We start from the raw sequence: 72,089 nt of genomic DNA, 5'->3' as shown, positions 1-72,089 counted from the left end.
AACGGTGTTTTATGCTTGATCGACAATGCAAAGCAAATCCGATGGGCACAATACTTTTCACACACCTTCAACTAGGTAGAATCAACTTACATGCAAAGTGGCACGCCCATCCCATAAGTGCTTGATCAGATAACATACCTAGCAGCGTGTTTTTTGACGGATGTGCATGACACTAGAGCAAAAATAGTATTTAATGCTCGATCGACCATGCAAAGGATATCCGATGGGCACAAAACTTTTCGTACGCCTCAACCTAGGTGGTATTGAAATTTTCTCAATGAGGCACACCCATCCGATAAGTACTTGGTCAGATAACACACCTAATGGCGTGTTTTTTTGCAGATGTGCATATCATTAGGGAAAAAATGGTGTATAATGCGTGATCGACCATGCAAATCATATCCAATGGTGACAATACTTTGCATGCACCTCAATGTAGTCAAAACAAACTTGCATGCAAAGTGGAGCCCCCATCTGATAAGTACTTATTTGAATAACACACCTATGGCTGTGTTTTTATAAGGTTGTGCATGACACTAAGGTAGAAATGGTGTGTTATGCTTGATTGACAATGCAAAGCATATCCGATGAACACAATACTTTGCACACACCTTCAACTAGGTGAAATTGACTTACATGAAAAGTGGCACTCCCATCGCATAAGTGCTTGATCAAATAACACACCCAGCAGCGTGTTTTTTTACGGATGTGCATGGCACTAAGGCAAAAATGGTATTTAATGCTCAATCGACCATGCAAAGCATATCCGATGGGCGCGATACTTTTCACACACCTTCAACTAGGTGGAATTGACTTACATGCAAAGTGGCATTCCCATAGCATAAGTGTTTGATCGGATAACACACCTAGCAGCTTGTTTTTTTACGGATGTGCATGGCACTAAGGCAAAAATGGTATTTAATGCTCGATCGACCATGCAAAGCATATCCGATGGGCATAATACTTTTCCTATACCTCAACCTAGGTGGTATTAAAATGATGTCAAAGAGGCACACCCATCCGATAAGTACTTGGTCAAATAACATACCTAAGGGCCTGTTTTTTTGCAGATGTGCATACCACTAGGGAAAAAACGGTGTATAATGCGTGATCGACCATGCAAATCATATCCGATGGTGACAATACTTTGCACACACCTCAACCTAGTTGAAACGGACTTGTGTGCAATCTGGAGTCCCCATCCGATAAGTACTAGTTTGAATAAAACAACTAGGACCGTGTTTTTTCATGGTTGTGCATGACACCAAGGCAAAAACAGTGTTTTATGCTTGATCGACAATGCAAAGCATATCCAATGGGCACAATACTTTGCACACACCTTCAACTAGTTGGAATCGACTTACATGCAAAGTGGCACGCCCATCCCATAAGTGCTTGATCGGATAACATACCTAGCAGCGTGTTTTTTGACGGATGTGCATGACACTAGAGCAAAAATAGTATTTAATGCTCGATCGACCATGGAAAGGATATTCGATGGACACAAAAATTTTTGTACACCTCAACCTAGGTGGTATTGAAATGTTCTCAATGAGGCACACCCATCCGATAAGTACTTGGTCAGATAACACACCTGATGGCGTGTTTTTTTGCGGATGTGCATATCATTAGGGAAAAAATGATGTATAATGCGTGATCGACCATGCAAATCATATCCGATGGTGACAATACTTTGCACACACTTCAATATAGTTCAAACGGACTTGTGTGCAAACTGGAGCCCCCATCCAATAAGTACTAGTTTGAATAACACACCTCGAACCGTGTTTTTTCATAGTTGTGCATGACACTAAGGCAAAAACGGTGTTTTATGCTTGATCGACAATGCAAAGCATATCCAATGGGCACAATACTTTGCACACACCTTCAACCAGGTGTAATTGACTTACATGCAAAGTGGCATTCCCATCGCATAAGTACTTGATCGGATAACACACCTAGCAGCATGTTTTTTTTACGGATGTGCATGACACGAGCAAAAATAGTATTTAATGCTCGATCGACCATGCAAAGCATATCTGATGTGCACAACACTTTTTGTACACCTCAACCTAGGTGGTATTGAAATGTTCTCAAAGAGGCACACCCATCCAATAAGTACTTGGTCAGATAACACACTAAGGGCGTGTTTTTTTACGGATGTGCATATCACTAGGGAAAAAATGGTGTATAATGCGTGATCGACCATGCAAAGAATATTTGATGGTGAAAATACTTTGCATGCATCTCAACCTAGTTGAAACAAACTTGCGTGAAAAGTGGAGCCCCCATCCAATAAGTACTTGTTTGATTAACACACTTAGGACCGTGTTGTTTCATGGTTGTGCATGACACGAAGGCAAAAACGGTGTTTTATGCTTGATCGACAATTTATCCGATGGGCACAATACTTTGCACACCCCCTCAACTAGGTGGAATTGACTTACATGCAAAGTGGCACATGCATCCCATTAGTGCTTGATTGGATAACATACCTAGTAGGCTCATGTTTTTTTACGGATGTGCATGACACTAGAGCAAAAATAGTATTTAATGCTCGATCGACCATGCAAAGGATAACTTGGCATGTCCATCTGATGAGTACTTGATCGGATAACTTCTCCCACCAATAAATTAAGTACTAATTAAAAATTATAATAAATGATTAGATTATTAATTGTTGCTACTGCAGCTTGCTTGCGAAGGACTCTCACAAAGGAGATGGCTATAGATTTTGTTCTAGGGATGGATGTGATTTTATGTAGCAAAAGAGAAGTAGTTGCATTTGCTACAATCCATGATAGTGATCCCAATTCAGTTTGCCACTTTCAAAGACTTGGCGAAGATAAGGTGGCAGTTACTGTATCAAAGATTCTTAGTGCACATGTTGAGCTAAAGTATAAATGTGGAGATATGGAAACACTTGGAGATGTTATGCCCTACAATACATCCAACAAATCATTTATAGCATGGGACAAAGATGAGACTTATGCAACATACATTATCAAGAATACAATGTGCACCACCTTGGATTTTACTATAGGGGACATTTTACAAATGAGATCATTTGCAAATAAGACTGTAGCAGAAGGTGAAGTATTGGGATTTGAACAAGTGGAGCAATGGTCATTTGCACAGATGAGGATTCTAAAAGTCACTGATGATGGTATGGTTGATAACATAACATCCTTATGTGATCCCTACTATGAGGTAGGCAAGAATATGAGATGGAGCATGCAATTTTTAAACATGAGAAAGAGGCACATGGTTTTCAATGATAAAGACAACGTATACTACAATATCAAAGGACCTAAAAAGCGTGCCCGTGTGCTAGGCTCTATCACTTCAAATGTGGATGATTTCAATATACTCAATTATAGAAGTGACATCTTATTTGGAGTGGATGAGTTCATTGGTTCCGAGAAACAAAATGATTTTAGAAGCGAAGCCTTATCTGGGGTGGATGAATTCTTGCACAGTGACAAGGGCAAAGGTTTCAATAGCGATGTCTTGTCAAGTGTGGATGAGTTCATGCATATTAGCAAACCTGGTGTCAATCAAGGTTGTGGATTTGTGAAAGCCATGCAAGATGTCCCAATGAGTGATGTTCTCTCAGGAGTGGAAGAGTTTCAAGGTTCTCAATACTCTCGTAGAATATTGAATTCATTGAATGGTCCTAAGAGTATGTTAAAAACGAGGATGAGATCAACAGAGGATTATTCAATATTTAACTTTGATTGTGATATGGACAAGGATGCAACAACCAATCATGGATGCTTGGTTACAAACAAATGTGAGGAGAAGAAGTGCATAAATATAGATAACAATGTGCAGGAGGAATAAAAAAGGTCATACATATGCATGAAGAGAAAGAGAATCCAGGCAGATCCACAAAAGCAACCAAAGAGGAAGAGAGTAATGAAGGAGGAGAACATGTTAAATGCATTGGGATATCTATGTTGCAAGCGAAGATGTATGCGCTTCATTGATCTTGTAGACATCAGGGAATGTAGAGGACACGTGTGGCAAAGAAGAGGAAGTGAAAGAAATGAATACCTTCTCACAAGTCTCTCTTGCTTTCTTCAGAATGGCAATAAAAGGCTAAGTTCAAGACAAAAGGTAAAACCTCTCGTAAATGGAAAAAGGATTTGCAATAAGGCATATCGCAATATTACTGGATTATCCCATGGTACATATTGGGATTTAGTCACCAAGGCAAAGGGCGGCAACAAATTTAGCATTCACGGTAATAGAGGAAGGTCCAAATCAAGAATCTCAACTGTCAGGGTAGCAACAATTTTGCAAGACTTCATACATGAAAATGCTTTACCTCAACCCCATATATCTACCAAACTCCCTAACAGTGATGCGATCACTAAAATGCACCTTCCATGGGCTTGACAAAGCTCGAAGTATTTGACTCTATTGCAAAAAAACAAAGGCAAAGAGGGGATGCCGTAGCTTCTTCTCATACTTTGTATACTCTTTGGAAGAAGAACTTTGGATATGTTAAAATCCCAAGGAGGCAAAAAATGTCAAAGTGCAATGTCTGTGATGATTTAAAGCGAGCGATTGAGAGTGCAACATGTCCAAATCAAAGCGAATTATACAAAAAAAACTGAAAATCTCATCATGACCTTATTCGACATTCCAAACAAAAATATGCATTTTGGAAGGAGCAAGCTATTGCGCATCCTGATGACTACATGTGCCTTATTGTAGATGGCATGGATCAGAATACAACAACATTGCCTCGTTTTGTTGCCACTCCACCTAAATTACAAGGAAAGCACTTTCTAAAGACACATCTATGTGGAGTGTTAGTGCATGGAATTAAGTTCTTTGCAGATATATGGATTGATTCCTTGCATCTACATGATAGCAATCAAGTTGTAACATCTATTATGAAGGCAATTCGCAATGTACATGCAGAAAAAGGTCGCTTGAGAATACAAGCTGATAATTGCTGGCGAGAAAATAAGAATGTACTCATGTTTGCATTCTGCTCCATGCTAGTTGCTCATCGAATCTTCAATGAGGTCGAATGTGGATTTTTGTATGTTGGGCATACACATGAGGATATCGATCAGGTTTTTAGCATAGTCTCAAGGGAGCTTAAATGCAAGGATGTGGAGACAATAGATGACTTGGTAAGAAGATGTGGCAGGCAAGTTGGTGGTCGTAAGGAAAGTACAGTATGTGAGAGGCTCGAAAGAATGTATTATTGGAAGAGCTTCATTCTACCTTTCATACAAACGGGTGGTGATGCATTGACAGGTCATACCAATCCACACTACTTTCGTTTTTTTTTTAAAGATGAAAAACCCGTAATGCAATGGCAACAGTATTCTCATGATACAAAATGGGAACCTAAAGAACCTTATAGTCTCTTAACTTCAATTCCCAGCAAGGAAAGGTATCCAACATGGGCTCCTATACAAGAATTTAATGAGAGGTCTAATTGTGAAATAGATGGATTAAAAGCATTTATTACATACAAAGAGGAAATGCTCCGGAGATATCCTGATTCGAAGCCTACTTGGAGAGAACACACTACCACTGTAATTAACAAGACACGAAATTTAATAAAGGACCTTGAGAGAATGCGAGGCTCAAAGGATGTCAAGGAAGAATGCAATATGTTTTGGCCAAATGTTCATAACGATTTGCGCCCAGCTCCACTCTTTGAAAATGAATTTGTATCATTACTCCCACATCCATATTGTGGATCGAAGAAGAGAGAGTTTATGCCACAAGTAGATATAGAGGTCGATTGCTTTGTTGTGGTTCGGCCATCGGATGATGAATATGAGAATGTGAAGTTTTAACACCATATTAGAGAATTTGGGAAAATCCTGATAATTTGGGAACTTTTGAGGGGTTGTAATTATGTAACATTCAATGTTTTTCATTGATTTTTCCCATAGATTTGGGAGTCCATCCAAATCTTGCAGATGTGCATGGTTTGCATCAACATAAATAAAATGTCAAATGTTGAGGTTTCGACCAATGCATGGTATTTTTTGAGGGGTTACAATTACAATGCATTGAGTGCACTCCATTGACTTTCTCCCTGGATTTGGTCGTGTATATGAAATTCACAATTTGGAGTGTGCCTGTTCTGCATTAGCCGAGAAAAAAACATCATATGTTTGAGTTTAATGAAGCATTTTTTGCCTCTTCTCAAAAAAAGGTGGTGTTCAAAAACACCATTTTAGTTTAGTTGGAGAAAAAGTAAGAATGCAACACTAGTCCTTGATATTTTGTCGAGTGTGCAAAACTTGCAACCACAAAGCAATGGTCTGCAAAAAAAAAGATAAAGAAAAAAGATCAATGTCATATCTTCCAAATATTTGTTAGTATTCAAATAAATTATTGTTGTGCAAGGAAAAAGAAGTCATGCTTTTCAAGTACCTTCACTCCATTGTGGAGTCAGCATCAGAGTCAGAATCTGTTCTATGAGCCAAATTGGATAAAGCTCGCTTGCGTGCAATGGTTGGTATCTTCACCTTGATGGGGAGGTTGCTGCTCTTCGAGGAAACCTTCTTTGAGAGGTTACATTTTGGAACCCATGACCATACAATAGCATCAACAGATTCCCAACGTGGAGGATCACCTTTATTGCACATCCAAATCTTGTTCCAACAATCTGCATACACCTCCTCAATTTCTGCATTGTGTCTTTTGCATATAGGTGCCCAATATTGTATGAAAACCTTCTTGAAATTTTTAGATTTATTATCCTTCTGTACATCAGTTTGAGCAATGCCTAGCCAAATTGGGTAACTTTTTTCTGCTGGTCAGACCAAAAGAAAGTGTCCTTTTTGTACATCAACCATTGGATCAAATGATTGTTTTGGCTTTTTCCTTTGAGGTCCACAATAATGATCATTCAACTCTTCAATTCCTTGAAACTCATCGTTTTCATTATCAAATACTTGCACACAATCAATATGTTGCGTCTTTGGCCAAAATCTCTCGTACATGCCCTCTACACTATTGTTTGGTTTATCAAGCTCATCAATCATGTTCTTCCAGTACTTCACTACTGGCTTGTAAAACTTTGTGAAAGATGCATCTGGACCTTGCAGGTGTGCCCATTTTTCCCAAAAGCGTACATACTCCTTGATACCAACTATCACATCTAAGTGATCCTTCACATACTTGAACATGGTTACATAAGGCGGCTCTCCACTTGGTAGCATTGGATGACCATCCGGATGTCTCTTCCACAACTCAATGCCACCTTCACTTGGTTGCCAATCTAATGATCGTGGATGCACTTTATATTGCATGATAGTAACTTCATTTTGCATAAAGAACCGAAATTGGAGAGGCTTTGAGTGTCCCACTAAAGAATCTTTCCCATCGCATAGGCATCCATCAACATAGCTCTTGAAATCAGAGACTTCCGTTACCAAAAATGGCGTTGGAGAAGACTCCTCACATTGTCTAAAAGTATCCATGAGATGTGCAAATGTCAATGTTTGGCTAGTTCTTAACCTCTCTGAAAACCTGCTAAACATTGCATCAATATCCTCATGTGTATGCCCAACCATCAAGAATCCCAATTGAATTGACTTGAAAATCCCTCGAGCAACAAGTAATGATAGGTATGCAAACAAGTACCTATTCTTGTTTTCAGAACCACAATTATCCAACTGCAACAATAGGTGTTCGGGTAGTTTCTTATAAGGATTTTCTTGATGGGAACTTCCAAGTCCAAGGTCTTTGAATGTTCCACCCACTGCTCCAAGATGAAGTTGTTGCTTGCCATTAGAAACATAGTGAGAATCCAATGCTTCTCTTGAGGTTAGTGCATTTAGCAGAGCGTTGTCAGACCTTGGCATCCCATCATGTACTAAATCTCCAAGTGCATGGTTATCAAATCTTTCAAGATTTCTCAAACACAAAGCCAATGAACCAATCGTGAAGTTAGGATCCGACGGCCACAAGGATAAAGAAAAGTGACCATAACGTCCTTGACCATGTCCATGTGTTATCATGCCAGTCAAAGCCACTGGGAGCTGAAAGGACTTGTCTATGTCCTTTGAACGATTGCGTAATCTAGGGATGGCTGTCTTCTTTTGGTCCATCTTATCATGGATAATGCACAAGTATGTCTGAGGATACATTTCAGAAAATCTGCGCCCAGTGTAGTACACATTTCTACAACTTTTTTGTTGTAACATGTGTTTTCTTCTATCTTCCATCAACTTATTACGTTCATTTTGGCATTTTGTCGCTGCAAGCTGAGCCTTGATTGCACTACATAAACCACACTTAGAGAATTCACTTGTTTTTGACAAAGTTACATGCTTGAATTCAGAGTTCCATATGCGGTTGAATGTGGAAGTTGACATCTCTTTACAACCCAAACTATGCTTTAATTGCATGTTAACTTCATAGAGAATATCAACCTGCTTGTATACATCCGGTATCACCAACTGTGTTTCCCTTGATCCATCCTGAAGTGTTCTACTTTTGTGTGGCATACGCTCAGAATTATTATCCACAAAATCTTGGATTATGGCTCTACCCAGTTCTGTGTGGTCCCAACCTCTCCGCACGATTCCTTTATTACCATGTATGCACCTTCGTATACCAATTTCAAATTGCTCCCTGTATCGATAAAATGTTGTTTTTGGAATACCATGCATTTCATACCATGCTCTACAACAAACTTGAATACCATTCAATGAAAAGACATATTTGAACTGCCCATTGTCATCTTTTCGACAAGCAACCCCAAGAGTGTCATATACATAATTGGTGCGAGCCTCCAAACTTTGGCCCCAATACTCTATGCGTAATTTGGATATCATTTGACGATCGGCAAATTGACAACAATTTTGTTTACAACAATCAATCATCGATACTTTTATGACTGCATCCCTTGTGAGTCTAGATGATGCTAATGGCATGCCATGTTTTTTAGCTTTTCTCTTTATCATGCAATAACGCCTCTTTTTTGTGGATTTTTCCATTGGGTCCTCATCTTCCATGTGCTTTTTCCCAAAACCACTTGAAGAATTCATGGTGTCATCGGTTCTTAATGAAGTTCCATCTAAAAAGGTTATTTGTGCAATGGGCCATTTTATTAAGTGGATGGTATCGATGCTTGATACATCACTATGATACTTTTCAATTCCCACACCTAGATTACCTTCACCAAGCATCTCAAAATTTATAGGTTCAAATGGGTAGACATACAAAACAACACCCTCTGCAATGCTCTTGGTTTTCTGCTCATCCCATATTAAGACTTTCTTGTCCTTCCATGATTCTCGAATGGAAAACTCATCATATTCACATAGAGGTTCAACGTCAATGGTATCTGATGTTATATCATTCATTGGTACAATAGCTCCATTGACATTGTCCACACAACTCATTGATCGTGCTTTCCAACGAACAACACTACCCAAAGCCTCATAGACTAAGAATGCATCCATTGTAGGAAATGGAAGAAGTGCACTTTCATCCATACAAATATCGATCGCCACTGATACATTGTTTTCCCCCAAGGGCACACCTTGGCACATGTCATCATGTGATGTAGAGAATATTGTCCCAATGGCAACAATCTTTCCACTGACAAGCAAGTTGACTTTAACCCCCACTTTCAATGTGGCACCTGCATAGTACATAGCATTTGTTATAGTTCAATATTGATATCTGATGGTGTGACTTAGGATGAAAATGCTTTACAAGATTTCATTGCAAGACCAAATCTTCCTAAACCTTGGTGCTTTGAATTTTAGGCAGCAAAATTTGGCTACATGGCCAAATCTTCACAAACCATGGTGCTTTGAAATGGAGATAGCAAGATTTGTCCCCACAAACAAATCTCCCGAGACGCTGGTGCTTTCAAGAAGCCATCAAGATTTATCCACACATCCAAATCTACTTAGACCTTGGTGCTTTGAAACAAGCCCACAAGATTTGGCCACATGGTCAAATCTCCCCAGACCCTGGTGCTTTGAAAGGAGCCAAAAAGATTTGGCCACATGGCCAAATCTCCTAAGACAGTAGTGCTTTGAAAGAAGCAATAAGATTTGGCCACGCGGCCATATCTGCTCAGACCTTGGTGCTTTCAAAGAAGCTAGCAAGATTTGGATGCACGGCCAAATCCTTCAAGACCTTGGTGACTTCTTTCAAAGCACTGAGAAGATTTGTTTGTGGCATTCTTTCAAACTTGGGGAGATTTGGTCATGTGGCCAAATCTTGTAGGCTTCTTTCAAAGCACTAGGGTATGGAGAGTTTTGGCCATGCAACCTCCTCTTGCATGCTTCTTTCAAATCACCAGGTTCTGGGGGATTTGGCCATGTGGCCAAATCTTTCAAAGCATTAGGGTTTGGGAAGATTTTGCCGTGCTGCCAAATGTTGCTAGCTTCTTTGAAATCACTAGGAAGATTTGGCCACATGGCCAAATCTTCTTTCAAATCACTAGGAAGATTTGGCCACATGGACAAATCTTCAAACGTTAAATTTAAAAATTGAAAATCCACATTTTAAAATTTAAAATTTAAAGTTCAAAATTCAAAATTCAAAATTCAAAATTTAAAATAAAAAATTCAAATTTCAAGTTTCAAGTTTCAAATTTTGAAATTCAAATCTAGAGATCCTACTTTCAAAAAAATCGTACATGCTTTTCATGATTCATACTATTACACTTTAAAATCATACTATTACTTTAAAAGCAAACTAGAAAATCTAAAACTATTAAAAAACCAAAACTTTAAAAGGCAAAGCTAAACAAACCTTTTAAACCAAGCATAAAAAGTAAACCTATGAGAAGGAATTGAATTCGTCTTCATGGGGGATCAAGTGCTAGGCTCACCTTGTTCTCTCCCTTCCCAAATCTCCAATGTGTACGTAGGGTGGTTTGAGAGCTTTAGGACAACGTCTTAGATGGGGTAGTTCTTGAAAAACACTCCTCCACCCTTGCTTAGCTAATTGCAAGTAAAAAAGTTCAAAACTATGTCAAAATGAGAGGTCCCAGGAGGCTCCCCATCCCAGTTTTGTCCTAACAATGTGTACTTAACCATGTAAGTTTTAAACTTCCATTACCAATTCAACTCTCCATAGATTCCACACACAATAGTTGGATTAGAAAGAGGTCTTTTTTTTTTTTTTTTCTTTTTTTTGCTCTACATGCTTTTGGGTGGATTGCTCCTTCCCCCCAAAACATGCTTTTTTGGGGGGATTGCTCCTTCTCTTTCCCCACCCCCCACCTATTTTGGGGTTCCTCTTTTCCCCCTCCTTTTTCAAGCCGCTCCACGCTGCTGCTCCTCCTTCGGTTCGTCGCTGCTCCGGCCTCTTTTCCCCCTCCTTTTTCAAGCCGCTCCACGCTGCTGCTCCTCCTTCGGTTCGTCGCTGCTCCTCCTTCGGTTCACGCTGCGGCTCCTCCTTCAGTTCCTCGCTGCTCCTCCTTCGGTTCGTCGCTGCTCTTCTCGCCCTGCTCAGCCGCTCCACGCTGCTGCTCCTCCTTCGGTTCGTCGCTGCTCTTCTCGTGTCGTCTTCTCTTCTCCTCCTCCTCGCGGTTCCTCGCTCCTCCTCGCGGTTCGTCGCTGCTCTTCTCACCCTACTGAAGCCGCTCCTCTTCCCTCCGTCATCTTCTCTTCTGCTCCTCCCTCCTCTTCTCCCCTGCTCACGCCGCTCCTCCTCCTCCTCCTCCTCCTCCTCCTCCCTGCTCATGCTCCACTCTCCTCGTCCCTCCGCCATCTTCTTCCCGCTGCTGCTCCTCCTTCTCACGGTTCCTCTTCCACTCATGCTTTGCTCTCCTCGTCCCTCCGACGGAAGCTCACTCACGCTCCGCGTTACTCCTCTCCGTCCCTCTAGATCTTCCCAAATGAGGAGACACTGAGCAGCCGCTTCAGAAGGATCACCACCGAAGAGCTTGTAGAAGGAATACACCGATATGAATACTTGCTGCCGGAAACACTAGATTACACAGGGAAGTAAAGAGTATGGTCGTCTGCCCAAGAATTTGTTGCAAGACAAGAGATAGGATAGGAGCCAAAACGTGGAGTCTCAATCCGACACTGAGAATAACGAGAACACTGTCCACAATTGATTGAAATCCAAATAGCACAAGCTCACGAACAACAATGGCTACTCAATCATCCAAGTAAGAAAATGAAAGAAATCGAAAGTGTACCTAATTCTTGCATCTTCTCCATTTTTTCCATTTCGAAACACCACGATTTGAAAGAAAGAGTCTTGTAAAAGTAGGAATCTTGAAGTGTGATTTAAAAGTAGGGTCTTTATTATATGATTTGACTTTCAGATCTTGAAATTTGAAATTTGAATTTTGTATCTAAGATTCAAAATTTCAATTTTGAATTTTGAATTTTAAATTTTGAATCTTAGATTTTGAATTTTGAAATTTGAAATTTTTAGATTTGAAATTTGAATCTTAAGATTTGAATTTTGAATTTTAAATGGGGAGATTTGGCCATGCAGCCAAATCTTCTTGGCTTCTTTCAAAACATACAAGATTTGGCCGTACGGCCAAATCTTCCTAGACCCTGGTGATTTGAAGAAGCTATAAAGATTTGGCATCACAACTAAATCTTCCTAAACCTTGCTGCTTTGAAAAGATTTGTCCACATAGCCAAATCTTCCTAGACACTCATGATTAGAAAGAAGATAGCAAGATTTGGCCGCATGGCCAAATCTCTCTAGACCCTCGTGATTAGAAAGAAGCTAGCAAGATTTGGCCGCATGGCCAAATCTCTTTAGACCTAGGTGATTTAAAAGAAGCTAGAAAGATTTGGCATCACAACCAAATCTCCCCAAATCCTGCTACTTTGAAAAGATTTGGCCGCATGGCCAAATCTCCCTAGACCCTTGTGATGAGAAAGAAGCTAGCTGCACAGTCAAATCTCCCTAAACCCTCGTGACTTATAAAAAGCTAGAAAGATTTCACATCGTAGCCAAACCTGTGCTTTGAAAAGAATTCGCCGCACGGCCAAATCTCCATATACCCTTATGATTAGAAAGAAGCTAGCAAGATTTGACCACACACAAATCTCACCAAACCCTGGTGCTTTGAAAAGATTTGGCTGCACGGCCAAATCTCCATAGACCCTCGTGATTAGAAAAAAGCTAGCAAGATTTGGCCGCATGGCCAAATCTCCCTAAACCTGGTGCTTTGAAAAGATTTGGCTGCACGGCCAAATCTCCCTAAACCTGGTGCTTTGAAAAGAATTGGCCGCACGGCCAAATCTCCCTAAACCTGGTGCTTTGAAAAGAATTGGCCGCACGGCCAAATCTCCCTAAACCTGGTGCTTTGAAAAGAATTGGCTGTACGGCCAAATCTCCATAGAACCTTGTGATTGGAAAGAAGCTAGCAAGATTTGACCGCACGCAAATCTCCCCAAACCCTGGTGCTTTGAAAAGATTTGGCTGCACGGCCAAATCTCCCTAAACCTGGTGCTCTGGAAAGAATTGGTCGCACCGCCAAATCTCCCTAAACCTGGTGCTTTGAAAAGAATTGGCTGCACGGCCAAATCTCCATAGAACCTTGTGATTGGAAAGAAGCTAGCAAGATTTGACCGCACACAAATCTCCCCAAACCCTCGTGCTTTGAAAAGATTTGGCTGCACGGCCAAATCTCCCTAAACCTGGTGCTTTGAAAAGAATTGGCCGCACGGCCAAATCTCCCTAAACCTGGTGCTTTGAAAAGAATTGGCTGCACGGCCAAATCTCCATAGACCCTTGTGATTGGAAAGAAGCTAGCAAGATTTGACTGCACACAAATCTCCCCAAACCCTGGTGCTTTGAAAAGATTTGGCCGCACGACCAAATCTCCATAGACCCTCGTGATTAGAAAGAAGCTAGCAAGATTTGGCCGCACGGCCAAATCTCCCTAAACCTAAGTGATTTAAAAGAAGCTAGAAAGATTTGACTGATTTGAAAGAAGCTAGCAAGATTTGGTTGCACAGCCAAATCTCTCCAGACCCTAGTGCTTTGAAAGAAGCCCACAAGATCTGGACACAAGGCCAAATCTCCCCAAACTTTGGTGCTTTGAAAGAAGCCCATATGATTTGGCCACACATCCAAACCTCCCCTTCCAGTGCTTTAAAAGAAGCCCATAAGATTTGGCCGCACGGCCAAATCTCCCTAGAATCTGGTGCTTTCCAAATCTACTACTATGTCTAGTGTCAATTCTAGATTCTATTTCAGATATGTTTATCGATAATGTGTTTTGTCTAACATTAAAGATTATAAAGATGATAGTTTGTATATTGCTTGGATTTTTTTTACAGGAAAGACACAAATGTGAAGAAGGTTGAGAAAGTTATAAGTGGATTTGCAGAAAAAAGCATACCTTGGTACTTTGACATATATAGTATTGAGGGAGCACAGTTGACACGAGTTCACTTATTTGTTTTGTTACCTAATAAAAGTGCATACACTTGTGTTGGATCGGTACATCAAATCACTGAAGATGTGGTTGGAAAAGAGGGAGATATTGGATTGTTGATCATGATAAATCAAAATAAGACGTTTCTCTTGGATCCCAGCGATTATGAAGCATCTCGTATGAAGTCTGATGTAGATGACAACATGCACTCAAGAGGCTGGATAAGTGTTGAATCAATTGATGGAAATGAAATTGACACAGTGACAACAATCATTGAATCATATCGCAAAGTTTCAGCAACATTAAAGAAGCGTAAGAGTGGGGAAGATAGTGGGGAAGGAACAAAGAAAGGAAAATCGACTGTGGTTCAAGCACCAGGTGGTAGCGGAGAAGGGGCAAAGAAAGGAAAGCTAACTATAGTTGATGTACCACAAGAAGGAACACCTCCAGAGGGTATGCTAGCAGTTGTGGAAAGAAGCAGTGGTAGTGAATTGGAGCCAAGTGGAAAGGTCATAGGAAAAAAAGGGCAAAAGAAACCATCAGGCTTGGTGGAATATGAAAAATACTACCCATTCGGGTTGCATGCAACATTTTCAATTCCAGTTACAAGATGTCAAAAAGCTCCTCCAAGCTATGTATATAGAGGGTTGAACAAAGAGCATGTGGAGAAGCTTGCTTCAGACTTCGGTTATAACTCTAGGCCTCCTGCTGCTGTAGCGGATTTAATGCCTTTCAATCCTGAAACAAAGCAGCCCCTGGAAAGGGTAGATAAAAAGGATTTAACCAAGTGCCACTACTGGATACTATCTGGACAACATTCAATATATGCTGCTAAAATATTCACATCTAATGATGATAACAGCACGGCCCAAAGAAAGAACTACTACCGCACCCGCCAGGCGAGGATTGTAGTGAATTGTCCCGCACGCTTTTGTGTGGAGATATCAAAGATGGCAAACCTGGAGTCTCAAAATATCTTGAGACAATCTCCATACATTGATATACTTAAGCAGGTGAGGGGACAATGGATTCTCTTTAACAGACCCAAGAAAGCACAACAAGGGCTTGCAAAAGGACATCCAGATCGTGAGAATTGGGATGTAAGTACAGATTTTAATTATGAATCATTTTTTACAAGTCGGTTTCATAATTATTACATTCTAATGGATTCATATATTTTGCAGGCTTTCATTGACACTGGCAAGGTAACATTGGGCAATAGCTTTGCCACGAAGGATGTACATATGATAATCACAAGCGATGCCATTTATGATGGTTGGATCTCCATCCTTGAGGATTACATTGCAGGCAAATATTCACAAGATGGAAAATGCCGTAGGCAACCCACAGTCTCAATGTTTAGATGCTTGCGTGGATTGAGTGATGATCAAATTGGTCAAATTCAAAATGACATTAAGGAAGGTAGAGTAGTCATAGCTAAAACAAAGACGGATGCCATGATTCTTGATATTGAAGGACGAGCTATGCAGATCAAGAGAGATGCTGCACTACAAGAAGAACTTTATATGTTTATATCCGCAGAACGGCCTTCTTTAATGTTAAAAAATTGGGATGAGTGCAGATTACATTTTAAAATTACTCCAGAATTGTATCATCGGATTCGTGGTTGCTCTGACTCATGGTTAAAAGTGAAGCTTCAACAGGGCAAGGAAACTCCACCATTGCCTGATGCTGCAAAGGGGTATCTGAGGTGGATTATGGGACAAAGTGAAGGTGCAAGTCATGGACCGAATTCCACCCGTCCTTGGAGGTTCTACACAGTCGGTTCAAACATGGAGGGAATGGAATTTATACATAATGTGTACCAAGAGCCAATGGCAATAGGGGTTGCCTTTTTGGATGTAATGTATGGACCAAGCAGAAGTAGAAATTGGAATGAGGATTGCTTTGAGTGTTTGTTGAAAAGCTTGATGACAATCGCTTCTCCCCCAGTGCAATTCCTTCTTGTGGTGTTCTTGACCATGGACCATGTATCATGTTTGAAGAATGCATTAAATAAGACATGCGGACAATATAAAATACACTTCGGTTGCCTTAATTTTGAAACTGCAGATATCTTTGTCACTGGATCTATGGATGGCTTAATTGCTTGTGTATTGGTAAGCAAGGAAAAGCATTTCAATGATATTGAGCGCTATACCAATGCACAATGTAAGCCATCAATATATGTTGCAGATGAAAAATATGAAAAATCAAGTGGTGCAGAAGAATCAGGTGATGAGGATGATGATGACGAGGATGATGATGATGAATTTGACATTGAATTGTCCTTGAAAAGAAAACGTTCAAGTATCATGAAAGACATGATCATGGGTTTCTGTCGAGAAGATGAGTATGTATTGGACTTGTTCTCTGAGGGGCTTGCTGCAATAGAGTCTCTTTCTTGTAAGAGGCGTGTCGTTTCAGTTGTTGAGACTTATGAGGAGTTGGCAAAGGTTGAAAGTATATGTTGCACGTATGCTTACAGTAATCATGAAATTCGACAATGGGCTGGCTTGCAAGAACCAATATTGGCAATAGAGGGGGTGCCAAAAGAAGATGATACAATTGAAGGTGGAGGGGATAAAGAAATTGATACCATACCAGGACAAAAAGAGCTTCAACCCTTCAATGAAGAGCAGCGTGAGCATTTACAAAAACACGCTTCAAAGTTTTGGGAAACAGAAGAGGAAGCAACAGGTCCTTGAAATTGTCCTTTTATATGGTGTTCATGTTTTCCATATGTTATCTTGCTATATTCTCCATATGATGTATTAATTTTGTTCCAAAGATCTTTTAATATTTCTTGGAAATTTCTTCTATCTCATTGCCATAATTCAAACATTCATATGTATTCTTGAATATGTTTAATTTTCTATATTTCATGAAAAGATGTGTTTGCATGTTGTAATACCTTCGGAGTGTGATACACATCCAAATTTATTTACGAGTTCATAAATGTTAAAAAGTGTGTTGAGTCTTGATCGTGATGAATGAATTAGTGTAAATTGTTGTTTCTATCCTTATTCACTTCATATGAATGCTCAAATATGTTTTGGCCGCTTGGCCAAATATTTTCTTAGTGGGAACACTCGGGCAATGCTAGATAATGTTGGACTCCACTCTATCTATTACGCAAAGGTTTTTGGCATTGTAAGGATATGTAATTTTGGGGATTAAAATAATTTGAACGGGTATAGATTCAACAACTTTAGGGGGTATACTAAGCATATGAACATGAATGCTTTCTTTATTTTAGTATTCCAATTTTGTTTTGAAAAAGAAAAACATGAATGCTTTCACACAAAGAAATTGCATTGAGAGCACACAACCTAAAGTTTGACAATTTGGTTTTCCATCTCAATCTTCAGTTTGTTTCTACTTATGAATTTCATTTCCTTGTTTATCAACAGATATTGGCCATCTCAATTTCACATCGCTAGAAGCATTGCCTGTACATGTGACACCTGATCCAATGATTCATTATGTGCCTAATTTGAACATTAGCATGCAAGTTCCAAGCTCAACATGGTTGATTGAAAATGTTGAGGATGCAATGTTTGCAGTTAATGTTCCATTGACAAATGTGAATGCAAGCTTAGAAGGTAAAGGAGAAGATGCAATGTCATTGTATGAAGCCAAGGTGCAGGAAGAAATCTTAGAAGGTAAAGGAGAAGACATAATGTCACACTCAGAAATAATGTCAAAAGAGGTGATAACAAAAATAAGACTAGCAGTGATAATAGATTTGAAAGGGTTATTGCTCGAGCATTGTTTTTCAAAGTCAAATAAACATATGAGCTTGCACAATGGGAAGCATTGGCTTGTTCTCCGTCCTGGGTGTTTAGAGTTTCTACAATGGTTGCTCGATCACTACCATGTTGGCATTTGGTCCACTGGAGGAGAAAAGGGCATGGTGCAACACATGCTGGACACTTTGGAGCATCATGTTAACAGAAAGTTACATTTCTTCATGGTTTGGGGTGCGATGGCATGCCACAAGCATACAAAGAGTAGAATCATTCGACCAGATAGGATGAATGTGGAAGCGGAGTTTAAACCATTAATGAGAGTGTGGTGTTGTTTTAAAGAGGAATGCAAACCAGCAAGAACAGTGTTCATTGATGTTTCGCCTTACACGGGTTGTGTTAATCCAGCAGAAAATTGCATTTTCCCTACAAAATTTGATATAGATTGTGGTGATTCTATTTTGCTTCATGAGTTATTACCATACCTACAGATGCTAGATGATGCAGTAGATGTGCGCAGTGCCATCTCTTCTAACAGATTTGGTCAAGCTCCGATTGTCAAAGGGCATGATATGTTCTATTATTTTCAACCAGTGATCCTTGAATTCAAAGAAAAAAACAAAGAAGTTCTCGAAAGGATGAATGTCGAATCTCATATGTCTACTCGTAGTTCAAAAAAAGACACAGAGAAAGGTATTACTTCACCTATAACCAAAACTAGAGTGAGAGGGACTTGTCCTACTACAAGAAGTATGGTGCATGCTCAACATGTTACATTGAATGAAGAGGAAGAATGCATGCTAGGAAAAATTGCCAAAATGGGGCCATTGAAAGATAGTGAGGCAAAACGCTTTGCTATGGTTCTTGGATGCAAGGAAAGGAGAATCACTGCCGATGCTGCAAGGGCATTCTTAGCCAACTTGATTCGATTTTATTGTATAGACAACCCTTAGGGAATGTGAGTGATCTTGTTAATTAGAGTTGCAAACACAAATGCTCAACTAAAACATTTGTACCTACATTCTGATTTATATTTGGACACTATTTGGTTAGATTCGATTTTCAAAACATTATGTTTCAATTTGTTTTGTGAAAGAATTAATAGACGTTGAGTTAGTACCTTGTCCAAAAAATGCTATGTGCTTTATGATGTGAGTTTGTATTCCTCCACTAAAAGAATGATTCTTTGATTTTAAACATATGATAGGTGTTGCAGATTGTCCTGAAAAGTTGAAGAGCTATCTTATTACAAATTTTGATCCTGCATCCAATGGCTTATGGAAACATAAATTGCCCATACCCATTGAGCACGTGTTCGAAATGAATGGCATCCATTATGAAGTAAAGAAATCAACAATACCTGGGGCAGGATATGGTCTTTTTGTACATACGAGCATCAAGAAAAAACAAGATTTGATGGTATATAATGGTCCAAAGTATGATTATGATACTTGGAGATCTCTCCTCAAGTTTTTCCCAAGGATGAAGACTTATGGAATGTTTGAAGATCCATTCATTGAGCCATTGACAGATGTGAAATGTATTGTGGGAGATGTATTGTATGGAAACATTGCTGGATATATAAATAGCTCAATGTATTATAAAGAAAGAACAAATGTTATATTTGTATACATCCCTAAACTACCACCTTGGGCTCAAAAGTCACAAGGAAATTTGAGTGCCCATGGGTACATTACTGTGCAAACCATAAAGGATATCTCCTTCGGAGATGAGCTACTTTGTGAGTATGAATACTAGTATGGAATTGTTAATGATTATGTTAAACAATGTGGTGAAAAATTGGCTATGTGTCAATGGTTTTGATTATATTTAGTACAAGAAAGCAATTTAAAAAAAGGTTTTTATCAAGACCATGTCTCTGAGTTTCATGAGCTCTATTGTGATGGAACGGTGTTTTTGAACACCACATTTATATGATGGATGTCAAAGCTCTACCATAATCCTATTGCATATGTCAATACTGCAATTTATCAACATAGAAACATAAGCATTTGACATTAATTTTATACATCTAATATACCAAATAAAAATTGACAGTTGTTGCAAGTTTAATTTTGTTTTTGAAGACCACATTTATATGATGGATGTCAAAGATCTATAACAACCCTATTGCATATATCAATACTCCAATTTAATTTACTCCAATGAATCTTCCTAACGCAACATCTATAAATTGGTTTTTCTTTGTGGTTTCGATGCATACAAAACAACAAACATCTTTCTTTCACTAGTAAATCAACAAGTGTTTTGGCCATGGAGCCATGTTCACATCTATTAAGGCCTTTTGCCATAGCAACATACGGAAGATTTTTGCTTGGGTTTCTAGGAATTGGGAAAGTATTGTGCATGGTCTAGTCTCCCCCAACATAATTGAAACTTGGGTCCTCAATGGAGCTAATGTTTCAATAAAAAACATCAAATTTTACTTTTGAAGTGACTATATTTTATTTCGTGGGAATTGGGATTTTCCCAAATTCTCTAATATAGTGTTTTTTGGGTTGCAAAAGTAGTTGATGTGCAAAGAGATGACCAAGGGAGAGCTACAACATTTACAGCGGTATGGTATGAGCCAAAGGGTAGGAAGGAGAATATGGGTAACAACACATTATATTGAAGGAGTGGGTCCCAAATGTTGAAGCGGTCTCTCAAGTTTCGACGGAGACAATCATAGTGTCTTGGCATTCAAGGGCAAAGAAATCAAAGAAGCACATGGGATATGAGGTAGAAGGAAAAATAAAAATACCACTACAAACTATTTTGCATATACACAAATTTTTAAGGATGCTTGCCATGGAGGAAGTAGAAGGAGACAGCGAAAATGAAGAATGTCCATGATTAAAGCTTTGTATTGAAGTCCATTGAAGGATTTTATTTGGGTACTACGCAAGGAGCCAAACCAAGACAATTATAATCAGAGTCATCACCTCCTATGTCAAATGAGAGTCAAAATATGCATTGGATGTCACCCAAGGGTCAAGGCTTGCTAAGACAATAGGGAGTTAATGCAGATGGCACCTGGCAAGGGACTATCACATTGAGCAATAAGACAATGGGGAGTCAATGGACCCAAGGGGCAAGGCTTGGCAAGATAACTTGTGGGAGTTAATGCAGATGGCACCTGTATTTTGCACTGGATGTCACCCAAGGGTCAAGGCTTGGCAAGACAATAGGGAGTTAATGCAGATGGCACCTGCAAGGGACTATCGCATTGAGCAATAAGACAATGGGGAGTCAATGCACCCAAGGGGCAAGGCTTGGCAAGACAAGTGGGAGTCAAATTATGCAGATGGCGCCTGGCAAGGGATTGTCATGACATTGAGCAATAAGACAATGGGGAGTCAAATTATGCAGATGGCACGAATTGAGGCTCTTTAAGAGCAACAATTTAAATTGTAAACATATGTTCAATCTATATCATTTTGGATATAAAGACTCTAGCTAAGAGCAACATCTCTCAATGTAATCATATAATAATAGCTATAATTGCTATTATACCTCTTTGGTTCAATACAAAACTTGGGTCTTATGGCATCATGTCTTCTTTCTATTTATTGAAAGTTTTGCTAAATTTTGTGCATATTGCCGAGTGACAATGTTATTTTCATGAAATATTTAAGTCTCCTTTCATGGATTTATAAATTTATCACGTCAACGAAAAACGTCAAGGAAAAATATTAAAAATAATTAAATTAACAAATAACTTAGATATAGCTAGAATTTCTAATATAGGATTATTTCAAATTCTTGCATGTTGGTGCAAAAGTATCGATTGAAAAAACAATATTTTTATGTGAATATGATAGTGCCACAAAGTGAACTTTTGATTTGGGAAGGAAAAACATCAAGGAAAAATATTAAAAATAATTAAATTAACAAATAACTTAGATATAGCGAGAATTTCCAATATAGGATTATTTCAAATTCTTGCATGTTGGTGTAAAATTATAGATTGAAAAAACAATATTTTTATGTGAATATGATAGTGCCACAAAGTGAACTTTTGATTTGGGAAGAATATTTTTAGAAAGTAAAATTTTGATTTGGGAAGGATATTTTCATAAAGTAAAGTTTTCATTTGGGAAGGATTTTTGGGCTTCATCCAAAAACAACACAAAAAGTCCAAAATTAATGAAATAGGTGTTCTAGGTGGCTTCTCTCATATAAATGTCCTTAAATATCTCCATTTAAAAATTCTCATTTCATGTCCATCTAGAAGATGTACCACTTTGAATAAGATACCATTGCAATTATCATTGGTATTGCCTTTATTTGAGCTATGGGAGCAAGTGTCTTACTATAGTTGAAAACTTCCATCAATACAAACCCCTTGGTCATAAGGGGGAAGTCAATGGATGGCTACAATGGTTAAACCTTGATCCTTTGTTCAGTCAAACCTTGATACTTTGTTGAGTCGAACCTTGACACTAATTTGTTAAGTTTGAATACCCTAAGATTGACTTCAGCTAGATTTTAGAGATAGCAAGGTTGTACCAAGCACAAGAGAAGGAAGTCCATTAGAGGCTCTCCCACTTAGGTTTTATAGATAGCAAGGTTGTACCAACCACAAGAGAACGAATTCCATTAGAGGGGATCCTCCTATCCACTCCACTCACTAGCACCTATGCTTTGTGCATGAGGGGATTTTAAGTACAAGGGGTGTGTAAGAAGCATTCTCAATTGAGGAACTTATTGAATGCTGAATTAGCTACTCATGGAGTGCATGAATCTTATCAGGCCAAGATGGTGAATACCACCAGTGGGTGAAGTTGAACAAGAGTATAGTGGGTTCAGTGGCCTATTAAGGTGCACGTAGCCATCATAGCAAAATTATATTCTAGGCTACATGCAATTAAGGCAAGGAAGCTTGAATATTTTGTACTTGGCATCTATCCATAGGTACTTTTCCACAATTAAAAGGATAGTTTATGCCTTGGAGAGCTCTGAGTAGTCCGTTCCATTAAGTTGGTGGAGGTAGAGATCCAATACCTAGGAGGATCAACATTTAGACGAGCAACAACAAGCCGGAAAAATTCCTAGAAAGACAACTAGAAGAGTATTACCAAGAGAGGAGTAGTTTCTAGGAGGTGTCCAAATGTTCTCGATGACTAGATGAGAAAGCATAAAGAAGTGGTAATCAATTTGGATGATTACCATAATCCACCTCTTAAGAGGCAAAGTCAAAGATTTTTCAAGATGAGGGTCCAAGTATTACTCTTCAACATAGCTTGAAGAATAATATTTTGAATTTTCCTTTAGTGGCCACTATGATTGCTCAAATCCCAAGCCTAGGCCCACTATTAGTTTAGGCAATGTTTTATGATTAAAAAAAAGAACCCTAAAAAATTCAAAAGACCTTACCTCCTCTCCCTCCAAGGTCAAAATCTTCTATGTGCTGCTTGTCATGTCAAATCTTCATGAGATTTGAGAAGCTGCTGGTTTCGTCCATGCAATCCACAAGGTATATTTCCTGCTTGCACCATTTCATCCATATTGCCTTTTGATTGCTCCCTCGGTAATATGCTTCCTTCTTGCAGCATTTCATCCATACAGCCGTTTGATTGCTCCTCCCTCGGTGTTGGATCCATACAGGCCGCGACGTTTGATTGTTCGCTCGGCAAACAATTTACTAATAGGCTCGCTTGGCTCTCTCTACACTCTACGTGATTATCCTTATTTAGACTACTCGATGATTCCTCCTCGTTCGGGCATTCTGTCGTTGGCATTGACGTTGATGCTGAGCTTGCCAGATTCATGGCTTGCAATTTTTCGTCTACATTATCTGAGCTGCTGCACTGGCGTTGCTCGCTGGCATTCCTTGTGGAATCGCTCGAGGATGCATCTGTGTCCCTGGCTACACATGACGCTGCTGCTGCAGCTGTGGCTTGTAGACATCTTGTCGAGAGGCAGCGGGAAGCGATTTGAGGAGGCTCTTCGGGGAAGTTTAGAAACCGAAGGAAGGCGATAACAATCCATCTGGCAAGAGGTGAATCAATACTTAGGTTTGGCATCTTGGGATTTTGCTTTCTTGACTCTCATCCTATGACTTGGTTTCATCAAATTCCTCCTCCTATGCTCTCCTCTCCTACGATGCTCTTCTCTCCCTCCTACGCTCCCTTCTCTCCTAAAGCTACTCTTTGCTGCAACTACTCTCTCTCTCTCTCTCGTGCAACTCTCATGCCGCTCATGCTCTCTCTCACCTAGAGAGAGTGAGAGAGGGCGAGAGAGAGAGAGAGAGAGAGAGAGAGAGAGAGAGAGAGAGAGAGAGAGAGAGAGAGAGAGAGAGAGAGAGAGAGAGAGAGAGCTCAACTTCAAATTGAAATTGTATTGCAAATGCAAATTCAAATTCAAATTCAAAATTGAAATGTTCCATTTTAACATTATAATTTTTTGAACTTAAATTTTTAAATTTGAGAAATTTTTGAATTCTAAATTCAAATTTCCCGCCTAATTTTGAATTTTTTTCACAAGGCAAGTTGAAGTTTGGAGAATGGCACTGGTGCCATTCTCCACAACATCATATGAATATTTGAAGAATGGCACCAATGCCATTCATCACATGGAGAATTTCTCCTCAATTGACCATCTAGCTTAATTTTTAGACCTTATGACCTAAGATTTTTAGACCTTTTTAGACCTTAGAGCCATAACAATTCGACCATATGCCATTATAGTTTCGACCATTTGCCACCATGGCTCAATCCTTTGACCTCATGCAAATGATTTCCACCATATGTAAAAGATTTGGCCATAAAACTCTTCATAGGTTATCACCATATGGATAAGGTTTTGACCGAGTGAGAGAGAGAGAGAGAGAGAGAGAGAGATGGACAATGGTACCAGTGCCATTCTCTAACCATCATTTGTGACAATTTGACATGCATGGAATAATTTGAATTCTATATGAGTTGAACTTTGGAGAATGGCACTTGTGCCATTCTCCACATCATATGAATATTTGAAGAATGGCGCTAGTGCCATTCATACATAGAGAATGGACAATGGCACTGGTGCCACACTCCTCAATCCTTGTGATTGATGGCATAGGTGCCAATATCAATATTTTACTCATATGGTGTGGTGGACAATGGCACTGGTGCCATTCTCTAACCATCATCTGCGATAACATTGACATCTAGGGAATGGGACCTGAACCATTGTGTGTAATCCATGAGATTAATCAATATATGGCTAAAGTTTTGACCATCTAGCCTGATGTTTAGACATTATGTCCTAAGATTTTAAAACCTTTTTAGACCTTAGAGCCATAATATTTGGACCAATTGCCACCATGGCTTAATCCTCTAGCCTCATGCAATTGATTTCCACCATAACCAAAAGATTTGGCCATAAAACTCTTCATAGGTTATCACTATATGGATAAGGTTTTGACCAATTGAGAGAGAGAGAGAGAGAGAGAGAGAGAGAGAGAGAGAGAGAGAGAACATGATATGAATATTTTGAGCCAATCATCACATGTAGAATTGAGAATGGCACTGGTGTCATTCTCCTCAATCCATGTGTGTCATTCTCCTCAAACCATGTGTGCCATTCTCCTCAATGCAATACCATTCATCACATGGAGACTGGAGAATGGTGAATGGGACTTGTGACATTCTCCTCAATCCTTGCGATTAATGGCATAGGTGCCACTGTGAATATAATCATATGGCACCAGTGCCACTCTCTAACCATCATCTGTGATAATTTGACATACATGAAATAATTTTAATCCTATATGAGTTGAAGTTTGGAGAATGGCACTGGTGCCATTCTCCACAACATCATATGCATATTTGAAGAATGGCACTAGTGCCATTCATACATAGAGAATGGAGAATGGCACTGGTGCCATTCTCCTCAATCCATGTGTGTCATTTTCCTTAATCCAATGGCATTCATATCATGGAGAATGGAGAATGGCACTGGTGTCATTCTCCTCAATCCAATGCCAATCATCACATGCAGAATCGAGAATGGCACTGGTGTCATTCTCCTCAATCCATGTGTGTCATTCTCCACAACATCATATGCATATTTGAAGAATAATCCACGTTTGACATACATGAAATAATTTGAATTCTATATGAGTTGAAGTTTGGAGAATGGCACTGGTGCATTCTCCACAACATCATATGCATATTTGAAGAATGGCACTAGTGCCATTCATACATAGAGAATGGAGAATGGCGTTGGTGCCATTCTCCTCAATCCATGTGTGTCATTTTCCTTAATCTAATGGCATTCATCTCTTGGAGAATGGAGAATGGCACTGGTGTCATTCTCCTCAATCCAATGCCAATCATCACATGCAGAATCGAGAATGGCACTGGTGTCATTCTCCTCAATCCATGTGTGTCATTCTCCTCAAACCATGTGTGCCATTCTCCTCAATGCAATACCATTCATCACATGGAGACTGGAGAATGGTGAATGGGACTTGTGACATTCTCCTCAATCCTTGTGATTAATGGCATAGGTGAGAGTGCTCTCAACGGAAGCAAGAACGGAAGAGGGAGAGAGAGCGAGAGAGAGAGACAGAGAGCCACACAAGTTTTGGTGGGTGCAGAACCACCCTAATCTTCTTTTTCATTCATTTATATATGTGTTTGAGTATTGTACATAACTGGGGTTAAGGCACAGTGACCTTTAACCCCCACAACCTCCCACTTAAAGGACAATGTGCCTTTAAGGGAGAACAACCAGTGAGCATACTATCCAATGCCCATCAATACACGACAATACTCAAACCGCTGACTAGGTAGACTCTTCGTCAGCATATCTGCAGGGTTATCATCTGTATGAACCTTGACAAGCTCTATGCGCTTGTCCTCAAGTACCTCCCTGATGAAATGGTACCTGACCTCAATGTGTTTGGTCTTTGCATGAAAGACCGGATTCCGTGCTAGCTGAATAGCACTCATGGAATCACTATGCAATGTCAGTACACCTGTATGAATCCCCAAATCTCCCACTAGCCGATCAAGCCATATAGCCTCCTTGCAACCCTCTGTGGCTGCAACATACTCAGCCTCTGTGGTAGATAAAGCAACGCACTTCTGTGCGCGAGACATCCACGACACTGCACCACCTTCAAAGGTGAACACATAACCAGAAGTGGATCTCCTACTATCCACATGCCCTGCATAGTCTGAATCTGTGTACCCAAGTACACGCATGTCTCCTTTACCAAAGCAAATGCACATCTCCTTGGTACCCTTCATGTACCTCATGATGCACTTAACTGCCTCCCAATGCCTCTTTCCTGGATTAGCCATATATCGGCTAACAACTCCCACTGCAAATGCAATGTCTAGTCTAGTAGCTATCATAGCATACATAAGACTCCCAACCGCTGATGCATAAGGAACCTTGGCCATCATGGCCCTCTCCTCATCTGATTTGGGACTATCTGCATGACTCAGTTTCACATATGGAGGCAATGGAGTACTCACTGCCTTCCCCCCCTCCATATTGAAACGCTGCAATACTTTTGTAACATACTCTTTTTGTGAAAGCCAAAGGAGTTTCCTACTCCGATCACGCGTGATGCGCATACCAAGAATATGACCTGCAAATCCCAAATCCTTCATATCAAAGGCCTCATGCAACTTGGCCTTTAATGCATCTAGCTCATAAGTATTCTTGCTAGCCAATAGCATATCATCCACATATAGTGCCAAGATTATCAGGCTATTATCCTTAGCCCTTTTAGTGTAGAGGCAGTGATCAATTTCACTCCTTCTAAAACCCTGGGACCGAATGAAAGCATCAAACTTCTGATACCATTCTCTAGGTGCTTGCTTAAGACCATATAGACTCTTCTTCAGCTTGCAAACTAAATGCTCTTTGCCCTTTTCTTCAAAGCCTTCCGGCTGCACCATGTAAATTTCCTCATGCAAGTCCCCATGCAAGAAAGCTGTCTTGACATCCATTTGCATAAGCTCCATATCCTCTAATGCCACTAGTCCAAGCATGCATCTAAGTGTGGTCATCTTCACAACCGGAGAGAATATCTCATCAAAGTCCACACCCTTCTCTTGCTTGAACCCTTTAGCAACCAAACGGGCCTTGTACCTAGGCACATCATCACCTGTGACCTTCATTTTGTAGACCCATTTACATGGCAATGCTTTCTTTCCATGTGGCAAAGAAACCAAGTCCCAAGTCTTATTCTTCATAAGTGAACTCATCTCTGATTGCATAGCATACTCCCACTTGCGTTGATCCTCACGCATCATAGCCTCTCTATAGCAAGAAGGCTCCCTGCAATCAGTAAGCATCACATAGTCTACCCCTGGAACAAACCTATCAGGCGGTCTAGACACTCTAGATGATCTTCTCAAGGGCATTTCAGCTTGCTCTCCCACCTGCATATCAGCCACATTTGGCTCATCATTTCCACCAATAGATGATCCATCATCTACCCTTGATTGTATACCTGTGGGAGTACTTGGTTGTACCATTTCTTGCACATTTGGTGCATGGACAGCTTGCTGCCTATCAACATATGCAGGTGGATTCACATCCTGGAAAGTGATTCTCCTCATTTCCACATCCCTCATGGGTGCCTTATGCATCTTCTTCTCATTGAAGACCACATCATGGCTGCGTATGATCTTTTTTGCTTCTGGATCCCAGAGACGATAGCCCATCTCTCCACTTTCACCATAACCCAGAAAGATGCATTTCCTAGACTTAGGATCTAGCTTCTTTCGAAGCTCTTTTGGCACATGTGCATATGCCTCACACCCAAATATACGCAAATGAGAGTAAGAGGGCTTCTTGCCACTCCATGCCTCTTCAGGAATACCACCATCCAAACTCTTACTAGGTGATCTATTGATCACATGCACTGCAGTCTTCATTGCCTCAGCCCAAAAACCACTGGAAAGACTTGCATTGGAAAGCATGCATTGCAACCTTTCTTGAATGGTACGGTTCATCTTTTCTGCAACTGGATTTTGCTCTGGAGTACGAGGGGATGTGAGCTCCCTCTTAATCCCACGTGTATCACAGAAATGCTGAAAGTCATGAGAGAGATACTCTCCACCATTATCAGTCCGTAGGCATTTAAGCATTCTACCTGACTGATTCTCAACCAAGGCCAGCCATTTCTGAAATACCTGGAACACATCACTCTTCCGAGCTATAGCATAAGCCCACACTTTCCTAGTTGCATCATCAATGAATGTCACATAGTATTCAGCCCCGCCTAATGACCGTGTAGGCATGGGACCACATACGTCTGAATGCACCAAATCAAGCATATCAAACTCTTTCTTTCCCCTTCTTTTATGGGCTGATTTAGTCTGCTTCCCATAGAGACAGTGCTCACAAAATTCAAAATCAGAGAAACTCAAATGCGGTACATAACCCAAACGGCATAAGAGTTTCATTCCATTCTGGCTCATGTGCCCCAACCTGCAATGCCACAAAGAAGTGCTTGGCTGCTCGGTTATTGCAACAACATGATCAAATACCCCTGATACATGTAAGGGATACAAAGTCCCACACTTGGCACCCCTGGCCAAAAGCATAGAGCCCTTTTGAATTTTCCAACTCTGAAAGCCAAAAGTGGTGTGAAAACCAGCATCATCTAGCTGACCCACTGAAATAAGACTCTTGGTCAACTTAGGCACATGTCTCACATGTTTCAAAACAAATGCAGACCCATTTGCAAAAGAAAACTTTATGTCACCTGCTCCCACTATGTCACATGCATAGTCATTTCCAAGATGCACACAACCTGTCTTTCCACTATCATAAGTGGAGAACCATTCCCTATGGGGAGTAACATGGAATGAAGCACCAGAATCCAAAATCCAATCCTGGGAATATGCATCATCTGAAGTGGTAAGCAACTCTGCAGATAAACTAGACATGAAGAGAACATCATTGTCACTATCACGTGTGACTGCATTGATCTCCTCGATCTTCACTTTTCCTTTGTCCTCCCTTGGACTCTCTTCCTTTTGATTTGCACCCCAATTTGCATTCTTTTTCTTATCCTTTTGCTCTCTTTTCAGCTTGTAGCAATCCTTTTTCATATGGCCCTTCTTGCCACAATGGTAACACTCAATGTTCCGTGCCCTAGATTTGCTACGAGACTTCCCTCTTTCTTGGGACTTCCCCCTGAAATGTGATCTGCCCCTTTGCACATTTAAGGCTGCATCCTGCTTGTTGCCATCCATAGACTTCCGTCTAATCTCCTCGGCCAACAAGCTACCCACAACATCATCAAATTTCAGTACTCCACCAGGTGCAGAGTTACTGACAGCTGTACGGAAGGTATCCCATGAGGATGGCAATGAACATAAGAGAAATATTGCCTTAGTCTCTGCATCAAAATTCATTTTCTGAGCCTGAAGCTGGCTGAAAATAATATTGAATTCATTCAAATGAGAAGCAATGGAGACCCCTTCCTTCATCTGCAGCTCAGACAACCTCTTCATGAGGTAAACTTTATTAGAGGCAGTTTCCTTCTCATAAGTGGCACACAGTTTCTTCCACAAATCTTCTGTAGTCTGCTCATTTACTACTGTGAAATAAACTGACTCTGCAAGATGAAGTCTAATAGTAGACTTTGCTAATGCATCCAACTCATTCCAATCATCCTCAGACATATCCGCAAGCTTAGCTTCAATACCTGCCAAGGGTTTAATCTGCTTCTTTTGAATAAGCACATCCCTTATTTGTTCTTTCCACAAAGAAAAGTTTGTCCCATCAAACTTTTTAATGCTGAAAAACTCCTTTTCAGGCATGGAAGAGGATGCCATGATGCAAATAAAGCAAAATCCCAAATGCTAGTGCATGCAAGAGAGAATCACACCAAATACCAGGTGCACCCAAATGTGTATGCCACAATAGAGTGAAATATCACCAAAACTCAAAACTCAAAGCATCTGACTCATGTGCATATACTATGCATCCATATGAGCAAATCTGGCCCAAAAGAAAATGCCAATAAGTGCCAAATGACTCAAGCATAAACACTATCCACTGGCATATGCATCAATAATGTCTCATCCAAGAGAGCATAGCACTATCAGTGCATCACCTGCAATGTTTCAAAGCTGTCCCTCAGCATAAAATAGCATCCATGTGCAAAGCGTCCATAAAAAATAGCATCCCACAAGGCAATTTGGGCCTATCAGCGCATCCAACAAGGACCGCAATGCATCCAAATGGCCTATAAATCATCCATTGCAACCCAATGCATGCCACGAATGAGCGCACACTGCTCAAACTGCAACCAGAGTGATCTGCATAAGGTATGCTCAAGAAATCATAGTCCCACGGTAATGAGCGCTACTGAAAATAGAACCTGAGATGCTTCAATCCAATGCCATTCATCACATGGAGAAGGGAGAATGGCACTGGTGTCATTTTCCTAAATCCATGTGTGCTATTCTCCTCAATCCAATGCCATTCATCAAATGGATAATGGAGAATAGCACTGGTGCTATTCTCCTCAATCCTTGTGATTAATGGCATAGGTGCCAGTTGCAATATAATCATATGGTGCTGTGGAAAATGGCACCAGTGCCATTCTCTAACCATCATCTGTGACAACATTGACATATAGGGAATCATTTGAATTATATATGAGTTGAAGTTTGGAGAATGGAACTAGCATCATTCTCTACAACATCATATGAATATTTGAAGAATGGCACCAATGCCATTCATGCAATTGATTTCCACCATAAGAAAAAGATTTCGCCATAAAACACTTCATTGGTTATCATCATATGGATAAGGTTTTGACCAATTGAGAGAGAGAGAGAGAGAGAGAGAGAGAGAGAGAGAGAGAGAGAGAGAGAGAGAGAGAGAGAGGATTATTTAAATATTTGGAGAATGGCACCAATGCCATTCATCAAATGGAGAATGGAGATTGGCAATGGTGCCATTCTCCTCAATCCACTTGTGTCATTCTGCTCAATCCAATGCCATTCATCACATGGAGAATGGAGAATGGCACTCGTGTCATTCTCCTCAATCCAATGACATTCATCACATGGAGAATGGAGAATGGCATTGGTTTCATTCTCCTCAATCCATATGCGGCATTCTCCTCAATCCATGTGTGCCATTCTTCTCAATCCAATGTCATTCATCACTTGGATTTTTTGGACAATGGCACCAATGCCATTCTCCAATCATCATTTGTTATGTTCCACTGGCATGATAATGGACATTCTACACAATATCAGATGATTATAATGACACGAGTAACATTATCCTACCATCATGAGTTAGAACCATTATCACCAAAAGATCAAATTTAGTTTTAGAGAATGGCACTGGTGCCATTGTCCCCACAACACTATATGAATATTTGGGACATGGCACTAGTACCATTGATCACATGGAGAATGGAGAATGGCATTGGTTCCATCCTCCACAATCCATGTGATGAATGGTACAAGTTCCATTCTCCAAATAATCACAAAGAGTTATGGACAATGGCACTAGTACCAATTCTATAGTCATCATGTGTTAGGTTCTTATACATAGTAGTTGGGAGGACTCTAATGTGATAACCCTAACATCATGTTTTGTGTTCCACTGGTAGAATAAATTTGACATCTGGAGAATGGAACTAGCACTAGTGTCATTCTCCACAAAGTCATGTAGGATGGAACCACTGGCAATCTCCACAAGCTCTCATAGTGTATGGCACCGGTGCCATTCTCCACAAACTCCCATTGAGATTGGCATAAGTTCTTAGATGGATTTGAGGAGAATGGCATCAGTGCCATTCATCATATGGAGAATGGAGAATGGCATTGGTGCCATCCTCCACGGTCCATGTGATGAATGTCACTGGTGCCATTCTTCAAAAAATCAGATGGTATTGTGGGCAATGGTACTAGAGCAATTGACCAAATAATCATATGATGTTGAGAATGACATTAGTGCCATTCATCACATAAAGAATAGAGAATAGCACTCGTGACATTCTTGGAATAATCATATGATGTTGTGAAGAATGGCACTGGTGCCATTCTCCAACCATCATGTGCTATGGAGAATGGAATCCATGTCATTCTCCATAATATCATATGAGTTTTTAGAAAATGGCACCATTGCCATTCTCCAACCATCATTTGTTATGTTTGACATCTGGAGAATGGAACTTGTGCCATTCTTGACAATCCATGTGATGAATGGCACTGGCGTCATTCTCCACAAGGTCATGTAGTATGGCACCACTGCTAATCTCCACTTTCTCTAATGGAGTATGGCACCGGTGCCATTCTCCACAAACTCCCATCCAGATTGGATTTAGTCCTCATGAATATGAGAAGAATGGCACTGGTGCCATTCTCCAAAACATCATGTGTTTACTTTGAGCATGACACTGGTACCATTCATCACATGGAGAATGGAGAATGGCATTGGTGCCATCCTCCACAATTCATGTGATGACAGTCACTAATATCATTCTCCAAATAATCAGATGGTGTTGTGGGCAATAGTACTAGTGCCATTGACCAAATAATCATATGATGTGATTGAGAATGGCATCATCACAAGGAGAACAGAGAATAGTAGTGGTAACATTCCCCAAATAGTCATATGATGTTTTGGAGAATGGCACCGGTGCCATTCTCAAATGATCATGTGTTGTGGAGAATAGCTCTATTGTGGAGAATGGAACTACTACCATTTTCGAACCATCATGTGTTAGGTTCCTCTCAAATTTCCTATGATAAAACTCTCATGTGTCAACGTTGGCACCTGGAGAATGACATTGGTGCCATCCTCTTAAATCCATAGTTGAATGAGCCTAGTGCCATTCTTGACAACATCATGGAGGATGGCACCAATTTCACTATCTACAAACTCTCATGCAGGATTCTCCACATATTCCCGTGGAGTATGGAACCAGTGTCATTATTCACAAACTCCGATTGAGATTGGCATTATGGTCAGATGAATTTGAGGAGAATGGCACTAATGCCATTATCCAAAACATCATGTGGTTACTTGGGGAATGGCACCACTGCCATTAATCAAATGGAGAATGGAGAATGTCATGTTCCATCCTCCACAATCCATGTGATGAATGGCACTGGTGCCATTCTCCAAATAATTAGATGGTGTTGTGGACAATGGCACCAATACCATTTTATAGTCGTCATGTATTAGGTTCCTATACATATTATTTGGGAAGACTCTAATGTGATAACCTCACATCATGTGTTATGTTCCACTAGTAGGATCATGAACATTCTACACAACATCAGATGATTATTTGGAAAATGAGACTAGTACTATTATCCTACCATCAGATGTAGCTTTAGAGAATGGTACTGGTGCCATTGTCCACAACACTATATGAATATTTGGGGAATGACACCAGTGCCATTCATCACATGGAGAATGGAGAATAGAATCGGTTCCATCCTCCACAATGCATGTCATGAATGTTACTGGTGCCATTCTCCGAATAATCAGATGGTGTTGTGGACAATGGTACCAGTGCCATTCACCAAATAATCATATGATGTGGTTGAGAATGGCATCATTGCCATTCAACACATAGAGCATAGAGAATAGCACTAGTGCCATTCTTCACAAACTCCCATTGAGATTGGCATTAGTTCTCAGATGAATTTTAGGAGAATGCCACTGGTACCATTCTCCAAAACTGGCATGTGGTTACTTGGAGAATGGCATCAGTGCCATTTATCACATGGAGAATAGAGAATTGCATTGGTGCCATCATCCACAATCCATGCGGTAATTGTCACTGGTTCCACAAACTCACATGGAGATATGTTGTTCCGGCATTCTCTCAAGGTCATCAGATGAAATTGTGGAGAATGGAACTAGTGCCAATTCTTCAAAGAATCATATGATGTAATGGAGATTGATGTTAGTGCCATTCATGACATGGAGCATGAATATTGTCACTGGTGCCATTCTCCACAATCCATGTGATGAATGACACTGGTGCCATTCTCCATAATATCATATGAATTTTTGGACAATGGCACCAATGCCATTCTCTAGCCATCATGTGTTATGTTCCACTAGCATGATAATGGGCATTCTACACAACATCAAATGATTTTTTGAAAAATGACACTAGAACCATGATCCTACCATCATGAGTGGACCATTATCACCAAAAAATCAAATGTAGTTTTAGAGAATGACACTGGTGCCATTGTTCACAACACTATATGAATATTTGGGTAATGGCATGAGTTCCATTCATCACATGGAGAATGGAGAATGGCATTGGTTCCATCCTCCACAATCCATGTGATGAATGTCACTGGTGCCATTTTCCAAATAATCATAAAGTGTTGTCACCAATGGCATTAGTACCATTCTATAGTCATCATGTGTTAGGTTCCTATACATATTATTTGTGAAGACTCTAATGTGATAACCCTGATATCATGTTTTGTGTTCCACTGGTAGGATAACTTTGATATCTAGAGAATGGAACTTGTTCCATTCTTGGCAATCCATGGGATGAATGGCACTAGTGTCATTATCCACAAGGTCATGTAGGATGACACCACTGCCAATCTCCACGAGCTCTCATGGAGTATGGCATGGGTGCCATTCTCCACAAACTCCCATTTAGATCGGCATTATTTCACAGATGAATTTGAGGATATTGGCATTGGTGCCATTTTCCAAAACATCATGAGGTTACTTGACAATGGCATCAGTGCCATTCATCACATGGAGAATGGAGAATGGCATTGGTACCATCCTCCACAATCCATGTGATGAATGTCAGTGGTGCCATTCTCCAAAAAGTCTGATGGTGTTGTGGGAAATGGTACTAGTGTAATTCACCAAATAATCATATGATGAGGTTGAGAATGACATTAGTGCCATTCAATACATGGAGAGCAGAGAATAGCACTGGTGACATTCTCCAAATAATCATATGATATTGTGGAGAATGGCATTAGTGCCATTCAATACATGGAGAGCAGAGAATAGCACTGGTGCCATTCTCCAACCATCATGTGTTGTGGAGAATAGAATTGTTGTGGAGAATGGAACCAACATCATGGAGGATGGCACCAATTCCACTATCCACAAACTCTCATGCAGGATTCTTCACATACTCTCATGGAGTATGGCTACAAACTCCCATTGAGATTGGCATTAGTGCTCAAATGAATTTGAGGATAATGGCACTGGTGCCGTTCTCCAAAACATCATGTGGTTACTTAGAGAATGACATTGGTGCCATTCATCACATGGAGGATGGAGGATGGCATTGGTGCCATCCTCAAAAATCCATGTGATGAATGTCACTGGTGCCATTATCTAAATAATCATATGGTGTTGTTGACAATGGTACCAGTTTCATTCATCACATGGAGAATAGAGAATAACACTTGTAACATTCTTCAAATAATCATATGATGTTGTGTAGAATGGCACTGGTGCCATTGTCCAACCATCATATGTTGTGGGGAATGGAACAAATACCAATCTCTAATCATCATTTATTAAGGTTCCTCCAATTTTTTTATGAGAAAAATCTCACGTGACAACCTTGGCATTTGAATAATGACATCAATGCCACTCTCTACAAACTCACATGAACATTAGCATTAGTGCTATTGACATCTTGTGAAAAGTCTACATGGAGGATGACTCTAGTGCCATTCTCCAAAAGATCATAAGAAGTTGTGAAGTTTAGCACTAGTGCCATTCTCCAAATAATCAAATTATGGTGGGTAGAATGGAACTATTGACATTCATCACATGGAGAATGGGGAATGGCACTCTAAGTGCAATTCTCTTCAATCCATGTAATGAATGGCACTAGTGCCATTGTCCACAACGTCATGCAAATAATTGGAGAATAACACCAATGGATGAGGATGAGGATGAGGATGATGAGTATGAAGAAGAGGTGGTTGTGAAGCATGGCATCATCAAGGAGTGCATCAGGGGCTATTATAGCAGACAACATATCACCCAAAATGGGGACTATCAATGTAGAGGACAACATACCATCCAAAATGGGGACTATTAATGATGCGATCGATACAGGGGTATAGAAGAAAACATAACACAAAAATGGAGACAATTGCAAGGAATATCATTAATCCTATACTTTTAGAAGAGAACATGGATGAACATACTATCTCAACATTGGGGATAAGACTAGATAATCTTATTGTTGTTGCAAACATGTATGAAAACGTAGCACCTAACAATTTGGATGAGTCAAAAGCTAACAACTTCAAGGAGAATTTGGATCTACATCCACATACAATTTCTTTGGATATGCCAAGAGTAACAATCATATTAGACTTGAATGGCTTGCTATTGAGTCACTACCTATTCAAGTCGCCAATACATCCATCTATTATGCATGACAAAAATATTTATACGGTTGTTCATCTTGGGTGCATAGAATTCCTTAGAATCTTGCTACAAAGATTTAATGTACGTATCTGGTCAACTGCAATGGAGCATAACGTACTTGATATGGTAGGACTACAAAATTATGCAAATGAGAGCCTCCCTTTATTTGTTATATGGTCTCAGCAAGGATGCTACACTTATAGTAAGACAAGGATAAATAGGCCCGACAAGGTTGGTGTTGAGGTAATGTTCAGACCCTTAGCAAAAATCTCAAAGGCATTTGGATGTGATGCAAGAAAGACAATCCTTGTTGATGACTCCCCATACAAGGCTTGCGTTAGCCCTCTATCAAATTGCATATTTTATTCAACATTTGATGTACAAGACAAGGATGATAATACTCTACTTAGAGGAGAGTTGATGCCTTACTACAACTCAATGAGGCTAAAGATGTGCGCAGCATGATCGCTATGGACAATTACCTATGATGGAGGGGCATAAGGATTTCAACCTTGTCCAGAAAGTAATTGATGAATGGAGGGAGGAAAGTCATGCATGGTCAAGAATGGAATATAAAACAAGAAATCTTCCTCTTGCAGATCAACTAAGAGAGAGGGCTATAGGTGAAAATATAGAACCAAAGGGTGTACACCCTAGTCAACCCATGGTCGTGATGGCCAGGTGCTTGAACTCAATACATCCCAAATAAGACTTTTAAGGAATGCTCCATAACTCTCTAGCATGAATGCTATGCAAGTTTCTCAATTGGCTATAGACCTAGGGTACAAAGGTCTCTATATCAAGAAACACATTTCTAAGGCCTACATAAACCAACTATAGAATGCATAATTTCCATGTAGGTACAGATGTCAAAGTGTTTTTTCATTTTATCTCAAGTCTATATAACTGTTGTTGTAGGTAATTGGAATTGTCTTTTTTGATGTAGAGAGATATGCATTCAAATCATGCTTGAGTACGTACATACCAGAATGAGATCCATTCAGACCACCAAAGTTACCTATCCCTATCAACGAAGTGTTCTGAATCAAAAATGTGACTTTCGAGGTGCATGAGTCAACCATTATAGGTGCTAGCTTGGGCTTGTTTGTGCATGACTTCATCAAGATAGGGACTACTATTCTCCATTATGGAGGTGACAAGTACTCCTACAGAGACTGGAAGGAATTATGTCAAGTTCATCCAAGGCTAAAGAAGTATTCCATAAGCTCCTTCAAATGAAAACTTCTTGTCTGGTAATGCCCTTGCATTTGCTTTATAATAAGCTGAGAATCTCCTCTTACTTCCAATTCTTTAACTTGACTTTGAAGACAACCCTCCAAACCAAGAATCAAAGCATTATACTCAACTGCATTGTTAGTTGTGATACCTGGAAGCTCTTGTCCTCTTGCCCATACCTCTTGACCTTTAGGATTCATCAAGACTATCCCCTCGGCTCCTTGTTGGCATGAAGGACTAAAAGCCCCACATCAAAATACAAAACAAAAGTTGTTGGTGGTGTATCCCTTTCATTTTTAATGTTCTCCTTACATTTCTTTTCTTCTCCTAGATCCTCCCGCCCTGTGAGCAAATCTGCCATAGTGGACCTAGTGGTATTTTCAGTGACAAAAGAGAAAGAGAACTCTTGAAGCTCTGACAACCATTTTGCAAATCTCCCCCCAGGATTAGGCTTGTGAACTAGATATGCTAATACAGACTGAGAAGTAAGGAAGAAAAATGGTCGAGGTAATAAATAGGAGCGAAACTTTCTGACGGAAAACACCAAAGAGAGAGCTTGCTGCTCCATTTCTTCATACCTTGTTTCCACATTTGTAAGCTGCCGGCTGGCATAATAGATGGGTTGCATTCTACCTGCCTCTCCTTTTTGTAGCAATACAGCACCAACTGAATGCAAAGATACACTTGGATTTACATAAAAGTCTTGAGACCAATCAGGGGGCTTCAATATTGGGCCCTTACTCATGGCCTCCTTAAGTAGCTGGAAAGACTCTTGTTGCTCCACACCCCATTGGATAGAAACTCCTTTTCTTGTCAACAAGTTCATGGGATGCACTATCTCTGTGAAATCATCACAAAAGCGTTGATAATACTTGTTCTTTCCTAGAATTCTGTGAACACCAGTGACACTCTCAGGACTTGGCAATGCCATGATTGCTTGAACCTTGTCAGGATCCATTTGCAGGCCTTCCTGAGACACAATATGCCCCAATAAGACTACTTTTGTTTGAGCCAAATGACATTTGCTAGGATTTAGACACCCTTTTGCTTCATCAATCCTAGCTAAGGCCATCTTTAACTTCTCCATGTGATCTATGCACCGAGAATAAATGCAAAAATCATCCAAAAACACCCGTATGAACTTTCCCAAGTAAGGCTCCAGGACTTGACTCATGAACCTTTGAAATGTAGCTGGTGCATTGGTCAACCCAAAAGGCATCACTCTGTAAGCAAAAACTCCCCAAGGTGTGACAAATGATGTTTTCTTTTGATCTTCCTCCCGAATACGAATTTAAAGTACCCAGAATACCCATCACATACAGAATACATCTCATGCCCTGCTACTTGGTCTAGTATTTCATCTTGGAATGGCAAAGGAAAATGATCCCTCTTAGTGCGTGCATTCAAAGGACAAAAGTCCACACAAACTCGCCACTTATTTCCTTTCTTTGGTGTGACAACTACAGGAGATATCCATTCTGAATCATCAACAAGAAAGATGAATCCCACCTCAAGTAGTTGTGTTACCTCTTTCTTTAGTGCCTCAGCTTGGATCACCCCCAATCGCCTTAAGCGTTGCACAACTGGCTTGCTTTCTGGCTTCAACTCAATCTTGTGCTCCACAAGAGAGACTGGCCGAACCTGTGAATAGCTTGTTGCAAAGAGACATGGAAAATCATCTAGCATATCTAAGTATTGGAGCTTCTCACTACCTGATAGAGAATCACCAAGAAGCTCTTCATTGCGTTGGCGTCATTTAATGTGCTCCACATCCTCCACATGAAGTGTCTCTACAGGATCTTCTTGCACCACCACCTTGTTACTTCCTGACTCATCCCGATCAGCACCAAGACAAAGACCAAAGGCCACTCCTTCCACCTCACCCTCTGAGTTGGACTCCTCGGAGCTACACCCTGTCTCTTCTTCTTCATCGGTTAAGTCAGAGCTTGAACTCTCTGATGTTGAAGACTCCTCCTTGACAACTTCCTTTTTGCGGCTTCTGATGTTGTAGCGCACCTTCTTATCATTTCCCTGCAAAATCAATTCTCCAGTATCCCACTTTTGAACAGCCTTCACCTTGCTTAGCCAAGGCCTTCCCAAAATCAATGGATAGGCACGTGCATCTGGCTTAGTAGGGATCACCTGAAAAGTAGTCAGCACAGAAATTCCACATACATCCACTTCTAGATTCTTCACAACTCCCAAGGTCTTAACCCTAGTGTTGTCAGCCAATTTGATGTGATAAGGAGAGGTAGTACTAGAGTATTTTAAATCAGCATCTATCATGGTCTTCTCACTCATGACATTAATCGATGCACCTCCATCAATGTACACATTAGAAATCACTTGACCATCAATGATCACATCAACCATAGGTATATCATCACCAACATCTATATCTACCTTTTGAACAACAGGATTGGCACTTTTCTTCTTTTTCTTCTTTGACACCCTTGTGCTTGCTAGTTTTCCCCATTCCTTCCGTAGTTTTGGAGACAAAGCAAGTAATTGACCAAAGGTGATATGAGCTTCCTTTTCTTTAAGGTCGGACAACAAGTCATAGCTTCCAATTCCTTGTCCTAAAGGAAAGTCTGACTGGCTAATTCTCCTTCTAGATGCCTTCTTTTTCTTACTACGGTGTTCCTCTTCCTGATGTTCCTCATCTACTTCTTCCTTGCTTTCTTCTTCTTCTTTTGGTTTACCACGCCCCCGTTTAGCCATCATTACCTCTCTTTCCTCATCCCCTGAAGAAGCTTCTAACAAGGATACTTGTTTTTCTTCTTTCTTTCTCAATCTAGGACACTCGGGGCGATAGTGACCTTTTTCATTACATTCATAGCAAGTGACCGCACTCCTATCTCGAGGCCTATCTTCACTCATTGGTGCTCTAGGTTGTCGTGCATTAACCATATGAAATTTCAAATCAGCAAACTTTGCCATCAATTGGGAGATATTATGATCTAACTCAGAGGACTTTGGTACCTGAGGAGTGACCATTACCTCCACCTTAGAAGTTGAAGCTGTTGAAGACACAAAAGAGGATTCGATCTTAAGACAAGCTTCTTTCTTGGTCGCAATGCGAACCGCCTCCACGTATATTGTTGGATCTTTACTCATTACCTTTTAGCGAAGATGAGGCTCTAAAGCCATAACAAATTTGCTCATCTTTAAGTGCTCCATCCCTGAGAGACTTTGAGGGGCCGATGATGCCGATGCCACAGCTCGCAAAGCTGCGCTTTCATACTTTGTCCATAAAGTTTCATATCGGATTGCCAATGCAGAGACCAACTCACCCTCTCCTTGACAGAACCGGTCCAACTGCAACATCAAAGCATTTGGCGACTCCACTGCCCCAAATCTCTGCTTCATTGCTGCCACCACTTGGTCCCAGTCCTCCTTGGTAGAGTCCGGCAAGGTCTCATGCCAACTCAAGGCTACACCTTCAAGAAAATCAGGCAAAATCTCTGCCTGATCCTTCATGGACCATGCAGAAAGCCGGCATCCTCGAACAAAATCCCGAAGATAAGACTCCGGGTCCTCCCCTTGGGTCCCTCGAAACATTGGAATCTTCACCATGATGAAACACAAAAAGGAAACGCCAAGACCCAAACAATATCCCAAACAAGATCCGAACAAGATCCCACAGAGCCTTAGTATACCAAGACCAACTGATTATGCATAACCACTTGTTGAAAACCCTCCACAATGTGATCCTCAACAAAATCTTCAAAAATAAGTGACCAACCAGCACCATGAAAACATTGTGTATACATCCATTCTAGAATCACCCTTCTCACAATAGTAAGTGCACATAAAAGCTTCAAGATATTGTAATCTTCATCATTTGCATAGCAAAAGAAGTTGAAAGCATTGAGAATCACCACTCCATTGTTATAGTCAAAAACCACCCAAAGACTCAACTCTTCTTCACACCAAGCTGCCAGTACATGGAACAATCCCCAATCTATCATTGTGCCTGCTGCCGGCATTGTCCATTCACCAACATATTCAACAATGCAAACATAAAGGATATGATCATGGTGACTGTGCGAATAGCTTGAGCATCACCTTCACAATCTTCAAGTTCTCTTAAACGGGCTGCAATCTCTTCTAATGGAGTTCTTACAGGCATCTTCTTTATCACATCAGAAAACACATGCCTATACTAGGCATAACATGCAATCAAGTACACCCGAGACCGTTTAGTAAGGTGGGATGAATCCAATACCAAACCTACCCGGCGTCTCCACCAAAAGATGTGACATGAAGTTGGGGGTAATAAACTTCACGCACCTCTTCACTTCCTGCAGCATTCGAACTGACTGCCAAAGATACTTATCATTGAGAATGAGACATTAGAAAGAAGCTTTTATGCCAAGATACCACACCATACTTTCCTCCCTTAGATGAGAATGAAGATGGTAACATCCCAAGTGATGTTGTAGTCAAGCATAGGGAGAAGGAAAGGATCAGCAGAGGCCATAATCTCAGCGAGCCGGTCTGCACCAAAGAGAAGAGTGATACGTTGTTGAAAGAAGATCTTGCAGCTCAACATGACATGAACTGATATATATCGAGGAGTTTGAAGGGGCTGATTAGGTCGGATGGGTAGATTCCGAGGAAACATTGCACCTCCTTCATAGACACCTTTATACTTAGCTCAAAACACTCTACAAACTGTCATTAGACACAGAGGCCTATAACTTTCAGTAGAGACATGATATCAAAGATTCAAGTACACAAAGAGATGCGCCTTGAGATGGGCTTCACGCTGATATAAGTTTCATTGAAAACAGACAAACGGTTGAAGAGATATGGACAGTTTACTGAGAGGGGGTAAAAAACTATCATGAAAACAGACTGTCAAACACAGAGACTCATAACTTTTTGCAACAATGTCTGATTCAAGATCTGATCACACAAAAGCATGCGCCTTCAAGAGAGCTTCGCGCTGATATAAATTTCATTGAAAATAGACAGACGGTTGAAGAGATATGGACAGTTTACTGGAAGGGGGTAAAAACTATCATGAAAACAGACTGTCAAACACAGAGACTCATAACTTTTTGCAGCAGTATCTGATTCAAGATCTGATCACATAGAAACATGCGCCTGTTCGGCTAGTTTTATTTTGTGAATAAGTGGTACCGAGGCTAGAGCAAATAGGAGGGCACTATCGGCCAGCCCTATCATATGGAGCGTTTCAGGGGGAAAACAACCTACCACTCCCCCATTCAGGCATAATGCAACTGACACATTCCCAAAAAGGGTCGACACCTTGCTGACAAGGGCATCACCAAACCCCAACTTAAGTAGCATTGCTTCTATCCTTGAAGAGAGCTTCGCGCTAATATAAATTTCATTACAATCGGACTATCGAGCAAAAAGTTATGAGCAAAACATTAACAGGGGGTCAAACTGTCATGAAAACTACCCTCCAGCCAAGCTAATTTCGCCTGAGCAAGATGCTCCCTCAAGACTCCACCTTCATCAACGATCCACCCCTCATAGATTTTGCCTAGAAGAGGGGAAGAAGTTTGCATAGTGGCTCAGGAAACAAATGGACCATGTGTGCACAGTGAGCAGCCGAATAGAAAGAACTTTTAAGGCTTTGAAAGAAAGAAAAGGGAAGAGACACTCAAGAGAGAGAGAGAACCTGAAGTGACCTTCATTACAAATAGAGTGAGAATCCACCTCAACACTACAAACACAAGGGAGAAGGAGAGGTTTCATACATACAAGAGGGAGCGGAAGCTCCAAGACTACTCATAGAGAGAGAATAAACTAGAGAGAAGAGGACTCAAGAGTCCACATAAGAGAATATCTACAAAAGGGAGAGAAGGATCATGGAAGAGGCTTGGGGAGACTAGAGCTACAGTGACTTGAGGCCTAATGGTGGAAGAGACTCTGATGAACAAGGGAGAGGAGGGCTCCTTTTATAGAGATTTTGTTACCCTCCTTCACCCATTTACAATTGCTGCCTATAGATTCCTTTCCCCATCAATCACATAAGCACGTATGTCACCATCCATGTCCTTTTTGGCTACTCTTGCCATGTGTCCCATCAAAAGATGCTCAAGACTCTTAAAATATTGAGAAAGTCAAGAGTCTCCTCACATGGAGCCCATAGGGACCCTCTCTTTTCCACATGTCCACATCCTTCTTATTCCACATAGGAGTTCTAGAAGGATTCCTCTTGACTTCACACTCCTCCACATGCCTTCCACATGCTTGGCATGTGGCCTCTCTTATATTATTGGAACACATGGGCATGAGCCCACCTCTTTATATGACTCACTCTTCCTATTTTCTAAAAAACTCATAATATCCCATACACAAATAACTCTCACCCCATACCAAGGTATTTATAATTCATACCTATGGTATTTACAATGAGCCATTCCACTCATCCTCTCAATCCCATACAATATCATAGAAAATAGAAATAAGTGAGAGCCGCTAGGCTATCACTTGATACTCAAACTCTTATCAAACATAGAGAAAAACAATACCAATGCCAAATTAAAAATATCAATTTTTGGCATCACACTACCTTGAAGAATCTTCCCCAACCCACACTGGAGGGCATTAGCAGTGCTCTATAAGAGGAAGAGAGAAAGAATACTTCAAGAATGGGTGAAGTGCACACACAAGGACTTGCAGTAAAGTTTTCATCAAAGAGCAAGTACAAGGCATGCAAGCATTGTGGAAAGACCAATCATCTTTAAAAAGATAGCTACAAGATCCATCCTTGCACTGATTATGGCAAGAACAATCATTTATAGAAGTTTTGCAATGAGAAGAAGAAAAACATGGCAAATCTAGTTGAAGAGAGAACTCCATCAACAAATGAAGAATCACACTTTGTGGTGGTATGCCTTTTGAGTACTTTGTCTTTTGAACTTTATTTATCATCACTTGGTCAAATTTTGACGTTCTCTACCTAGAATAGTACTCCAAAAAGAATGTTATGTGTTTTGTGTTGTGTTTTGTAAATTACCTATGATCACTATAGGATGTAGGCCAGGTGATATGTGTTTGGTCTATCCCATTTTTGTAAGCCTTGACCCTTGGGCACCTTTGCTAGCATGAGATCCTAGCCATAGATTTATCCTTGACCACCATGACATGGCATGAGAAAGTATGTGACTAGATGTATCCTTGACATAGCAAGAGGCAAACCCTTGAGGGGGGGTATGTTGGGATGTGTGTGATCAAGGGTTTGCTAGTTAGGTGCATGCGTGCATCCATTAGCAGTCATATGGTTGTGTGTGTGTGTCTGAGGAGAGGCACACTTAGTGCCATACACCATGACACAGGTGATGATGTAATGCAAAGGCCCCCAGATGGGGTGGTGCCTATGATTGTGGAGTTACCTCCTTTGATGTAGGAGAGGTGCCATTGATTTAGGCCACCCTCTCTCCCATTCTATAAAAGAGAGGACTTCCTCTCAACTCAACGGAACATTTTGCCATTTGGTTCCCACACTCTCCTCCATGATGTCCTCCTTCACTCTCACTTTCCAACAAGTGAAAGGTAGAACCATGCTCTAATACCATGAAAGAATAAAGATCTAAGGAGGCTCATAGTAAGAAAGACTCATGATGGAGAGCTAGACCTACCAAGCATGGACTCAAGTTCAGTTAGGCTACAAGATCGAGACTTGTATTCATATAAATACTTGAGAGCTTGCTTGTATATATCAAAAATACAAGGTAGGCTTCATATATAGAGAGAGCCCTTAGAATAGTCAATACATTTGGGATCCTCTCATCCACATTTCTCCTTGTGGATATCTTTGATCCACATCTTCACATCATGTAGTCCACATCCTAGGGTGGCTACTTGAATACATTCCTATGCCATACCTTAGCCTTTAATCTATGTGCACATGGCACCATATCTCAACAGTTTGCTTATTTGGATATTCTTCATCTTTAGAGTTATCTCCTTTTGTTTCTAATAGTTCTAACAAGGATTCCTTGATAATATGATAATCTATGAAATAGGTTGTTGTACTTCTTAGCTAAACTTCTATTCTCACCCTTTACCTGCATCTCTCCTTCTCCCTACCTCCTTGTATCTCATCTCAATGGCCCTTCGAGATGCTCTTGGATGACCGTGGGTGTGATTTGATCACCATGGGTGCAAGAAATTTCATTTTTCATAATCAATTCATAAATGGAAATCTTGTTTTTCTTGAGTGAGCATAAGTATGGTAAATCTGTCATGACACAATACCTTAGGCTGTCATCACTAACACGAATGAGATCTTGTTAAGCAACTCAAGTTAGATGACATAGTTGACCAATCAAAAGAAATCTCATCTTTGAGAAGCATATTGGTCCCTCCAACATGTAAGTTTTATCAATTGAATTTGAAAGAATGAGAGGTTGGTGTTGAGTAGGGGATTGAATATTAGGTGTGAAGCTGAAGCAATGTCATGAAAACAAACTAGAATGTGCTTTTTCTCTCATCATGATCTTTGTCTTCAAAGTTGTTCCTTCTTTTGCTCATAGTTCTAACAAGGGTTCTACACCTAGAAGGGAATCTATGAAATACATTATAATGTCTGAAATCTATGCTTAGTAGGGGATTGAATATTAGGTCTGAAGCTAAAGCAATGCCCTAGAAACAAGCTAGAATGTGCTTTTTCTTCTCATCATGATCTCTGGCTTTAGAATTGTTCCTTCTTTTGCTCACAGTTCTAGCAAGGGTTCTATACCTAGAAGGGAATCTATGAAATAAGGTGTTGTTGGGATATAGAAAGACCAAGATAGTGTACATTCAATTTGGATTTTTCTAGAAGGTTATTTAACTTTAGTCCTTACTTAGCAAAGGGATTTGAACCACGTCCTAAATGGTTTTGTCTGCCATGTTATCAAAATTGGAATAATATGGAGGCCATAATATATGCTTGTGAAATGCAATGAGTTTAGATTATAAAAACTTAAACAAGTATGTTTTGGATAACGATAAGGGCTCCGCCCATTTTTGGCTCAATAATGGCTTGTAGAAGGATGATAGCATGGGTAGTAGTTGGTGCATCCCCATATTTTCTAGACTTCAACTACCCATGCTTGCCAACACATGTGGTGGGATTTTTATTAAAAATGTAAATCTTTTGGTCTTTTATTTGTTTTGTTGAATTTCTTTAGTTGTGAATTTGAAGGGGGAATACATGAAAAATTGAAACAAAAGAGAAGGGAAGGCCTACTACAGTGCAATACCATCTGAGACTAGACACACACAAACACAAAATGAGCATGCAAATCATTACTTTCAAAAAATATGAGGACTCACATGTAGATAACGATTATCCCAAATGATTCTACCTAACGATTCATTAGGAAGGTGGAATGGGAGTCTCTCCACACCTACTAGAAGTATAAGTATGAAAAATAGTACTTGCATGTATGTTACATAGATCAAGTATATTAAAGTACAAGATAAAGACCTAATGTAAATTTAACACTAAGAAGTTGACATATATGGTGATCATCGTCATCCTAAAGTCCTATAATTAGTGTTTTGCGCGGATGCATCGTGGTGACCAGTTTCTCAGACTTCTGTGTGCTCGAGTGTTGAGCCGCCTGAATCCCCCTAGCAAGACCGAAGGTGGCATCTGAAGCTATTGCCCCTATTACCACAGTCTGTAGAGCACTCTTCAATGGCTTTGCTCCTGTGAAACACCCCTTGAGCAAGCCGAAAATGAACAAAGCAAATATTGCTATTCCTATGGATACGAACAAGGCTTCTCGCACATGAGGTATCGCCATGTATGGGATGAGTGGAATTAGACCCCCTACGATGTAAGATAAGGCTATGGTTATAGCACTCTTCAAGGCTCGTCAGGCTTCTCGAGTCCTAGCTCGAACCTTCAACAGATATAGAATTGTAAGATAGCATGTCAAAAGATCATAGAAGGGCAAGAGACAGGAATTGTAAATTAGCAGTTAGTTTTAAATATCATTGTTGATGATGAGCATAACATGAAAATTCACGAAGAGACTAACCTCATCATGAAATCTAGCATATCGTCTGGCTGCCGACGCAAACACAAGGGACTTTGGCCCAATCCCTATTTAGGAAATTGCTAGGTAACTAGGAAATTTCATCATATTTCCTAGATAAGAAGAGGGATTTTATACTCTCTATCTAGGAAATTCTATTTCCTATATAGACCAGGTAGTGCTCTCTAGGGAATTTGACTTTAATATGGAGAATCAATGTTATCTATAGAGGAAATGAGGTGTTCTATATATAGGAAATTATATTTCCTATATAGAACTCTAGGAAATGTCACTTTCTATATGGTGAATGAAGTGGATTTTAAGTTTCCTATATAGGAAATGATGTCTTCTCTAAGAAATGTGAGTTTTTACGTGGAGAATCAAAGTTTCCTATATCGGTAATTAGCAAGAATGTATCTTTTCTATGTGGTGATTTCAATTACCTACATAGAAATGAGTTGTTTAATATGCAAGAAAGAATATTGGATTATCCATGTAGAAAAAAGTTTTTATATTAAAAACGAGCATATATATAACAAGCTTGTTTAATTGTAATTTTAATAAGATACTCTACAGGCTAATTATAAATTTTCTAATTTTAAAACTCTCCTATTATCCAAAAATTTCAAATGAATGTGAAATGAAGTTTTATCTATTCTAAGTGCAATATATAATATTATATCTATTTGTAAGTGCAAGATACAATATTATCAATGTAAATTGTCAAATGTGTAAATAATAAAAAAATGGTATGTAATATCAAATTGATATTTCAAATACAAGTGTCGATTAAAAGTAAATGCACAATGTGGAACTGATATTCAGATGAAAGTCTCAATTGTCTAAGGTTTTCAAAGAAAAAGGTTGCCAATAAAGGGCAAATAATTCCTTAAGCCATGATAAAGCACAATGTGTCATGTCAAATGAAATGTTTTGGTATAAAAATTAGTTATCTAATGTTAATCTGAATGATACTCAAAATAAATTCTCTTGAGTATCAGATAAATATATTTTTCCAATAGATTTATTGAGTTGATTAAATTAATTGTGAATGAGATGTTGATATCCTCTAGTGCATAAATTTTCAATTGGGTCTCCACCCATCCCTATGTGGTACTAGGGAGTAGAGGCTCCTTGAAAAGATGGAGAAGCGATTCAACAGCCGTCGAGTATGCGAAACCAATGAGTGTGGTGTGTGGTGAGGATGGAAGTACCTCGAAAGAGTTGGAGAGCAGTGCCACAAATGATGTGATCTCTACCGGTGGGGCTTTAGGCCAACAGCTCGAGGAGGATGGAGAATTGATTTCTTACATGGAAGAACTGGCAAAAAATCTCCAAGCCGGCTTCACTCCGTTGGATTTGGAAGAAGCAAAGAGATCCTATAAGAAGAGGTTGCTCGATGCGCCATGGAAGTTGCCACCAAAGGGTGGTACGAAGCAGGTCAGAAGCATGTTGCACATTGTGAGTTTCAAGTTGAAGACATTAGGCCTGAGATTGAGTGGTTGGCAAGAGGAAATGCATACTTCTTCTTTAGAGGCAGACTACCAACTTTGGAGGAGATCCAACAGTTCTTGGTTTTTGAATGTGATATTCCATCCTTGGCCTATATGGCAAAATTAATTGGTAAAGGCTTTTTTATTGTGTGATTTATTCCAAGATCTCTTTGGAACAATACTTTGGGTAGGTCCTTCATGTTTGCTGGTGGTTCTGTGCTTGTTATTCCTTGGAGTGTGACTTCTTTGTGGACGAATTTCTATACCACAACTGTCCAGTGTGGATGAAATTTGTGAATCTCCCACCTTGGTTGGGTGAGTCCATCGATAAGATTGCTATAACATTGGCGAAATTTCTGCTTATTCCTTGGACTACATGTTCTCCTTTTGGTCATAAGAGGGCCTAGATCCTCTGGGATCGTGCCCAGCCAGTTTTGTATTTTATTTAGGTTAAACACCCAAGTAGGCCTTTGTTTTCTCAACAAGTCAAATTTGTGCCATTCTCGGATCCTGCTTCATTTGTAAGTAGACAAGTCATTTTGCCAAGGAGTGTCTGGAGAGGCCAACTAGCATGGCCCTCGCATGAGCGAACAAGGTCTCTTCACCATTGGATTCATGCAAGAGGGTGCACCAATCCAATCTACTTCTAATCGTAGGCTTGGTTTTGAATTCTTTGCTAATTGTCCACATCGAGGTAAGGGTGGCAAGACAACCTTGTTGCAGAGTAGCCTCAGCCCCAAGGAATCTACAGAGATAACAAAGGCTCAATTGTTGCAGTTGTTGCATGTAGGATGGCTTTGTGCTTAGGGTTGCTTCAGTGTATGGACCAAATTCTATGTAAGATAGGATCAATTGTTGGGAACGCTTGGAGGATTGCATGGTACTTGATTCACTGGATAGTCGAGTGGGATTGGAACTTCACAACCAATGAGCTAGATCAGTCTCACCCAACTTTGTCTATCTCAAGTCAAAAAAAGGATGCATGGGAGCAGTTGGTGATGAGTAAAGGCTTAGTGGACTGTGCCCAGCTAGATCTTGTGAATCCGAAGGAATTATTGTGGTCCAACCACAAAAAGGTGAAGAGTACAGGGCTACTAGACTGTATCGATTCTACACTTAGGAAGAGGGGTAATGGCTAATTAAGAGGCCCCATGCATGGTGAAACTATTCTTATCTAATCATGTGCTAGGGGTCTAGACATTTGGTACCCTACTAGTGGTAGGGAGATACTTGGATATCCCCTACACCAGTAAGAAGAGACTTTTAGAATCCCAAAGATTTTATGGAGAGATTAGGGAGTTATGGGTTGAGCATGGATCCGCCTTTTCTGACCTATGTAAGGAATGGGACGCCACCTCTGGTAATGATGTCAATGGCACCCCTTGCCTTGTGAATGGCTTCATGGGTTTTAGACAAGCTATGGTCAAGAAGGTGGGATGAGATGGAGCTAAGATGAACATTGGCTAGTCCAAAATATCATAGAGCATATTAGTTTCTATGTTAAGGACACTCCTCTTGCATAGTTACTTATGATCCTCTCTTCCATAGTAAAGATGAATGATCCTCTCCCATGCATAAATATTATGATCGCCCTCCTAAGAGGGCCATATACAATTTTCTATCCTATATTATTATAGGGTTTAAACATCAAATCGGACTCCACATAACATTTTGTAAAGAGGGCAAGTTTAACAACTAAGATGTAAAGGAGAATTTCTCTTAATTGGAAATCTTATAATAATAAAACTGAGTTTTATTAGAAGTAAGGAGGAAATTATGGAGACTGGGCCAATTGAAAAAGGGCTTATAGCCTAACGGGGCTATGCTACTAAATAGCATGGGGGTGGGGGGGGGACTGAAGACAACCTAAAGTAGAACATTGCAGCCATCAACCGGAGTTTGCCACCTAGATATTGTTCGAAATGTTGCATGAGCTTTTTAGCCATCACTAGGCAATTCACCAAACCCATTATTTAGGCAATTACCATTAAGAACACAAGAGGTCCTAAGACAAGAGGGGGGAGGGGGAAAGGGGGGGTTAGGTTTGTCGATTGGGGGTTGGTTTGGGGGGGGGTTTTGGGTTTGGTTTGATGCTTGTGGGGGGAAATGCCAGCTCTTGCGCCAACAGCTGCTGGATGATGCCATTTCGTAATTACAAACTTCACATTGCTGTAGACATATCTCGACCGGATCACATACATTTTGTTGCAACCTGCACGGACATACCCGATGAACCCAACATCCTACAAAGTTTCGTTTTTGTTGATGCAGATTTTTGCATTCGAGAGTACATCCTTGGATATCGTGTATATGCACTTAGACCATGGTTCATCAGTCTGTATGAGACCCCTAGCACATACCCAAAGCCCAAGTTGGTCGCAAGGAGTATAGTGGCATGTTGCATTTTGCACAATAGTCTACTCATAGTTGGGGATGTGCCATAACATGAAGATTGCTTTGATGGACCACATGATGAGGATGTATGCAAGGAAGCTGGGATTCATGAACTTATCAAATGATTCCACATTCTGGTAGGTCTATGCACAGGAAATCTGGGTGTATGGAAATCACATGAAGGTAAGTATTGCATGAACTTATCAAATGATCCCAAATTTTGGTGGTCTATGCAAGTTACATCTGGTTGTATGGTTCGATAACCTGAAGGTAAGTCCTGCATGAACTTATCGAATGATTCCACTATGGTGCAAGCATGTAAGGAAGATGGGGTACATGATCTTAGTAAATGATCCCACTATTTGGCGTGTGGAAGTCATACCATTAGACTTACATTATCTAACTTGAAGGGACTATGCAAGGGTCTATTTTGGTGTGTGGAAGGCATACCATCATACAAACCTTTTGTTTGGTGTATGCAAGGGACTTATCAAATGAACATCGAACCCATACATGAACTTATCAAATGATCCCACAATATGCCTCTAGCCAACAATATACCCGCTAGATCAAAACAATGTAGCGGGACTTCCATTAGATAGCAAGTGAGTAGATCCAAATCCTTGAACTTTTACAAGATACTTGGGCAAGGTGCAAAGGCTCTTAGCGACCAAGGTTGATAACTTTGGTTGATCTTGAAAGGAAAACTCCACCAAATACCAAATGGAAGTTGAAGCTCAAATCTCATTTCCACAAATAAACCTTGATACTTAACACCACAAGGATGCCATCAACATCACCTTGTAGAGCCCCTTTCAAGGGTAGTTAATATGGACTATGGCAAGGAGCACAAAATCAGAGTAGCAGCACTCGCATGCCAGATTATCTGTTGTTAGTCACCAAATCCAAAAACGGCATACACATAGCTTGAAACTTTTGGTTAAAATTTTGTATGAAGATTGTAGATTTTGTATGGTTTGGAATATGATGTAAACCGGTGGTTTTGCAATACAAATAATATAAAAGGCAACTCATTTATATATATATTCGCAACGTCATACTGGAAATTTTAATGGGTTAATGTAAACTCTAAGATTATGAGGTGTAAGTGCTATGGTGAATTGAAAGTGTTAACCTTAATTAAGTTAAAAGGGTTAATATTAAGGTTAATTAGGTTAATATTAATGTGAATTAAGTGCTTGAGGTTATGTTCATTGAGCCATCGTAGGAAGAATGACTAATTAATTAATAGAGTTTAGACTGGGAAGCCAATCCGAGAGAGAATACTCAGTTTCTTAAGGACTCCTAAGCTCAAGAATACTCAAAATTTGATGGGCTTTAACATAGGCCATTCGACTTAGACAAGAATAGAAGTTAAGAAGCATGGAAGGTGCAAGCATGGAGCATGGAAGGTGCAAGGCCCAAAATTTTGAGAGGGGAGAGGGCCCAAAAATTTGAGAGGGGAGAGGGCCCAAAAATTTGAGAGGGAAGAGGAAAGAGGGAAGCGGGAAAATAGGGGAAAAGAGATTTCCCCCAAATCTATCCCAAATAGCTCATTCTACTGCTCACCACTCACAACGGTAATAGCTAACCCCTACCTGCTCATGACTCGAGGTTCCCATATCCGGCCTTACCTCTACATTCCCTGTACCTTCCTGAGCTACCTCATCTCGCATCAACTGCAAGGTCATCAAAGCGCTGAAGTGAATCTATGCGGCGCTGTTTTGGAGTGATCATCGATCATGACTGCAAGGTCCTCGCTAGTCCTGCATCAATCGATGACTGCAAGGTCCTCCATGCATCAATCGACAAAGCAGTATAGTAATGCAATCAGCTAGCTGCTAGCAATCTGTAGCTGTCTCGCGGACCGGACCGGACTTCAGATTCGAAATCTATACTGCGCCTGCACCGTCCACCTTCATTCTTTCCTCGAGGCTCGAATCTGTGCATGCCCTAGCTATCCTACAGCATATGCTCACTCAGCCAGCTATTATACGCTACTGTCTAGTTGACTCCTCGCTGCATCTGTGCGCCATATATATTAAATTGCTACTGTACGACGTCGACTGCTCGAGATTATACAGTACACTCGATTGGACATGGAGGCTTAATTAATTTGAAGGTAAGAAGTCCCTGCTCAGAGCTAGTCGTTTTTCGTCCACTAAGGCTAGTATACCACGTCATTTTTCATGATTATACAGTACACTTGATTGCGCATGGAGGCTTAATTTAAAAGGGTGATATATTTGTACATGTGTATACTAGCTGCTACGCACCATTCGAAGCAGCTCGCGACCGGGGCATACGTTCGTATACATTCTTAGGTCAACTCCCAACAGGTCGATTGCGACACACCTTGGGCAGCAATTTCCAGGTTAGTATATACTAATTCGATCCATTTACCAAGGAATGTTCGAGCATTAACCCCCATTTTAATTTCTATCCTAAAGTAATCCTATCTCTTAATATATATGCCTCCCATGCCACAAATCTTGTCAAAGATGTTGCCATAAATTTGTATATGCCTAATCATGTTTTGCCATGTGTATGCTTCTATATTTCTATAATATGCTTGTACATTTTTATTCTTCTATATTTATATAATTCTATATGCTTCTATATCTTTGCATTATGTTTCTATATTTCTATAGGCTTCTATATCTTTATGTTTCTATTTAATGAATGCCATTGCGTGCCTTATTTTATGCTTGATGTTCATGCCTTATGCTTCTATGCTTTATGTTTCTATATGTGCTAGTCTATGCTTGCTTATGTCTCTACATGCTTTATGTGAATGCAAATATATGATTTATGTGAATGCCTATTAAATTTATGCTTTATGTGAATGCCTATTTGCCTATGCTTCTTTAGTCTATGCTTCTATGCCTATTTAATGAATGCTTTATGTGAATGTTTTATGCTTTATGCTTTATGGATCTACTCTTTAAATGTTTATGGATGCCTTCTTTATGCTTAATGCCTATGATTTAAGTTTATATATGTCTGCATCTATGTTCATGTATGCCTGTGTCAATGCTTCTATATGTCTATATGCCAATGTGAATGCTTATATGCCTATGCTTGTCTGGAAATTATGCTTATGTGTAGGCATGCCTATGCTTCTATGCCTATCATGCTAAAGTAAACCTTTGCAATTACATGCGTGCCTTTATTTTTCCTTAATTTAGTACCTATGTGAATGCCTATGCCTATTTGCCTATTTGCCTATGCCTATGTGAATGCCTATGCCTATTTGCCTATTTGCCTATTTGCCTATGCATATTTGCTTTATGCCTATTCTTTAAGTTTATGTATGCCTATGTCTATCTTCTATATGTCTATATGCTTATGTGAATGCCCACTTTATGCTTTATGCCTATTTGCTTATGCTTCTATATGTCTATATGCTTTATGTGAATGCCTATTTGCTTTATGCTTTATGTGAATGCCATTGCCCATGCTTGCCTATGTTTCTATATGTGCTAGTCTACACTTGCTTATGTCTCTACATGCTTTATGTGAATGCCTATTTGCCTATGCTTCTATTTGTCTATGCTTGCCTATGCTTCTATATGTGCTAGTCTACGCTTGCCTATTTGCCTATGTTTCTATACCCGCTAGCCTATGCTTGCCTATTTGCCTATGCTTCTATTTGCTTTATGCTTTATGTGAATGCCATTGCCTATGCATGTCTATGTTTCTATGCCAATGTGAATGCTTATGTGCCTATGCTTGTCTGGAAATTATGCTTATGTGTAGGCATGCCTATGCTTCTATGCCTATCATGCTAAAGTAAACCTTTGCAATTACATGTGTGCCTTTACTTTTCCTTAATTTTAAAGTAATTTTAAAATAGGCATGTATTCTAAGATTGGAAGAGTAGATAGGAACAAATTTAGTTTTAAAATGTATATAAATATAAAGCTCGTGTTTAATTCTACGATTGTTACAATGCTTTTGTTTTTAAATGTATAATATAAAGCTCATGTTTAAAATCTTTATGCTTTTATTTATGCTTCTATGTGTTTTTATTTTATGTGTGTTTATACATGTTTATAAATGCCATGTCTCTATGCTTGTGATGGACTTTGTTGTCTATATGGTATGGCAATATTTCTTTTATTTGCTTATGGTATGGTAGTTTCATTTTTATGTTATGATATGCTATGCACTTATGCTATGCTAGACACGTATCTATGCTCCTATGTGTGGGAGCAAAGTACTAGAAGTGACAAAATCTCACGGGTATAGTCCTTCTTTATCCATGGAGTCATTGCTAGGGTGTGCATTTGCATGGCCTACAATGGCTTACCTACAGTTTTACCATGGGTGAGGCTACTTTGATGATATCTGTTGGGAGGCCATCTATACGACTGGCACTAGTTGCCCATACTTAGGACCCTACTATGTGTGTTTATTTTAAATGTGTTTATACATGTTTATAAATGCTATGTCTCTATGCTTGTGATGGACTTTGTTGAGCTTATGTAAGTGTTTGTTCTCTAGGGTGTTTTATTTATGATTTCATGTGCCTTATTCCAGATGGCAACAGATGATAGCCTACGGAGATGTAGATGCAATTATAGGTGTAGGCATTCGCCTCTTGGCTATCAAGATGTGAGCCGAAGAACGTATTATGTGCATTTACAACAAGACTCCATTGGAAACTTACACGCATCAATTTTGAGGAATGTGAATGAGGAGAACTCTATTGACAATGATACTATAGTGAATGAAGACCTCATTGAATCATCTAATCAACAGAGGTGGGTATGGTGTAGATGTGAAACTTATTGCCATGGTGGCCGCTTGGTCGCTCCATCAACTTATGCAAGGCATATGCAAGTTGATGAGCAATTTGAAACTATTGCAGAAAATCTTGGTTTGCATGCTCCACACTTTAGCTTTTCTAGACCTAAAGAAGAGGAGAATAATGAGCTTATGCATCAGATGGAAGGAAACGATCAATTTACTGATATGCATGAATAGGATAGGTTGGATGATGAAGAGGATAACATGGATGCTTTAGGAGAGGATAGGTTGGATGATGAAGAGGATAACATGTTGCAGGTTTCGGAGAATTTCTTGATGATATTTTGTGACATGGCAGCCACGATGGGTTTTGGTGCTACATATATGAGCGTATAGTCTCAACATATGCTAGCATCAAAACAAACAATAAGGACAATGAGATTTCATATGCAAACTATCATCGAAGGAAATTTTTCACATGGGTCTTTCTACATATTCAAGAAGATGCTGATAGGTTGTTTCCTCATCAAAGGATGTTGAAAGAGTTTCATGGAGTTCTTTCAGTCCCAGATGGATATTTAGTGGATAAACATGGATGTTATGACTATACTCAATGGCATTCATTAGGATTGATACATGTATCCTCCATTGAAAAAGTGAAACATTTATGGAGTTTAGCTACATTGCATGCGAAAGACTATCCTTGCCAAAGAGTCATTAGCCAAAAGGGTATTGTAATAGCAAGAAAGAAGCCAAAAGTTAGATACGCAACAAGTGAGGAAAGAAGGTATGTAGAGCAAAATCTTCAATTCGGGATTTGAGAGAGTAACAGAATACAAGAAAATTATGTTCAAGGGTGAGGTTTATAAGATTGAAGATAAGGTTATCGTAAAGTCTGAAGAGGATGCAACATTAGTCTCTAGTGTGGGACACTGGAAAGCGTGTATAGCATCGTTTTTTTCCTTTTAGCATAATGGTGACATGCAACTATTCTTTGGAGCACACTACTATAGGCAACACATTGTTGTTGAAAGAGGATATGAAAGGTTAGATGTTGATGGCACCACTGGCTGAGTGTCCTACAAAATGCATATTTGCCATACACCTGGAATTGTATAAGGCCAATTAGTTCTTTATTGCATAAGTTTATTCCTCTACAGCATGGAGGTGGTATCATTGCATATGAGACAAAAGATTTAGGATTGAGAACATGTTTAATCGAGCCTGGTTGCATTGGATGTATTCCTCCTTGGCTAGAGGAGAATGATATTGTTTTATTGAAGTCTTATCTTGATACAATATGCTCACCAAATGATCTCAAGTATGCCATTGTCAGAGATGTGGATCACATGCTAAATCAAGTTAAAGTAGCATGGCTAAAGCTAGTTTACCCTGAGAAAAAGAGATGGAAGGTCTCGATGGAAGACAATGAATGGAAGGATTGGTGGTTTTGTGTGTCTGTCAAAGAGACGTGGAATGTTATCAAGACAAAGAACATGGTATTTCAGGGCAAAGCCAAGATAGTTCCTATCATGTGGCAATCTTAGGCATGTAGCTAGGATACATGAAGTTAACATCATTCAAGGAATTCGAAAACAGATTTGGTACGTATTTGTATTTGATTTCCTTTTACATCTATTTCTATTTTGTGTGTTTTTATTTGATACTAACAATAACTATGCTTTTTTATGCTTATGTTGTGCATGATCAAGATGGCTAGCAACAACATGGACATGGCGGCGCTACTAAAGAAAATGATGAGTGAAGATGCAAGTTTCCTTGGACTCATGGATTCCATGGTTAGTTCAATTAAAGGTATGTCATTTTTTGTTGGATTTACGTTATGCATTTTGAGAAAGAAGGGGTTGAACGTGTATGTTATGCTGATTTTGTAAGCATGTATGTTATGCATTTGGAGAAAAAAGGTGGCTGAATTTATAGCATGTATGTTTTTGCCTTTGGATGTAAGGGAGGGGGTTGAATATATGGGAGAAGGGGGCTGAATTTATGGCATGTATGTTTATGCTTTTGGATGTAAGGGAGGGGGCTGAATTTATGCATTTGGATTTAAGGGAGAAGGCTGAATTTACGCATTTGGATTTAAGGGAGAAGGCTGAATTTTTGGGTGAAGATAACTGTTTTATGAATTTATGGGCTATATTCATTGCATTTAGAGAAAGAAGGGGTTGATTTGTAAGCATGTATGTTATGCACTTGGAGAATCTAGGTGGCTGAATATATGGCATGTATGTTTTTTATATAGGGAAAATGCCTATGGGAGATGCATCAAAGGATGTGTCCTTCAAAGAGAACAAGGAGCATCTCTCTTTGCAAGATAAATCTCAAGTTTCTATTCCTCCGATCTCAGGGGCAAGTTTTACACCTACATATGATGAGGTGTTTAAACCACCCAAAATGAATAGTAGGGATAAGAACAAGCTATATGGGAAAGAGCTCCTAGAAAAGTGCTTTAGAGACTAGCATTCTCTATTGTTAGAAAACTACCATCACGTACGAAGGTGGTTCAAGGGAATAGAGACTGTTATAGATCTACGGCATAAAAAGGAAGAACAGCAGCATATTAAAGGCATCATCCATGAGCGTCATCATGAGATAGTGCCTCTAAAGTTTAGTGGAGTTAAATATAGCTAGAAAGAGGAAGATATATACAGGTGGTGGATCTCCTCAAAGCAGTCTAGCAGGAAATACTCGAAGAAGAGGACCCTTGTAAATAATGTGAGTTGGCCTTTCAATTATGTGATATTTTATAAAACTATATTTTTGTAATATAGATATATCTAGCCAATGTATTCTATTGTGTTTCAAAGGACGAAATGAGCAAAGTTCAGAGAAATATGGAGCTTGAAGGAACTAGTCCTTGTATTGACAAGTCTCCACACAATTCAATTTCAAAGAAGGTATGTTCAGCACATTTGATGGTTCTCTAGCATGAAGTAAAAATTTTGTATTTATTTGCATAATTTATGCCACTTCTTACTTGGATTATTTAACTCTTTAGCAGTGTATTGGAGATTCTATTTCTATTAGAGGGGAATTTCATGAACAAGGATATTCAACATCTCAGGTTGTTGACGCATTTGAAAGATATGTTTTTCCAAGAAAAATTAGGAATATCATATGCCAATTGAACTAAGTTCTCATTCCTTTGGATTTCAAAGTGATATATGAGTTTAATAAAATTTTGTATGTCTATTTGGAACTTTTTAGAGATATATGGAGCCTCAAGCAACTACTCCTTGTATTGACGAGTCTCCACGTAATCCAATTTCAGAGAAGGTATGTTTATATTAATACCTTGAATGGTTCTCTACTTTTAGTAAAAAATTATACTTTTTCGTGTAATTTATGTGACATCTTACTTGGATTATTTAATTCATTGGTAGTCTATTAGAAATTCAGTTTCTATTGGAGGAGAATTTTATGGACAAGGATGTCCAACATTTGAGGTTGTTGAAGCATTTCCAATAAAAGATATGTTTTTAATTTTATAAAGAATATAAAATGTTTTCTTTAATAAAATCATATGTTCTTTTGTGTAGATAGATCATTAGGAAAAAAGGGAGCTCATTTTGGGGCCTTTTAGAAGAGAGAGAAAATAGGCTCTCAACCAATCAGGAGTGGGCCAACGTAACGTTGAAAATTCAACAAAAGAAGATGAAAATAAGAAAAAGAAATAGTACTATATGTTCGTAGAAGCATGTCACATTAATGAGGTGATCTAATTTGAATCTTTTAAAATTTTATTTTCTGTGCAGAATTTGGTGATTCTAACACCGCAGGCGCGTCTGGAACGGCCCAAAACCTCAAAAACGGCACTGGAAACGCTGGAATCGGACATCCGGAGGCTTGGAAACGGCCAAAAAAGGCCGAAAAGTGAGATTTGCAGCAAAATGCGATCTGGCACCTTTTGAAATTTCCAAAGGTGCCAGATCGCGTTTTGCTGCAAATCCCACTTTTTGGCCTTTTTTGGCCGTTTCCGGGCCTCCGGATGTCCGATTCCAGCGTTTCCAGTGCCGTTTTTTGGGTTTTGGGCCGTTTCGGACGCGTCTGCGGTGTTAGAATCATCAAATTCTACACAGAAAAGTGTTGCTCTTATATGAACATTGAATGTAAAGCATGTGAAAGAATATATTTATTCCTTTTCACACTGACATTTCTCATGCAAGTATCCATATTTTCTTGCTTTTGTAGAGAGAGAAAAGAGAAAATAGTGAATTTCTTACAGGGCCCCAAAATGAGCTCCCTTTTTTCCTAATGAAGTTCATGGCGAAGAGATTCGAAGGATTTGAGTATTATCACTTTGATCAAGTGTGTAAGTTTCAATCATGAGTTTTCTTCTATTTTGAAAAAGTATTATTAACCATTCAATTATTCACAATTCATCTATCTTGAATATTTTATATCAGGATTCTTATGGTGAGGCGAATGCTGATATGAATGAGATGACATTTTCTAAGATGCTTCATGGTGACATCAGTACAAATGAAGATAAGGTATGAATTGCCTTTATCTTTTAGATATGCTTATGATTGAAGCTATTTTCTTTGATTCAATTGTGATCAGCATATTCTTTTTAGACAAGTTTTAATTTAATTTTGTCACATTTTTAGGATCCAATATCAAATGTGATTGATTCTACGAATGAAATGTCTAGAAAAAGTGAACGAAAGAGAAAGGTAAAAGTTTTCGTTTATGCAATACGCTTTAAAAGTAAAGCAAGTACTTTGTATGCTTGTATTCTTTACATAATTCTTTCCAATGGCATTAACACTAGTTGTTTATCATTCATAGGTGAGTGAAAAAATGAGAGATCACTTAGAACAGAAGACCATGCAAAGAAGTGATAAATCCCAAGGAAAGAGATGCAAGGTATTCTTATATTTAGAATTTATTTTCTATGATTTGAAGTCTTTATACCTTGATTTTAATCTCAATTTTTTATATGAATTAGAACTTAAAAGATATTCAAGGTACAGACATGGAGGTGACTACGATTTCAAGCGAGTATAAAAGAGTATGTAATAGCCTTTTACATTAGGCTTGATTATTTAAATCATTTGCTTTGAATTTGTTAATATATTGTCACTTGTTATGTTATTATGCCCTCAGGTGGATGACATTTCGGAAGAAAATATGGAGACGATACTTTTGAAATACATGGGAGTCCAAACAATTCATGACATGTACTTTCATTAAAAAGTACATATGTGAAGCTTAAAAAGATGGAGAGTAGCTTCAAACAGTACTCTACAGACATCTACGATTTCATTCTTTTCTCGTTGCTCTTCGCGATTATAATGGTCCGTGTCACTCTACACCCTCTGGAGCTGTGCCCTGCCCTCCTCTATCCTACACAACTCCATGTTCCAAACTGCCTTTCCTTCTCAAACTGGCCGCCCCAATGCCTTCATACATTGTAGTCACTGCAGATGCAAATACAATCCCGTTTTCGATACTCTTGTTTTTAAAATTTATTATAGTATGTCTTGCATCTTGTGCTTTATTCTCTAAAAGCATGTTATCCTTCCCTTTTCTTTCGTTCTCTTTCTAGGCTTTTCTTTTCTTATGAATAGTCAAACTTATGCTCGATATTGATAATGGATTGTTTGGGGCCCTTAGGCAGTAAGCACACGTTCTTCCTTTTGGGTAGGGCAGTATGCTCAAAACACTACCCAGCCAAGTTGTTAGGTTGAAGAAAGGAAAGGTATTGAGAACGCATATCATAGCGGGCCACACAATTGTCACAATACAGAAGTTGTTCTTTATTCATGGTAATGTCTAGCTATAGTAAAGAGATGACAGGCAAGAAAGACACGCGCGCACGCACACACACACACACACACTTTGACACACATTACAATTTTGCAAATGGTGGACCCAGAGAGTGTATAGACTAATAGAATCTCTCGATATTCAAGTTATGTCACCTCTATGGTCTTGTCTTCCTTAAGGAAGATTGCTCTTCCAATGCTTGGCCTAGAATGGTTCAAACCATTGAGGTAGAATGTTTTGTTGTAATACAACATCTTTTATTTTGTCTGAGCAATGTATAGATTTTGAAGGGTTATTGATCTTAGCATTGGGATAATATGTTGAAGGCATTCTAGTTCAATGTTTACATTGCCATATCTTGTGGCCAATAGGTTATTGGCGGTGACTAGAAGTACTAGGTCCCTTCTAAAAATACAAGTTTGAAGGGGCTTATTCTTGTTGAAATCTATGTAGTTGCTTCATAATTTTATTGTATGTATGTACATTGAATGGTACAAGTGTGTCCAATCATTCTCATGTGTGTGTGTGTGTATAATTTCATCGTGATCATTTCCTATGTTTGCCTTGATTATTCTTGTATTTATTTATTTTGTTAAATGCTGTCACACTTTGGGGCCTAGGTCATGATATGGGCTTGTGAAAGACAAATTTATTCATAATGGTGTACATAAATTTTCTATGACCTATGATGTGAGTTGGATTCTTTCTCAGCAAGAATTCTTTTTTAGCAAGTGTGTTGACAGAAAACCAATTTCAAGAGGAAGCTAGAAATTATGGATGCCAATTGATCCGGTATTGCTATAGCTTCACTAGGACATGAGACTTTTAGACACTCCATCTTGCCTTGTTTGATCTTGAGAGGAGGCTTATCTGTTTGACAAGTTACATTGATTCAAAGAGACTATTCCACATTTTAGGCTAGTATTAGTATACTCGAGGGGTTCACCTTATATAATTTTTGTGTACCACGAGTATTTAAAAGGAGGGGTATTTTAATTTGACTTTTTGAAAAAATTTAGCAGGATTACAAAAACAGGAGTTGTTTTTATTAGGGGAAAATTATTAGTTCAGGAGTTTTTTTAATACCCTTTGAACGCACGTGATATATAGGGTTTCTTATTAGTGCACCCCTTGAGTTAGTATAGTAAAGTGTATGTATTAGTCTACATTAGTAATAATGACAATGCAATATGTGGTCATAATGGTACTTAATATAATGATTTTTAAGTGACGAAGAACTCATAATTTTTATTTCTTTTGTTCTTGGAGTCTATAAAGGACACTGGTCATTAATTAAATCTCTTTTATTGATGCATGAGACAAGGTTTGACCTCAGTTGATTAATTTCACTGATCTCTTGGACTATTAGGAGCGTTATACACATGCATTGAACTTCACATGTTTGTTGGTTATTTTTCTACTATTGTTCATGCATCCGTGATAATGCATGTGTTAACCGAATCATTAACAATATGCCACCGCTGGTGGATAGTAATGTCATTTGAGGGATAGTGGCAAGTCCATAGAGCTAGGATTTTACCTTGCCCAAGTTGATTGCAAAGAATGAGGAAAGAGAGTAGTATAAAGAGATTAGGATTGGCTCTCCCTTCAAAAGGTGACATGTATAAAAGGCCAAGTGGATGACTTTGGTCTTCATTGTTGGATGCACAAGTTTGGAATACAAGCTCCCTCTTCTCCTCCAAGAGTGTTTTTGGAAGTTCTCTTGTTTCCTTTGTAGTGCCTGTGTTTGCCACTCCATCCCCATTAATTCTCCTCCCCTTCTCCCTCTCTTCTCCCACCTTCCCTTTCCCTCTTTCGCTCGTGGAAACACATTGCAACAATCCGAGAGCTTGAGTGACACTTGCGACAGATGGCTATTGGTTCTTCCCACATTTCTAGAAGGTTTGGCTCAAGTGTGGTATGAGAAGCAAACCGAAGATGTTCGCCAAAGCTGGCCAAGGTTGACAGCAGCAATGATTGAGTATTTCGGCAAAGAAGAGGAGCCGGAGAATGTGTACCTGCAGGTGGCAAATTTGAAGCAGTCAGAAGGTGAGATGGCGCGTCGATATGTGGATCGAGCGGCCGTGCTACCCATATAACTCCGCAGGACTAGGAGGGTGCCCTAAAAGGTTATATAAGTCCCTAAAAATAGAATCCCAGGGATCAGGTGAGCTCAAAGTGCTTCCTGGCCACATGATGAACTGGAAAAAAGAAAAAAAAGCTATTACTGATGAGCTGAGAAGAAAGGGGAAGGGAAGAGAGAATTACTATCGGAGTGCGTCTATAGACGCGTCTGATTAGCGCGTCTATTTTTGCGTATAACAGTGCGTCTATAGATGCGGCTATCTGTGTCTGCAAACAGGCTAGACGCACGTCTAGATGCACCTATAGACGCAGTTTTAGGCACGCTCTGAGATGTGCCTATAGACGCACTCCGACAGACGGACTTTTCTAAAAAGTAGAAAAGGACATGCGCCCGACACACCAACGTAACACTGATACCCAAATCATGCATTTTTTTTTGGATACGAGAAAGTACAAATCCAAAGAGAGCAAACTTCCAAAAAAGATCAACTGCAAAAAGACTTACCTTGGATAGAGGTATGGAAGGTTCTTCTCCTTTTTCAAAGTTTCTTCTCCTCCTTGTTCGCCCTCCTCTCCTTTAAGCTTGGAAGTAAGTGTGGGTGCCTTCCTCTTAAGCATCAAAACTGTGGATCTGCTAATAACGAAGCAAGCAAGCCACCCGAAGTATAAGTAATGTGAAGAAAAGTGAAGCGAGCACGCTAAAAGAAGGTTTAAAAGCCACGTCTATAGGCGCGTCTAAATACACAGGGTAGACACGGTTTTAGATGCGCTTTTAGATGCGCACCATAGAACAAATAGACGTGATTTTAGACGCGCACCACAGAACAAACAGATGCGCTTTTAGACGCGCCTTTAGATGCACCATAGAGTTTAAAATTAATATCTGAAGAAGAGCAAATTTTTTTGGGTTGTTTGTTTGTAGGATGTCTTCATCTTCAACAAGTAGCTCCAGTGAGGATGAATCCCTCCGTATCCACCATCGTGAAATGTGGTTGGAGTAAAAAATCAAATGTATGTGTGATTGATGTCGAGGAAACATGTATCGTGCATGCAGGATTACACTCAATCACATCTCAAAGTATGGAGAATGAGATGCGACCGTAAACATGGTAAGGGTTTGTAAGTTAAGGTTGATTGAGATACGTATGGGTGCTCCTATATTTGAGTTATGATCCCATTTTAATTTGATACAAGATGCAGTGCCAGACCTGCATATGTTGCCCTATGCTCGCTGTGAGGAGGCGAAGTGTCGGCGATATGAGGTGGCATCTTCAGGAGGGACCGTTACGGATGCATGGAGTGATGGTGATAGTAGCCCTCCACCATTACCTCATGAAGCCGTGGAGGAAGAGTTGTTTGATGATATGGTGCAAGATTTATATGTCCATCAAGGGAGGAATGATAGCATGGAGCAGGATGATCTTTTTACTACAGCATCGACTCCACTGTTTGAGGGGTGCACATTCTCTATTCTACATGCCTCCTTTGACTTACTAAACTTGCAAACCATCTATGCATGGAGCAATGCAAGTTTGAATGCATTACTCAAGTAAGCTTCAAGGTCTATTTTGCAAACATGGTGAATTATGCTAGTGGGTCAATTACTCGAATTCTTTTCCTCAATTATGGTCTTCACGTGCAGGCTATTGTGTAAAATGCTTCCAAGGGAGAATAAATTACTGACCTCAAGAGATATGGCAAGGCAACATGTGACCTCTCTTGGAGGATTAGATTACAAGCACATCCATGCATGTGTCAACGATTGCGTTTTGTTTTGTGGACTACATAAGGATGCAAGAGAGTGTCCTACTTGTGGAGAGGCAAGATATAGAGCAGATCTCAAAACTTTGGACGTGCCTCGTAAGGTTCTGCGACATTTTCCCATAATCCCTCGCATCCAACATATGTTCAAGTGCAAATCTATTGCAGAGCTCATGTCATGGCATTCCTTCCATCGATCAACCGATGGCAAGTGGAGAACTCCCGCGGACTCTCCTGCGTGGAAGCATATTGAAGACCCATGGCCAAGCTTCAAGGAAGAACCTAGGAGCTTGAGACTTGGATTGGGTATGGACGGTGTGAACCCACTTGGTCTCAAAAGCACGTCTTACAGTGTATGGCCAATGATATTAATGAATTATAATCTTCCACCCTCTATGGCTATTCAAAAAGGACATGTTATGCTATCCCTTATAATTTTAGGGAAGCATAAAGTCAAAAACCCTGATGTTTAAATGGATCCTTTGATTGACGAGCTAGAGATACTTTGGAGAGGTATCGAGGTGCATGATGTGAGTAGGCCTCCCTCGTCACGAGACTTCAACTGCAAAGCAGTCTTGATGTGGACGATGCATGACTTCCTAGGCTATGGTGAGTGTTCAGGTAAGCATTGCACTTCTAATTATGAATAGGCAAAGGATGTGGCACCCTAAATCCACCTTCAACTCTTAATTACGTCTATTGTTCAGGTCTCACTACATCGAGTTACCATGCATGTCCTATTTGTGGTCCTTCACTAGTTGCCTCACAGGCAGACGCATTGAATAAGGTCATCTATGAGAATCACCATCGATTTCTCCAACCTGATCATCCTAGATATGTTGCCCCTTGGAATGAAGTCCTCCCACAATCACTCACTGTGGGAGATTGGATGAGAATTTGGGATGGTTCCACGACTCCTCCACCACTTGGCATGAGTCGGTAAGAGTTTGTAACTATTGTGTGCTATATTGGCTGGAAATAAAGATTGCTCGCTAACACCAACTTTTGCTTAGATACTCCATCTTTTATCATTTACCATATTGGTCCCACCTCAAGATCAATCACCTACTTGATCCCATGCATATCTTCAAGTTTGTGGCATCGACCATTTGGGAGCATTTGAATGGGACACGAGATTCTGCAGGCATAAGGGAGGATCTACGTACCACAGGGAGGATGCGTGAAGCTTGGCCACAAGAGAGACCAAATGGGCATGTTTTTTTACCTCGTGCACCGTGGATGTTATCAAAGCTAGAGATGGTGACGGTGAAGCGCGCTATTACTACAATTTGTACTCCCACTGGATGCATGAGGTGTTTGAAGGGAGCCTCTACAAAGAACAATAAAAGAGGTGTAGAGCAATTATATGGCTTGAAATCTCATGATTGGCACAAAATGTCTAGGTAAGTATTTTATGTGCATAATATCTTTTTCCTTTTAAATTTGTGAGTGAATAATTATAAGCAACTAATCAACCACCTTCTCGTGGGTTCAGTTCATACTACCTACTAGCATTTCACGTAGTGCATCGAAGGACGTGAAAGATTGTATTTACAAGATGGGCGAGCTTGTGAGGTACTTTATATGATACAAAATATGATGCGTATCAATGCTCCATGCAAGTTTGAATGCATATTGCTAATATGCTGTACTTTTTCATTTCTAGGTATGTGAGCTCAAAGGAAATAGATCCCACCACGCTTAAGAATGCTTGAGTTATGTCAGTGGAGGTGGTTTGTTTAGTGGAGGAGACATTTCCACGTTCTATTCTCACAAGCCAACTACATTTTATAGTGCATTTGGTGGATGAGATTGCTATATGCCGTACTATACATGCACGATGGTTGTTCTTCCTTGAGCGCTTCATGAAGACCTTGAAGGGCTTCGTGAGATAAAATGCAAGACCCGAAGGTAGCATGGCGGAGGGTTGGTTGGTACAAGAGTCACTTGTATATATTTCTGATTTTCTTGTTGATGTGGATAGCTCTCTCCCACGACTATGGAGAGATGATGAAAACCTAAGGATGACCTCTATTGTGCCTCGAGGGAAAGGACGCAACAAAGTAATAGACACGGAGTTGCATAATAGTATCAACCTCTATTGCGTGCTTAATAGTGATGTGATGAAAAGATGGGTGACAAGATACGAGGATGCAAAGGCAAGAACACAAGAAGAAAGGCCCCTCTTTCGTACACACCACGGATCTCGTGTGCCATACCCTCAGTATCTAAGAGCACTTCCAAAGGATATTCATGTGGATTGGCTACTTGATGAAATGAAGAAAGCAGAGAAAGACGAGGGGATGCATATTACAATGGAAGAATGGGAGTATGCTAGGGGATGCATGAGCAAGGTCGGTATATAGAATGTTATGCATAAGTTAGGAGCTTTCAATAATTTAGATTGCTTATTTAATTGATTTTGTCTTGGTGTAGTGCACTATGTTCAATGCTATATGGTGTGAGGGCAAGCATTTTCGAACACAACGGATTGATGATAAGAGAAACACACAAGATTGCGGCATCATTGCTAGATTTGAGGGAGCCAATGGAGCCATGGATGATTATTGTGGCATAATCCAAGATATTATTAAGCTTGACTTTCGACGCTTCTTTGTGTATGTTTTGGATGTAAAGTGGTTTAAGGACGTGGTGGAAAGAGGCCCTAATGCAACAATCAAATGCCATGCAAGTGGCTTTGTAACTATTGACTCCACAAAGTTTTGGCAAAGTAGGAAGGACACACTAGTACTACCGCAACAATGTGAACAGGTACTCTGCACACATATAAAAATACTCTCTTTTAAATATTTGATGCAAGAAAAATAACATGATTGTATTTGTGTTTGAATTAGGTTGTCTATCAACCAATGGTGGATAATAATAGATGGTGGCATGTCATACCTATTATGCCATGTTCCAAAGTGATGTATAGTACATTTACTAATATGGAGCGTATGGAGGATGATCATGGCCATGGACGTGATGATGACCATGATACGAGAGAGGAGGATGATCATGAGATAGGAGATACAGATATTGAGGCCATTACCCATGAGGACGAGCCTACCATTGGTGATGCTGATTTCGATGAGCACATGAGTAGCACAAGTAGTAGTGGGTTGAATGTATTTGTAGATCTAAACACTTGTTTGGATTTTGAAGTAGATAGTTTGGCAAGGGTTGATCTCATTGAGGATGAGATTGAACCGTAGCCCCATCATTGATATTGGCAAAACTATTTTACATATTGTCTCATTCTCCTCACCTCACTTAATTCTTGTATATGTGGGCTTGCAAAAAAGGATTGATGTTTTTGTTAAAATTATGTGCTTTGGTAATCATGGGCAATGTTTGGAAAGCAATGACGTACACCAAAATCTCACTTTCTGTATTCTCTGGTTTGCATCTATATACACGTCTAAATACGCGTCTAATTCCCAGTGTAAACGTGCTAATACACGCGCAAATAGATGTGCTGATAAACGCCATGTTAGACGGGCCAGTATTTTCTCAGTTTAGACGTGCAAATAGACGTGTTAATACATGCGCAAATAGACGTGCTGATAAACGCAATGTTAGATGGGCCCGTATTTTCTCAGTTTAAACACGCAAATAGACATGTTAATACACACGCAAATAGATGAGTTGTTAGACGTGCTCGTAATTCCTCTACTCAAGTAACACCTATAGACGCGTCCGCTATTCTGCGCGTCTACCAAGCGCGTCTATAGTTGTTTTGTGTTGTTGTGAAAAAGAGGGAAAGAAAGAGAGAAGAAGAGGGAAAGGAAAGAGGGAAAGAGAGAAGAAGAGGGGAAGGAAAGAGGGAAAAAGAGGAAAAGAGAAGAAGAGGGAAAGGAAAGAGAGATTCAAAAATGAGAAAGAGGGAAAGGAAGAGAGAAGAAGAGGGAAAGGAAAGAGGGAAAAAGAGACATATGATAAGCATGAGCATATGTCTACTTCTCTTATGCTCATGCATAAGCATAAGCATGAGCATATGCTCATGCTTATGCTTATGCATGAGCATAAGAGAAGGGGGAAAGAGAGAAGAAGCGGGAAAGAAAAGAGGGAAAAAGAGGAAAAGAAAGAGAGAAGAAGAGGGACAGAGGGCAAGTAAAGAGGGAAAAAGAGACATATGCTCATGCTTTTTCCCTCTTTTTCCCTCTTTCTTTCCCTCTTTTTCCCTCTTTCCTTTCCCTCTTCTTCTCTCTTTCCCCCTTCTCATGCTTGTGCTTATGCATGAGCATAAGAGAAGGGGGAAAGAGAGAAGAAGAGGGAAAGGAAAGAGGGAAAAAGAGGGAAAGAAAGAGAGAAGAAGAGGGAAAGGAAAGAGGGAAAGAGAGAAGAAGAGGGAAAGGAAAGAGGGAAAAAGAGGAAAAGAGACAAGAAGAGGGAAAGGAAAGAGAGATTGAAAAATGAGAAAGAGGCAAAGGAAGAGAGAAGAAGAGGGAAAGGAAAGAGGGAAAAAGAGACATATGCTCATGCTTATGCATGAGCATATGTCTACTTCTCTTATGCTCATGCTTATGCTTATGCATGAGCATAAGAGAAGGGGGAAAGAGAGAAGAAGAGGGAAAGAAAGAAAGTAAAGAGGGAAAAAGAGACATATGCTCATGCTTATGCATGAGCATATGTCTACTTCTCTTATGCTCATGCATAAGCATAAGCATGAGCATATGCTCATGCTTATGCATGAGCATAAGAGAAGGGGGAAAGAGAGAAGAAGAGGGAAAGGAAAGAGGGAAAAAGAGACAAATGCTCATGCTTATGCATGAGCATATGTCTACTTCTCTTATGCTCATGCATAAGCATAAGATTGAGCATATGCTCATGTTTATGCTTAAGCATGAGCATAAGAGAAGGGGGAAAGGAAACAGGGAAAAAGAGATATATTCTCATGCTTATGCATGAGCATATGTCTACTTCTCTTATGCTCATGCATAAGCATAAGCATGAGCATATGATCATGCTTATGCTTATGCATGAGCATAAGAGAAGGGGGAAAGAGAGAAGAAGAGGGAAAGGAAAGAGGGAAAAAGAGGGAAAGAAGGAGAGA

The sequence above is a fragment of the Dipteris shenzhenensis genome, chromosome 4 (assembly GCF_047967505.1).
Source record: "Dipteris shenzhenensis isolate YYH24624 ecotype China chromosome 4, Dip_SZ_1.0, whole genome shotgun sequence".
Classification (NCBI taxonomy): Eukaryota; Viridiplantae; Streptophyta; class Polypodiopsida; order Gleicheniales; family Dipteridaceae; genus Dipteris; species Dipteris shenzhenensis.
This window is presented reverse-complemented; position numbering follows the sequence as displayed.